General features: G+C 41.1%; 3 protein-coding genes across 3 annotated transcripts; 1 reads left to right on the forward strand and 2 right to left on the reverse strand.

The window, feature by feature from the left end:
* The first annotated feature begins 868 nt into the window (after window positions 1–868).
* tdgf1 (teratocarcinoma-derived growth factor 1) lies at window positions 869–7,164 on the forward strand. The gene is made up of 6 exons (XM_075456502.1): window positions 869–884; window positions 1,148–1,249; window positions 1,340–1,480; window positions 3,041–3,155; window positions 4,870–4,979; window positions 7,055–7,164. The coding sequence occupies exons 1-6, from the start codon at window positions 869–871 to the stop codon at window positions 7,162–7,164; spliced, it is 594 nt and encodes a 197-aa protein (XP_075312617.1).
* A 7,054-nt stretch (window positions 7,165–14,218) lies between these two features.
* LOC142372683 (uncharacterized) lies at window positions 14,219–38,253 on the reverse strand. The gene is made up of 6 exons (XM_075455630.1): window positions 37,960–38,253; window positions 34,613–34,751; window positions 33,630–34,074; window positions 31,162–31,404; window positions 30,837–31,075; window positions 14,219–20,063 (listed from the first exon to the last, which is right to left on the reverse strand). The coding sequence occupies exons 1-6, from the start codon at window positions 37,967–37,969 to the stop codon at window positions 17,537–17,539; spliced, it is 3,603 nt and encodes a 1,200-aa protein (XP_075311745.1). The 5' UTR covers window positions 37,970–38,253; the 3' UTR covers window positions 14,219–17,536.
* Window positions 38,254–56,627: 18,374 nt separating this feature from the next.
* Window positions 56,628–64,865, reverse strand: LOC142373018 (uncharacterized). The gene is made up of 3 exons (XM_075456070.1): window positions 64,765–64,865; window positions 64,484–64,644; window positions 56,628–59,460 (listed from the first exon to the last, which is right to left on the reverse strand). The coding sequence occupies exons 2-3, from the start codon at window positions 64,618–64,620 to the stop codon at window positions 56,724–56,726; spliced, it is 2,874 nt and encodes a 957-aa protein (XP_075312185.1). The 5' UTR covers window positions 64,621–64,644; window positions 64,765–64,865; the 3' UTR covers window positions 56,628–56,723.
* Between the last annotated feature and the right edge of the window lie 5,807 nt (window positions 64,866–70,672).

The following is a 70,672-nucleotide window of genomic DNA, read 5'->3' on the forward strand; positions in this document are numbered from 1 at the left end:
GCACCGCCGCGCCTCCTGTTTCTGCATCACTTCTTCTGTGGTGACACCGGTTTCCATCGTTGTTGATTCCGACCCTCAGACAGACAGAAACAGAGCGTGTGGTTGTGGGCGTGGCTCCGGCGGCCCCGCCCCCTGGGGCAGAATCACCTGGAGAGCTGACATGGAGCGGTTTGGAGGAGGCAGGGAACCCAGAGGAAGCAGAGGAAGCAGCAGACTGAGGAGGTTCACTGCTCCTGAGGAGGATCCTGGGCGGCTTCCATGTTTCTGAGCTCTGGGAAATATTAAGAAGTGGAGTCAAAGTCAAAGAAAACGCGGTTTTATGCAGAAGTTCTTGATTTTTAATGTTTTCTTTTCAACATTTATGAACATATTCACCTTCTGACTTCTGGGAGCCACAGAAGTGTATTTTTTGGAAATATTTTCCGATACATTCAAGGAAGGATTTTATCTCACGGTTTTTAATTTTAATTTTATTTTTTTAATTATTATTTACTGTTTATTTCCTTGTGTGAACCTGAGGAAACGTCTGGAAAGTGCCTGTAAAATAAAACCCACCCTGCGGTAGGATGGCGCACATGTTCAGGTGAGCTGTGGGACTTTAGGAAAGTGAGAGAAATGTTTAATTCTGTTATTTCTGTTATTGTTTCTTATTGTTTCTTATTGTTTGTCTGCTTTCAGGCTCGCGCTCTGCGCTTTGATGTGTCTGCGGGGGGCCGCCGGCCCTCCGGCCTCAGGTCAGCGCAACACTTTCTGCTTCTGTCCAGCTGGATTTAACACATTATTCCTGCGTTTTTTTCTTTATTTTGCACAGATGGAAGCCGATCCAAATAAATTACAGGACACATTTAAGCTATAAAATGATTTAAAAATGTCACTTTTTCACTGTAATCTATCACACTTAAATGTAAACTTAATGATTTAAGGAATATAAAGTGTGTTTTCATGCAGCTAGTCACCAACATCACCTCATTTCCTCTTTAGAGTCAGCGTGTTGTGACATTTAATCATCCCACTGTTTTAATTAAAAAAAAAACAACATAAAATCTGACTTTCTTGCCTTTTTAATTGACAGAATGTGAAGGAAACGAATGTGGCGGAGGCCAGAGCTCATCCTCCCTGCCCTCCTCTTCTGCCCCGGGACTGAAAGCCTCCCTGCCCTCCTCTTCTGCCCCGGGGGTGAAAGCCTCCCTGCCCTCCTCTTCTGCCCCGGGGCTGAAAGCCTCCCTGGCCTCCTCTTCTGCCCCGGGGCTGAAAGCCTCCCTGGCCTCCTCTTCTGCCCCGGGGGTGAAAGCCTCCCTGGCCTCCTCTTCTGCCCCGGGGGTGAAAGCCTCCCTGCCCTCCTCTTCTGCCCCGGGGGTGAAAGCCTCCCTGGCCTCCCGGGACTTCCTGGGTCAGTTTACCCAGGTGAGCTCGCCAAACAGCGGGGACCGTAAACACCGCGACGCCAGTGGCGTCCTGCCCTTCATCGGCCTCACTCACAGTAAGTTCACAGGTCGCCTCTGCATGCACAGATGGAGGCGGAATTCAGCAGTTTACCTCAAACAGACTGTTTGTCTCCCGAGGGGAAGACGTCTTTAAGGAAAAGATAAAGTAGAAACAATTTGAATGGATTTCTGTTTAATTCTGAGGTGAAAACACAGAGAATCCTTTTGACTTTAAGTTTTTAAATGACCTTTTGGTTACTGTACGTGACAGAAAATGTGGAAATAGTGCGAAGCTTTGACATAATTTTCTTTTTTCAGAATATTCTGTGCATTATGAGGCCAGCCCCCCCTTTGAAAGGACTTGAAAGGCCGGGTTAGATTGGTGTAATCAGCCCAGAGTTTGTGTTTTGCTGTTGTTTTCAGATGTTTGTTCAGACTCTCTGTGTTTACTGATGTGGAGCAGAGCAGCTGGAATGTGCTGCCAGCTGGAGGCTCTGCTTCATGTCACAGATACAGGCAGAGCCGGCGGCGTGGGGGGCTCCCACCTGACCCACACAGCCAATCAGAAGCCTCATTTATCACGTGATGTAACAGTGAACGTTACGGCCACCAGAACCTGATTGTGGGGATAATAATTTAATAAATAATTATGATTACAGTGAATTGAATTCCAATTGGCTTGAATTGGACTTTATTATTCAAGCGCCTTGAGATGACATTTGTTGTATTTGGCGCTATATAAATAAAACTCAGAAACAGGGATACAGTACGAGTCCTCTTTTGTCCCCTAAGGTACAATCTATACTAAAGTACCCCCTAGGGTTAATTATTGGACCTAAGGGTACCTATATGTACCTTTTTTGAGGGTCCAAAAGGTACATATATATGTACTCAAGTGGTAAAAGGTACATATATCTACCTTTTTTTCTACATGCTGGGGTACAATAGACTGTCTTTGTTAGGCTACTTGGAAAAAATGCCCCTCCAAAAATAAGTAAAAAAACAACAAATACGAGACATTTTTGCTTGAAATAAGCAAAAAAATCTGCCAATGGAACTAGTGAAAATCGGCTTGTCCAGATTTCTTGAAATAAAATGTGATATTTAGGACTTTTGAGATAAAAGTGATCTTGAAATTAGCTTAAAAACCTCTTCAAATGTAAAAAAAAAAGCTTGTTTCATATGAAATCCGACTCAAAACAATTTGTTTTCAAGACTTTTTCATTTAACAAGATATTCCAGATGTATTGTATTAAAACAAGTCCCTATATCTGGCTGAAATGGTGCTTGTTAGGCAGTTGTGTCTTATATTAAGTGTAATGAGATATTTTAACTAGAAATGAGACAAATATACTTGGTAAGACTTTGATTTTTTCCAGTGTAAGGGTACAAAATTGCCACCAGAGGTACAAGATTGGTCTCTGTTAGGTACAAAGGGTACAAAACTACCTTCTGAGGGTACTGCCCCAGGGACAAGCCATCGTACCCCTAAAGGTACATTCTGTACTTTATTTTCTGAGAGTGAAGTGGACGTGCACGCTCATTCTACGTGAACTCTTTCTGTCTTTAAGGTGGACGTGCACGCTCATTCTACGTGAACTCTCTCTGTCTTTAAGGTGCCGAGCAGAGCCGCAGCTGCTGTAAGAACGGAGGAACCTGCATCCTGGGCAGCTTCTGCGCCTGCCCGCCGCTCTTCACCGGGAGGAGCTGCGAGTACGACACCCGCATCAGGTCAGTGAGGAACCTGCTGCGTTCAGTCGGCAGGCGTCACTCAGTGGGGTTTCAGCTCGATCTGACCGGTTTCTGACTGATATCTGTGTGATGCTGCAGCTTTAGAATTAGGATTTTATCAGAGCAGAATGTCTAAATGTAACAAAGCAAAATGTCGGAGCTGCTTTGGTCACTGTTCCTATAAAAATCATTCAGGAGGGATTCCACCTTCAACATCATCTGGGTGTGTTGTGAGAAACTCGGTTTCATTTTTCTGGTGTCGTATAAACGTGCGAGTTAAGTTCTACAGTTAGATTTATCTGGAACAAAGTGACTCTGAGAAGACCGAGAACCCAGCAGCTGTTACTGTTAAAGGGACAGTTCGCCTCTTTTGACATGAAGCTGTATGACATCCCATATTAGCAACATCATTTATGAACATCTTCTTATGCTGTGTTCCAAACCGCATACTTCTCCTACTACTCATACTAACTTTCTGAGTTAGTATGCGAGTTTGAGTAAGCGAGAAGTCTCCGGATGCATACTAGATTCTCTGAAATGTTGGGTATGCATAATGAGGTTACTACTCATACTCAAACTACCCAAGATGCAACGTAACGTGACGTCGCCGATCGTCATTTCCTGTCAAAACGGCAGTTTCAAGCTAGCTACAACGAGGGTAGGTTCACTTCCTGTTTTCAAAACAAAAGCACCAATTGTATGGTAATGGCTTTCCCTATGATAAAAGGCAACGGGTATTTTATTTTGTGAAAATAACAGGAAGTGCGTTGCTCACTGCGGCTAGCTTTAGTAGCGCCGAATTCGTGGGAACAAAATTGTAAACAGCCGGTATTTTGTCAGGTTTTCAACACGTTGGGGATCTAAACGACTACTTTCTCACCTGAAAATGTTTCTAATGTTGCTAAAGTTTACAGAGTTTAGAGCTTAAGAGAAATCAGCTTCAAGCCGGCTGATTTCGGCTCAGGCAGGAGCGAAATGCATTGTGGGTAAACGCTCTGCATACTGTCTGATCGATGAGTATGCAGTATGTAGTATGTAGTATGCAGTATGTAGTATGTAGGATGTAGTATGTGGTTTCGAACACAGCCCAGGTGTTCTTTAAAAGAACGTAAGAAAGTAACTTAAAGGGACAGTTCGCCTCTTCTGACATGAAGCTGTGTAACATCCCATATCAGCAGCATCATTTCTGAACATCTTCTTGCCCCCTGCTGCGTCCTGTGAGCAGAGTTCCAGCCTCGTTTACGTGTTGATGAAGGTAGTCCGGCTAGTTGGCTGGGGTTTAAAAAATAAAGCGTTTTGCTTCTCAGAACAATATGCGTTCAACAGAGTAATACATTTGCATCACAAAATGGTTCTCCAGGAAAAAGTCAGACCTCACAATCGCTTGGCCCTATTTTCTCTCCCTTCGTATCACTGCCTCTTTTTTTTTTTTTTTTTTTTTTTAATAATTTTTTTGGGGCTTTTTATGCCTTTAATCATAGGACAGTTGGAGAGAGACAGGAATACAAGGGGCAGAGAGAGAGGGGAGACATGCAGCAAAGGGCCGCTCGGTGCGGGACTCGAACCGGGGCCAGCTGCAGCGAGGACTGTAGCCTCTGTACATGGGGCGGCTGCTTAACCCACTACGCCACCGACCGCCCCATCACTGCCTCTTTTGAACGCATATTGTAATATATTGCATATTCTAAGTGGTTTCTTCTCCGTCTGTCTCCAGGAGCTGTGACTTCATCCCTCACGGTGAGTGGGTGCAGAAGGGCTGCTCCTACTGTCGCTGTGGTTACGGCGTCCTGCACTGCTTCCCTCACGTCTTCCACAAAGACTGCGGTAAGATGCCGACTTTGTCTTCAGCTCACGGCCTGAGCCTGGGCCAGAGTGCAGGGATATTTAACACCTTTTTATGGTGAAACTTTAGAGCTTTTTTAGAGTTGATATTTTTCCTTTCATCAGCCGAGGTGTTGCACGGCTGATTGAAGGCGGCTCTCCACCGAGGTGTGGGGCAGCTATTGACGCCCATCAGTCACTTCAAAAAAAGCATCGTTCACACTTTTCATCTTTCAGACAATGCAGGTACCTCTGGGTGCAAATGGTGGCTCCACCCTCTCATTTACAATTCAAGGCTTTTTATCCCAATATGCAAACCTCTTTCCCTCCTTCAGCCAACAGAGAAAGCCACAAACTCACAACCTCAACTCCTTTTTTCTGGGCTTTGCCTCTCAGGCCTCAAACTGCATCTGATTTAGAGCTGAAAGGAACGCACTCCTTCCACCGTTATCAGGGGACTACTTTTTGTACTTTTTACAATTTGTTGGTTCAAGAATCTTTGTTTTTATAAGAGTTTAAACTTCATGTATGCCTTAAGCTTTACAACAAAAGGGCTCCTCGCAGAAAAAAAGGAACAAATTCAGTTATAGTCCAATCAAATACAGCCTATTTCACTCCAGCACATTAACGTCTGTTTAGATTGATTTATGTAATGCCAGTTCTGAGCTAATATGGAGGATTTGTCACAGCTCAGGCTGCAGGAGCGCGGCCTCCCTCGTCACATCCCAGAGATAAACCTGCATCTCAGGGAACTCAAGGAGTGCGTGTAGAGATGAGATAAGAGCTGCTCTGTTTAGGGAAAGTGGAGTACCATTACAGCTAAAAGAGGTACAAGATAACAGCTTTAAAAAGGATCTAAGATACCATCTACTGTACAGAAAATTAAACCTTTTTCCTCCTAAAAGCTCTAAAAAGGATCTAAGATACCATCTACTGAACAGAAAATTTAACCTTTTTTCTCCTAAAAGCTTTAAAAAGGATCTAAGATACCATCTACTGTACAGAAAATTAAACCTTTTTTCTCCTGAAAGCTTTAAAAAGGATCTAAGATACCATCTACTGTACAGAAAGTTAAACCTTTTTTCTCCTAAAAGCTTTAAAAAGGATCTAAGATACCATCTACTGTACAGAAAGTTAAACCTTTTTTCTCCTAAAAGCTTTAAAAAGGATCTAAGATACTATTTACTGTACAGAAAATTAAACCTTTTTTCTCCTAAAAGCTTTAAAAAGGATCTAAGATACTATCTACTGTACAGAAAATTAAACCTTTTTTCTCCTAAAAGCTTTAAAAAGGATCTAAGATACCATCTACTGTACAGAAAATTAAACCTTTTTTCTCCTAAAAGCCTTAAAAAGGATCTAAGATACCATCTACTGTACAGAAAATTAAACCTTTTTTCTCCTAAAAGCTTTAAAAAGGATCTAAGATACCATCTACTGTACAGAAAATTAAACCTTTTTTCTCCTAAAAGCCTTAAAAAGGATCTAAGATACTATTTACTGTACAGAAAATTAAACCTTTTTTCTCCTGAAAGCTTTAAAAAGGATCTAAGATACTATCTACTGTACAGAAAATTAAACCTTTTTCCTCCTAAAAGCTTTAAAAAGGATCTAAGATACTATCTACTGTACAGAAAATTAAACCTTTTTTCTCCTGAAAGCTTTAAAAAGGATCTAAGATACTATCTACTGTACAGAAAATTAAACCTTTTTCCTCCTAAAAGCTTTAAAAAGGATCTAAGATACTATCTACTGTACAGAAAATTAAACCTTTTTTCTCCTGAAAGCTTTAAAAAGGATCTAAGATACCATCTACTGAACAGAAAATTAAACCTTTTTCCACCTAAAAGCCTTAAAAAGGATCTAAGATACCATCTACTGTACAGAAAATTAAGCTTTATTCCTCCTAAAAGCTTTAAAAAGGATCTAAGATACCATCTACTGTACAGAAAATTAAACCTTTTTTCTCCTGAAAGCTTGATAAATGACACGAACATTAGCAGCAGGGTTTGTTAAGGAAACTGCAACAGAAATAAGAAGTGATGGATGATGATTATTCTGCTTTCCTTCCACTCCAGATGACTCGGAGGCGGAGGTGCGTTGGTATCGTTCCTCGGCCGTCGGGACCGTTCCGGCCTTCTACTTCCTGTTCCTGATGCTGCTTCTTCCTCTGCTGCCCGTCCTCTGACGCTTCCTGAAGTTTCAGCTTCAGCTGAAGACATCAAACCGAGACTATCACAGTATTTATTCTAACAGAACGTGGCAGGAAACGGATCCAGCGTGGTGTTTATGGAGCTTAAACCTCTGCGAGCCTGTTTCTGAAGACTGTAAAACTTCCAGTGGAGGTGAAGAAATCTGTAAATAAGATTTTTATGAAAAAAGATTGTTTTTTTTTGCAGTTTCAGGACGTGTAACTGTAATTTTTCCAGGTATTTTTTAAAAAAACAAACAAAAAAAGAAGAGTTTCCTTTTTTAAACTCGTCTTTTCTCCGTAAACCGAGCTAACAGCTAGCTAATGTTCTGTGCATATATACATGAGCAGATGTGCTTATCAGTGCATTATTTATGGTGTTGTTTCCCAGCAGAAATGCATGCATTTATATTGGGATTCAGTAGCGTTTCTCTGGAACCTTCTCTGTTATCTGCAGGTATTTGGGGAGGCAGCTGTTATCTCCCGTGTTTATTGATGCGGTTTGATTTGATTATCTGCTGCTCTCTTATCTTAAACAAACACATCAGCTGTTGTTCTGCAGTCTGTCAGCCCGCTGCAGTAGAATATCGTAACATTTAACTCTTTATTTTTAAAGGGGAAGTCTGAACAGATGAAAAACACAGCTTCCCCTTACATGTGGAGCATCTTTTGCTCGTGGACACTTCGACGTGTAAAAGGGAAAGTTGGGGATTGAATGAGCACATTTCCTTTAGAAGGACAACAACAAAACAACAGCCTGATGGCAGATAATCATCAGCAGGTCTGATTCTGGCTCAGATCGGTCTTTAAAGGCACTACTTTTGGGCCAGTGGATGGATACAAAGAGCTTCTTTACTCAGTTTGATCACTTAAATCATGAATCTGTGACTCCTGAATATCATTAATGAACATCTGACGGCTCATTTTTTAGCAAACCTTTTCTGAAGTCGAGCTAAACAGTCAGTATTTACATAGAAAAGCATAATATCTGATATTTTACAGCTTCAGGCAGATGGAGGCCGCTGTACCATCAGATAAAAACGAGCCTTTTCTTAATTTTCACTGTATTTTATTAAAAATGTGTAAATGCAAGCCATCTCTACCGCCCAGTTTAGAAATGTAAACCGGTCCCTGCAGGATTTAGCATTATTTTTGTGTTTTTTAAAAAAAAAAAAATTTCCAATCAAAATCACAGATTTTTGTGGTGCTGCTTTAGAAATATTTTGTGATATTTCTTCCTTTGGTGGTCAAGCACCTTAATGCAAGGTGTGCTGGTAAATGTGACTTTTTATTCCCCGCCGTATCGATCACGGACTATAATTTAACATCGAGTAAGGCTGAAGCTGCAGGGTAGTACAAGTGAGAAACACTGCCACCTGCAGGTGGGAGTTGGCAGTCACTTAAACCCAATTATTTTTACCATTTTTGTGGAAAATTTGCAATAAACTCCCAATTATGCACGAAAAAAATCTGTTGAATTTGTGTAAATTTCCTGGAGGGACTGTAATATATGCTGTGTCATTAATTTTTAAAATGTGTGTACTTTTACCATTAAGAGACAAATAAACCTCTTGTTAAAAGCAGTGATTCTTCGTATCGTTGCTCCAAAAATAAGAAAAAAACGCAAAGAAGCATTTTTCTATGGCTTTTATTTTTGTTCTCTAGTCTGTGATTAACAGCAAATCGATATCAAAATTAGTCTGTTTCTTGAAAAACTGTCTTTTAGATACACAAACGTTATTTTTCTTTCTTTAAAATCTAAAATCGTAACTTCAGCTGCTTTTCCACCAAAAACTGCCTGTAAGAAAAGCTTTCAAAATGCTTTTCCTTTTCATCACGTGCACGCTGACGGGCACACCAGTATGGAAGGAAATGCTGCGTTTTTCAAGATAACTTCAAACCATCAGCGAGTCTGTTGAAACCTGGATGCAATGATGCCAAAGACTGTAAAAAACTAGCTGTGGAATGGATGAAGCAGGATGGGATTTATCTATAAATTCAGGATTTATGCCCGAATGTCAGATCAATAAAGAGCCGCCGCTGCCACGTTACTCTATACAGAAGTTTATGGCACAGATGTTCTTACTGTAAAACATTATATATCAGAAAGAAGCAAAACGCTTTATTTTTTAAACCCCAGCCAACTAGCCGGACTACCTTCATCAACACCAAAACGAGGCTGGAACTCTGCTCACAGGACGCAGCAGGGGGTAAGAACATGTTCAGAAATGATGTTGCTGATATGGGATGTTACACAGCTTCATGTCAGAAGAGGCGAACTGTCCCTTTAAATCCATACTGTCCTAAATATGCTGCTGGAACATGTTCTTATAGCTGACCAGAGCAGGCGCTTTAAGCATGTTAAATAATGATGGAAACCCCCTGAAGCACAAGCAGAGAATGAACAGCATCAGTGACTGTATTAAAAGATCTGCAGGCAGCTTTTTAAACTCTAAGTTTAACCTTCACAGCTTCTGCATGTCGGTTATTTCACTAAAAGGCGAATCTCTGAGACTTTCCGTCACCCTTTGTTGCTGCTAGCAGTGAGTCTTTTGGGTTGTTTCTATGTTATGTCACAAGTCAAAGCTTCATAATTAACCCAAAATGTGTTAGAACACATGACTCAAGTAGAGGTGATGAGCTGCTGATTGTTTTTTATTTATTTCAAGCCTTGGTGAGCTATTCAGTCTCTGACTGCTTCTGTTATCTCATTTCTGCTGAGTCACGCTCGTCTGCTCCGGTTTCAGACGACAGTTTTTTTGTTTACCTCGTCATTTTAGTGTCTACAAAACCCCCCGGAGGCTGACGTCGCTGCAGATCAATCGATTTTCTGCACCTCCTTCATCCACTTGCATCTGTCCTACCACCAGAGGAGATAAAGGGTTCACCCTGGTCAGGCCAACACAGAGGCCACCTGCTTACCAAAGCAGCCTTCTTCATGGGGATGTTTTTATTTGCCAGGAGAACGCTGCGGTTTGTCAGTCATTTGGAAAACTTTAAGCTGGAGTTACAGTTGACGAGTCGCTCACGGCGGTGTCGCACCGTGACGTCAAAATGACATGTCAGGCCTGGCGCTTTGCCTTGAAAAGACGGCGCAGCGCGTTGTCGTGCACCAGATGATTTCTGTAACTTGGCTGCGCCAAGAACGACAGACCGGATGGACCGATGTGAGACCGGGCTGAGTGAGGAGGTGCGTTTGTACAGGCAGCTGTACGAAACTGCAGGGAAACAGCACAGGGAGCACGTAAACTCCCCAAACTGGTGGACAGAGAATGGCAGAACTTTGGGGAAAGAGGGAGAGTTCTGTAAGAATGTGTGGAAGAAGCTACGGGACAGATGCCTGAAGGCAAAGAAGAGGGCAGATGCTGCGTGTACACCAAGAGCGACCTACACTACCTGAGCGCCGGAAATCATTATTTCTCTATGGAGGGTGAGCGAACTGCGCTACCAGAGCTGATTCCAGCGATTAAACTCAAGCTAACTTTATGGTAATGAGCTATGACGCGTTTCGGCGAAAACCAATGACAATCCACAGATTGTAGGGGTCCGACAATCCGCGGGGTTCGCGGAAACAAACGTGTAAACTTTGGTTCCTATCCAAACAATAGTCGTTTAATCCTGAGACTGTAGCAATTGCTGTGTCGAGTGCTTCAATACAATAGTGTAGTAACCCCACGCATACCTTTCTCACTGCAATTACGTTTTATTTCGGATTTATTTTGGATTTTATTTCGAATTTAGTTTCTTTTTCACAGCTGCCTCTGCTATTCCTGCTCTTCTCAGGTGTACCTAATGTAGTTTTACATCATTTGTAACTTGATGTATATCTTGTATAACAAATTGTAAATAACAACACGTTTATTTGGATCCCTGCCCTCTCTTTTCTCATGTTCTTTTTCGCGGGGGTGCTGCACAGCCGCGGGACCTTTAAGAATTTAACATTCTAAATGTGACGTCACGAGCTACCATAGCTACCAAAGCAAATTCTCAAGCGAAGCTTCTCCAGCGACCTCCGCTACCAGGCAGCGTAGGTCGCTCTTAGTGTACACACAGCAAGAGACTGATGCCGGGGGCTTCAAACCTTCACCTCTATTAACTGAATTAAAAAATGTAAATTATCCAGATACTGCAGCAGCATCCATAGCCCCTTTCACACTGAGATACGCTACCTTAGCGGGTCCAAATTGCCACTTCGTCCCCTCGAACTATTTGTAGGATAAAACAGAGTGAAACTTGTCCTCACCTGTCGCTGTTGTTCTGAATCAGCTGTCCATTCTGTCTTTTAAACTCCTCACGTCACGCCACGCCCACGTCCGACCCGTGTCAATTGCGTTCACACCAAACTCGGCTCGGCAAAAACACTAGGGTCTGACGTGGGTCGAAAGGCGAGTCGAGCTGACGCGGCAGCCCGGGTCGGCAGTGTGAAAGGAACAGCGGACACGCTAAATTCGCGAATTAAACGCGGGTTCTTCCTCAGTGTGAAAGGGGCTATTGATGACAGTGTTCCTACTCTTCATTGTTTTCTTCTCGACTTTCTTCGTTGTAGAGTAGCGGTAACCTTCACGTAGCAGCGACACCTCTGTGACGGAGAAAACTGCAACGACTGACGCATCGATTTGCGCCACTATATATAACCGGCACGAAATCGTGACGTCATCAACACCGCTCGCGCTAGCAGACGCGGCAACCATGCTAGAGTCTTTAGTGTGACGGCCTAGCCTGGGAATTCCCATGCTGCTTTGCGCTCGATTTCATTCTCACTGCAAAGTCAGCCTGGAAACCACCGCCCTTATTTTTGCTAGAGTTTGGGAACCAATCACAGAACGACGCGGGGGAGCAAGACGATGACGACGCTTGTAGAGCGTTATTCCAACATGACAGCGGACACAACGTTACCGTTCAATGCAGCCTTAGAAAGTGTTTCGGAGTAGATTAACCCTAGGGTCATTTGAACCGTGACATCCAGCCAAGTAGCCCACCCGAAGTTTTTCCGATCTTGGCTGAACATCAGCTGAGTTACCGAGTTATCCCGAATAGCTTAGTACAAGCGCTAACGGACCCTGGCAGTATCTCCAAAATTACCACACTAAAATCATATGCCATGACACCAAACTTATACAGTAGTACAAATATGGTCTGTACTCACCAAACGATGCATTTGGAAGTTTGTACATAGTCCAGGAGTTTATTATTATCATCAACACAAGCCTGATAGCTTTTCTGCTGCTAAAGCTTCGTTGACGTCACTTCTGGGAGCCGGGAGCTTCAAAGTAAGATGAGGGTTGATCTACTACTGTAGACAACAAAGCAAGGCTGCTCAATTTCTCCATTATTAAAATAAATTCACAACTCTACAACATAAAAATTCATGTAGAATATAGCATATAGGCCTACTTTGTTGTCAATTTGAGTAGCTTAGAGCGCAAGTTTACTTTTATTTTCCATTTTTTTCTTCTTCCTCGTCGAATTTCTGTCGTCATCTGGTATAAGTGATACAATTGGCTATGAATCGCGCGCAAAGCAGCATGGGAAGAACCTGACGTCATTTGATAGACATTCGTAGCGCCCAATAAACGGCTCTAGGCATTCGTAAACCACGCCTCAAATACGAGAAAATGCACACCTAGTTCCCAGACCACCATCTCATCGAGATTGTGGACGCGTCAGCCAGGCTAGTGACGGCCAGGCCCGTCACCAGACACTTTTTACCGGGGCACGTGCCCCTGTAAACATGCGTTGTGCTCCTGTAAAAACTCCCATAGACATCTTTCAGACTAAGTTACGACTGATATGTGGGTAGACTGTGAGAAGTGACTAAAATGTGGGTAGGCTAGTTTAAAAGGCTACTCAATCAGGGGAATAACTTATCAGACCATATCAGGGACTCTTAAATTAAGGTTTTGACTTTTTATTTTACAATATTCCCTCTTGTAGAAGTATTTATTGACTGTGCTACAGTAAGATTAGAACATGTTCAGTACCTGGACTGAAATATTGTTCATTATTTTTTATCTGTTGAAAGTTGTAACAGTGGGCATACTGTGTTTTTTAGTAATATTTCCTCTTGTAAAAGGCTGACTTGATTATGTTTGATGAGCTACAGAAGGAGGAATTGAAAAGCTAAATGGCTGAACTCAAAAGTGTTTTTATTTGCTTGGATATCCTGTAGCTCTGTTAAACCTGTTGATGTTCATGCACATTTGAATAAATGTTCTTATACTTCCAGTACAGGCTTATTTTCTGTATACAGTATGGCTGTGTTGGTGGTGGGGTTCCTGCTGGGGGCCTGGGCCCCCGTACAGCTGCATGCCTAGCAACGCCCCTGGTGACGGCTACAAGAGCCAAAACTCTCTTTATAATTACAGCATAATGTAAAAAGAAACAGTTATCATTGTTGTTCTAAGTCGAATCAGACCACTGAACGTACCATGTGACCCACTGAACAGCCCAGTGGGTCACATGGTTTTTCTTCTGCTGACCTACCATACTTTATATGTTAGTTTGATTCTGAGAAGTTTAAAATTGCACCATTTTTAGTTTGACTAACACGTTCACATGTTTTAGGAATAAAAACTACAAGCAAACATTTTTTGAGGATATGAATATAATTACATCAATGAAGGGCCTAAGACACACATGCACGTTTAGCCTTCCATAAACGTCTTGTGGAAATTTCCCCACATCAGCGCTTTAAAGAACAGCTGAGAGTAAAACCCTCTCCAGACGCCCGTACCTCTATAAAAAGTTGTATTAGCCCTCAGAGTCCCACCGTTTCACTTGTGCCACAATGCTTTAATAAAGGGCACTCGTTCTAATTTGGGCGACTTTGTCTCCCTCTAGTGTTCACTTCAGGAAGTACAGTCAACAAAGTCCGTGACTTTGTCTCCCTCTAGTGTTCACTTCAAGAAGTATAGTCAACAAAGTGCGTGGCTTTGTCTCCCTCTAGTGTTCACTTCAGGAAGTACAGTCAACAAAGTACGTGGCTTTGTCTCCCTCTAGTGTTCACTTCAGGAAGTACGGTCAACAAAGAACTAGCAAAGTGCAGCTAGCGTACTTCAGATTCTCAACTTGAGCTTTATTTACATTCTTTCACACGCTTTTATGAATCCAAAGACACTTCAAAGCTTTGAAATTCTATTGAAAGGCAAAAAAATGAGCTTTCTGTCAATCTTTGAGCTTTTTTCCTCAATTTTCTCTTTAAAAAAAAGACTTTTCCTGCTTTAACTGGACAGTACGGAAGCCCAGAGCGGACGTGGTACGTATAAAGATCGAGATAACGAGATAATTATGTCGATAATTATTCAGTTTTCAATGAAAGGGGGGTAAAGATGGGTAAAAACCTTTGCCAGAAACACATATAAACACATATAAACAGGGGCAGACTGGGGAGAAAAAGTGGCCTCGAAAACCATCGACATAATTATCTCGTTATCTCGAGAAAACCATCAGACAAAAGTTTATACGTATCACGTCCGTTCCCAACTTGTAAAATGAGCAGAATGTGTTTTTTGTCTCATTTTGATTCAACATTTTTTTTACTGACATCAGGAATCAGCTACAGAAGTAAGGAATAAAATGGGCTTCCAAGCTTTACATGACATTCAGCATATCTTTGAAATATTGTTAGTTTTTGACAGCAAAGACAAAATCTTTATTCTTTTTTATTTACATGTAAATAATGAAACGATTCTAACAAACAGGCTAGAAAACCATAAAAAAAGGGGGGATAACTTGCTGTAGTTCTCTTTGCGATATATCTGGAGATTGAAAATATATGTTTGACAGTGAAAAGGTGACTTTGAAGGACATGTATTTAAAACTAAATGTCACTGATCATCCATGTAGCCAGTGTGACTAAAACCCCCTGAGCAGAGTAACCTGCTGGCCATAGAACTGGCTGCATCCCCGAGTTAGAAACCAGGCCTCGGAGGTCTCAACTGCTCTTCGAAAGCCCCAAAAACTGTGAGATTAAATACTTTAAATACTCATTTAAACAGTTTCTAACCAATCATTTAGTTTCAAACTGTCAGAACCCTGTGAGATTTTTGGTAAAACACGGTTAAAGATTAAACATTGGCGTTTAAACCATTGTTCGCTGTATAAAATGGTAGATTTTGGACTTGCACCCCTTATTTTTTTACTAACCCACATCTTATCCTTCATAGCTAACTGGGAGGGTTTACAGTGGTATCTTTTCACAATGCATTCCAAGGCGATACCGCTGATAAGTGCAACGAAGCTCTGCCTTCACCCTGAAAACTATTTGTTCTCGCACATTCAAACAAAAACTTTGTAAATAATTGTTCCCGTTACAGTGAATTGGAAGCTTCTTTTCATAAGTACGCCTCCGGTATATCTCCACATTCATTAATCACATGAATCTAAACTACATTTATCATGTAGACAGACAAAATATTCACATGGGTCACATCGTGTCGCTCTCAGCCAGACCTCAACAGTGCATCAGAGGGCGCTTTGTGACAGAAAATGCATTTTTTGGTTGGTCGAGAAGACGACGCAAGTAGAGTCATTCGGTATAGAAAGCGTATTGCATTCACTTTAAAAAAAGAAAAAAAACTCTGGTTTTTCGGTTTTGGTTTGTTTTTCGTGGTAATTTTTTTTTTTAGTTTAGAAAGCAACAATCAACGCATTAATTCCTTTATGAGGGCTCGATTTAATGGAAGCAAACTTGACTGGTTTGTTTAAGTTAATCAAGTTTTACTTTGACCTGGGTTTAAGACACTGTATCTCAATATTTCCGAAAAAAATTACCCCGAAAAACAAACCAAAAAATAAATTAGACAGAAAAACAGAAAAAAATAGCCAGAAAAACAGAAAAAATTACCCCGAAAAACAAACCAAAAAATAAATTAGACAGAAAAACAGAAAAAAATAGCCAGAAAAACAAACCCAAAACTAAATTAGAAATAAAAACCGGAGTTTTTTTTTTTTTTTAAGTGAATGCAATACGCTTCCGTAATTCAGCCGGAAATCAACACAGAAAATTATGTTAAATGCTTTCTGTGTAATATGAAGAGTCGGGGGGTTAAAAAAGTCACTTCTGGTGTCAGTAATTATTCATTGTTCTCGTTCTTAGGAACGAGTCTCCTGTGTCCATCCAAGTGTTTTTATTCTGAGGTCTCACAAAGAGTTGGTGGAGTTGGGCTGGATTTAAGTTCAGCTTCTTACTGTGTGGAACAAAGATCAGACTGGATGATTTATTAAAGTTCATCTAAATTCAGACTGTGAATCTTCCTCATGGTTTAGTTTTAGGAGTCTGTCCCCTTGGCGTTGATGACCCTCCTGGTTCCTCATGGTTTAGTTTTAGGAGTCTGTCCCCTTTGGGTTGATGGCCCTCCTGGTTCCTCATGGTTTAGTTTTAGGAGTCTGTCCCCTTTGGGTTGATGGCCCTCCTGGTTCCTCATGGTTTAGTTTTAGGAGTCTGTCCCCTTTGGGTTGATGGCCCTCCTGGTTCCTCATGGTTTAGTTTTAGGAGTCTGTCCCCTTTGGGTTGATGGCCCTCCTGGTTCCTCATGGTTTAGTTTTAGGAGTCTGTCCCCTTTGTGTTGATGACCCTCCTGGCTCCTCATGGTTTAGTTTTAGGAGTCTGTCCCCTTTGTGTTGATGACCCTCCTGGTTCTTCATGGTTTAGTTTTAGGAGTCGGTCCCCTTTGGGTTGATGGCCCTCCTGGTTCCTCATGGTTTAGTTTTAGGAGTCTGTCCCCTTTGTGTTGATGACCCTCCTGGCTCCTCATGGTTTAGTTTTAGGAGTCTGTCCCCTTTGGGTTGATGACCCTCCTGGTTCTTCATGGTTTAGTTTTAGGAGTCTGTCCCCTTTGTGTTGATGACCCTCCTGGCTCCTCATGGTTTAGTTTTAGGAGTCTGTCCCCTTTGGGTTGATGACCCTCCTGGTTCCTCATGGTTTAGTTTTAGGAGTCTGTCCCCTTTGGGTTGATGGCCCTCCTGGTTCTTCATGGTTTAGTTTTAGGAGTCTGTCCCCTTTGTGTTGATGACCCTCCTGGCTCCTCATGGTTTAGTTTTAGGAGTCTGTCCCCTTTGGGTTGATGGCCCTCCTGGTTCCTCATGGTTTAGTTTTAGGAGTCTGTCCCCTTTGGGTTGATGGCCCTCCTGGCTCCTCATGGTTTAGTTTTAGGAGTCTGTCCCCTTGGCGTTGATGACCCTCCTGGTTCCTCATGGTTTAGTTTTAGGAGTCTGTCCCCTTTGGGTTGATGGCCCTCCTGGCTCCTCATGGTTTAGTTTTAGGAGTCTGTCCCCTTGGCGTTGATGACCCTCCTGGTTCCTCATGGTTTAGTTTTAGGAGTCGGTCCCCTTTGGGTTGATGGCCCTCCTGGCTCCTCATGGTTTAGTTTTAGGAGTCTGTCCCCTTTGGGTTGATGGCCCTCCTGGTCATCTTCCAGCTCCGAGCCCACCTGTGACTCGGCATTTTGTCCTTTTCGTGCATCAGTTTCGTGCGTCTCTCACTTCGGTGCTCCATAGAGAAACACGTCACGTCGTCCTCGTCCGTTTTCTTCCAGCGACAGATCCTCCAGGACTCCTTCCAGGCCCGCCACTCCGCCCCCTCCTCTTCCTCCCCCTCCTCCTCTTCCTCTCCGGCTCTGTGGATCACCGCCACCGCGCAGGACTGCTTCCAGGAGGCGAAGCCGGCGTTCAGCTTGTGGAACTGCAGGTGCAGCGGGACTTCGGGTTTAAGCCGCTTTCCTGACTTCGTTCTCTGCTTTTCTTCTTCTGTGGAACAAGCTTTTTCCTCCACCTCTTCTTCTTCTTCTTCTTCACCAGTCTCATCCCCCTCCTCATCCTCCTCTTCCTCCTCCACTTCTTCTTCCTCCTCCTCTTCCTCCTCTTCCTCCTCCTCTTCCTCTTCTTCTTCATCTTCCTCGTCCTCCATCTCTGCAAGTTTGTTGTCACCTTCCATTCTGTCCCTGGTATGAATTTTGTCATCTTCCTCCTCCTCCTCCTTTTCCTCCTCTTCTTCCTCTTCCTCCTCCTCCTCATCTACTTCTTCCTCTTCCTCCTCTTTCTGCTGATTGTCATCTTCATCCTCCTCTTTTCCATCCTCTGCTTTGTTAGTTATTTGTATTTTTTCCTCTTCCTCCTCCTCTTCATCTTCATTCTCCTCCTCTTCCTCATCATCATCCACTTCTTCATCATTTTTATCTTTCTTCTGTTTTTTCATTACTTTGTTTTCCTCCTCCTTCTCTTCCTCTTCCTCCTCCTCCTCTTCCTCCTCTTCTTCATCACTTTTATCTTTCTTCTTGTCTTTGATTCCTTTGTTTTCTTCATCTTTCCCCTCCTCCTCCTCCTCATCTACTTCTTCCTCTTCATCTTCCTCTTTTCCATCTTCTGCTTTGTTAGTTATTTTTATTTTTTCCTCTTCCTCCTCCTCTTCATCTTCATCCTCCTCCTCCTCCTCTTCCTCTTCCTCCACTTTTTCATCACTTTTATCTTTCTTCTGTTTTTTCATTACTTTGTTTTCCTCCTCCTCCTCCTCCTCTTCCTCTTCCTCCTCCTCCTCATCATTTACTTCTTCTTCTTCCTCTTCATCGTCATTCTCCTCTTTTCCATTTTCTGCTTTGTTAGTTATTTGTATTTTTTCCTCTTCATCCTCTTCTTCCTCCACTTCCTCCTCCATCACTTTTTCATCACTTTTATCTTTCTTCTGGTCTTTGATTACTTTGTTTTCTTCATCCTCCTCCTCTTCATCAAGTTGTTCTGCTTTCTCTTTCTTTTCCTCCTCATCATCATCCATTTCTTCTTCCTCTTCCTCTTCTGTTGCATCATAAAATTCATCATCTTCATCATCATCATCAGCAGCAGCCGTCTCGTTGTCGACTTTTTTATTCTCGCCATCTTCGTCCTTCTTATGCACCGTCTCCTCTTCCTCTTCTTCATCTTTTTCTCTCTCCTCCTCATCCTCTTCTTCCTCTTCAACCTTTTCTTCTTTTTCTTCATCTTCGTCATCCTCACCGTTAGCCTCTTCATCGTTCTCTTCTTCCTCCTTTTCTTCTTCTACACTTTTGCCTTTCTCCACCTCCTTCACAACATTTTCTTCCTTGACATTTTTAGTGATTTCTTCCTCCTCCTCCTCATCTTCATCTTCCTCCTCCTCCTCTTCATCTTCATCTTCCTCCTCTTCTTTATTGACTTGATCAGCCTTCACTGTTTGTTCTGGTTCTACATCTTCCTCCTCCTCCTCATCTTCTTCTTCATCCCTTTTCTTCTTGTCTGACTTGTTATCATCAACTTCCTCCACTTCACCTTTTACGCTGTTGTCTCCATCCTCCTCTTCCTCTTCCTCCTCTTCCTCCTCCTCTTCCTCAGCTACTTCATTGTCCTTATCCTCCATGTTTCCTTCTTTGATGTTTTTCTTCTCTTTCTCCTTTTCCTCTTCCTCCTCTTCCTCCTCTTCCTCTTCATCCTCCTCTTCCTCCTCTACTCCTTCATCCTCTTCCTCATCTTCTTCGTCATCCTGCTCAATCTTTTTGTGAATGTCTTTGAATATTGCTTTCTCCCTTTCCTCCTTCGCTAGTTCCTTGTCCTCCTCCTCTTCCTCTTCCTCTTCCTCCTCCTCCTCTTCCTCCTCCTCTTCCTCCTCCACGCCTTCGTCATCCTCTTCATCTGCTTCCTCAGCCTCACTGTCCACTCCTTGGTCCTCCTCTTCGCTCTCTGTTTCATCCATCTTTCCTTCCTCTTCTTCCTCCACCTCACCTTGACCTGGTCTTCCCCATGTTTTGGGAGTCTTCCAAGCTTCCGTCCACTGCGTGCTATCCAGAGTTTCATCGTTCAGCCTTGATGCGAGGGCGATGTTTGCAGTTTTACGTCTCTTCTTCAGCATGGCACTGTGACGATGATGGGAGCCTATGGAAGCCTGCCCCCACCTGTGGATAGAGTCAGAGTAAAGCTCAATCACATCAGTTATGAATAAATAGTTTTTTTATTTAACCTAAATGCACATGTTCATGACATCACAACGTGACAACGGGATTGGATCTTGCCAATGCATCGCCCCATCTGACATTCAAAATGTATGGTGGCCCTGAAATGCAAATCACAACGGCAAAAGAGAAAACACAACAGCAGTGTTTTCTCTTTTGCTGTTGTGTTTTCTCTTTTGCTGTTGTGTTTACTCTTTTGCTGTTGTTTTTTCTCTTTTGCTGTTGTGTTTACTCTTTTGCTGTTGTGTTTACTCTTTTGCTGTTGTGTTTTCTCTTTTGCTGTTGTGTTTTCTATGCTGTTGTGTTTTCTCTTTTGCTGTTGTGTTTTCTCTTTTGCTGTTGTGTTTTCTCTTTTGCCGTTGTGTTTTCTCTTTTGCTGTTGTGTTTACTCTTTTGCTGTTGTGTTTACTCTTTTGCTGTTGTGTTTTCTCTTTTGCTGTTGTGTTTTCTCTTTTGCTGTTGTGTTTTCTCTTTTGCTGTTGTGTTTTCTATGCTGTTGTGTTTTCTCTTTTGCTGTTGTGTTTTTTCTTTTGCCGTTGTGTTTTCTCTTTTGCCCTTGTGTTTTCTCTGCTGTTGTGTTTACTCTTTTGCTGTTGTGTTTTCTTTTTTGCCGTTGTGTTTTCTCTGCTGTTGTGTTTACTCTTTTGCTGTTGTGTTTTCTCTTTTGCTGTTGTGTTTTCTCTTTTGCTGTTGTATTTTCTCTTTTGTCATTGTGTTTTCTCTTTTGCTGTTGTGTTTTCTCTTTTGCTGTTGTGTTTACTCTTTTGCCATTGTGTTTTCTCTTTTGTCGTTGTGTTTTCTCTTTTGCTGTTGTGTTTTCTCTTTTGCTGTTGTGTTTTCTCTGCTGTTGTGTTTACTCTTTTGCTGTTGTGTTTTCTTTTTTGCCGTTGTGTTTTCTCTGCTGTTGTGTTTACTCTTTTGCTGTTGTGTTTTCTCTTTTGCTGTTGTGTTTTCTCTTTTGCCGTTGTGTTTTCTCTTTTGCCGTTGTGTTTTCTCTTTTGCTGTTGTGTTTACTCTTTTGCTGTTGTGTTTTCTCTTTTGCTGTTGTGTTTACTCTTTTGCTGTTGTGTTTTCTCTTTTGCTGTTGTGTTTACTCTTTTGCTGTTGTGTTTTCTCTTTTGCCGTTGTGTTTTCTCTTTTGCTGTTGTGTTTACTCTTTTGCTGTTGTGTTTTCTCTTTTGCCGTTGTGTTTTCTCTGCTGTTGTGTTTCTCTGCTGTTGTGTTTTCTCTTTTGCTGTTGTGTTTTCTCTTTTGCTGTTGTGTTTTCTCTTTTGCCGTTGTGTTTTCTCTTTTGTCATTGTGTTTTCTCTTTTGCTGTTGTGTTTTCTCTTTTGCTGTTGTGTTTACTCTTTTGCCGTTGTGTTTTCTCTTTTGTCGTTGTGTTTTCTCTTTTGCTGTTGTGTTTTCTCTTTTGTCATTGTGTTTTCTCTTTTGCTGTTGTGTTTTCTCTTTTGCTGTTGTGTTTTCTCTTTTGCCGTTGTGTTTTCTCTTTTGTCGTTGTGTTTTCTCTTTTGCTGTTGTGTTTTCTCTTTTGCTGTTGTGTTTTCTCTGCTGTTGTGTTTACTCTTTTGCTGTTGTGTTTTCTTTTTTGCCGTTGTGTTTTCTCTGCTGTTGTGTTTTCTCTGCTGTTGTGTTTTCTCTTTTGCTGTTGTGTTTACTCTTTTGCCGTTGTGTTTTCTCTTTTGTCGTTGTGTTTTCTCTTTTGCTGTTGTGTTTTCTCTTTTGCTGTTGTGTTTTCTCTGCTGTTGTGTTTACTCTTTTGCTGTTGTGTTTTCTTTTTTGCCGTTGTGTTTTCTCTGCTGTTGTGTTTACTCTTTTGCTGTTGTGTTTTCTCTTTTGCTGTTGTGTTTTCTCTTTTGCCGTTGTGTTTTCTCTGCTGTTGTGTTTACTCTTTTGCTGTTGTGTTTTCTCTTTTGCCGTTGTGTTTTCTCTGCTGTTGTGTTTCTCTGCTGTTGTGTTTTCTCTTTTGCTGTTGTGTTTTCTCTTTTGCTGTTGTGTTTTCTCTTTTGCCGTTGTGTTTTCTCTTTTGTCATTGTGTTTTCTCTTTTGCTGTTGTGTTTTCTCTTTTGCTGTTGTGTTTACTCTTTTGCCGTTGTGTTTTCTCTTTTGTCGTTGTGTTTTCTCTTTTGCTGTTGTGTTTTCTCTTTTGCTGTTGTGTTTTCTCTGCTGTTGTGTTTACTCTTTTGCTGTTGTGTTTTCTTTTTTGCCGTTGTGTTTTCTCTGCTGTTGTGTTTTCTCTGCTGTTGTGTTTTCTCTTTTGCTGTTGTGTTTACTCTTTTGCTGTTGTGTTTTCTCTTTTGCCGTTGTGTTTACTCTTTTGCTGTTGTGTTTTCTCTGCCGTTGTGTTTTCTCTGCTGTTGTGTTTTCTCTGCTGTTGTGTTTTCTCTGCTGTTGTGTTTTCTCTGCTGTTGTGTTTTCTCTTTTGCTGTTGTGTTTACTCTTTTGCTGTTGTGTTTTCTATGCCGTTGTGTTTACTCTTTTGCTGTTGTGTTTTCTCTTTTGCTGTTGTGTTTACTCTTTTGCTGTTGTGTTTTCTCTTTTGCTGTTGTGTTTACTCTTTTGCTGTTGTGTTTTCTCTTTTGCTGTTGTGTTTACTCTTTTGCTGTTGTGTTTTCTCTTTTGCCGTTGTGTTTTCTCTCTTGCTGTTGTGTTTACTCTTTTGCTGTTGTGTTTACTCTTTTGCCGTTGTGTTTTCTCTTTTGCTGTTGTGTTTTCTCTTTTGCTGTTGTGTTTACTCTTTTGCTGTTGTGTTTTCTCTTTTGCTGTTGTGTTTACTCTTTTGCCGTTGTCTCTTCTCTGCTGTTGTGTTTTCTCTTTTGCCGTTGTGTTTTCTCTGCTGTTGTGTTTTCTCTGCTGTTGTGTTTTCTCTTTTGCTGTTGTGTTTTCTCTGCTGTTGTGTTTTCTCTTTTGCTGTTGTGTTTACTCTTTTGCTGTTGTGTTTCCTCTTTTGCTGTTGTGTTTTCTCTTTTGCTGTTGTGCTTACTCTTTTGCTGTTGTGTTTTCTCTGCTGTTGTGTTTTCTCTGCTGTTGTGTTTTCTCTTTTGCTGTTGTGTTTACTCTTTTGCTGTTGTGTTTTCTCTTTTGCCGTTGTGTTTACTCTTTTGCTGTTGTGTTTTCTCTTTTGCCGTTGTGTTTTCTCTTTTGCTGTTGTGTTTACTCTTTTGCTGTTGTGTTTTTTCTTTTGCTTTTGTGTTTACTCTTTTGCCGTTGTCTCTTCTATGCTGTTGTGTTTTCTCTTTTGCTGTTGTGTTTACTCTTTTGCCGTTGTCTCTTCTCTGCTGTTGTGTTTTGTCTTTTGCTGTTGTGTTTACTCTTTTGCCGTTGTCTCTTCTCTGCTGTTGTGTTTTCTCTGCTGTTGTGTTTTCTCTTTTGCTGTTGTGTTTACTCTTTTGCTGTTGTGTTTTCTCTTTTGCTGTTGTGTTTTCTCTGCTGTTGTGTTTTCTCTTTTGCTGTTGTGTTTACTCTTTTGCTGTTGTGTTTTCTCTTTTGCTGTTGTGTTTTCTCTGCTGTTGTGTTTTCTCTTTTGCTGTTGTGTTTACTCTTTTGCTGTTGTGTTTTCTCTTTTGCCGTTGTGTTTTCTCTTTTGCTGTTGTGTTTACTCTTTTGCTGTTGTGTTTTCTCTGCTGTTGTGTTTTCTCTGCTGTTGTGTTTTCTCTTTTGCTGTTGTGTTTACTCTTTTGCTGTTGTGTTTTCTCTTTTGCCGTTGTGTTTATTCTTTTGCTGTTGTGTTTACTCTTTTGCCGTTGTGTTTTCTCTTTTGCTGTTGTGTTTACTCTTTTGCTGTTGTGTTTTTTCTTTTGCTTTTGTGTTTACTCTTTGGCCGTTGTCTCTTCTCTGCTGTTGTGTTTTCTCTTTTGCTGTTGTGTTTACTCTTTTGCCGTTGTCTCTTCTCTGCTGTTGTGTTTTCTCTTTTGCTGTTGTGTTTACTCTTTTGCCGTTGTCTCTTCTCTGCTGTTGTGTTTTCTCTGGTGTTGTGTTTTCTCTTTTGCTGTTGTGTTTACTTTTTTGCTGTTGTGTTTTCTCTTTTGCTGTTGTGTTTTCTCTGCTGTTGTGTTTTCTCTTTTGCTGTTGTGTTTTCTCTTTTGCTGTTGTGTTTTCTCTTTTGTCATTATGTTTTCTCTTTGTCCGTTGTGTTTGCTGTTGTGTTTTCTCTTTTGCTGTTGTGTATTCTTTTTTGCCGTTGTGTTTGCTGTTGTGTTTTCTCTTTTGCCGTTGTGTTTTCTCTTTTGCTGTTGTGTTTGCTGTCGTGTTTTCTCTTTTGCCGTTGTGTTTGCTGTTGTGTTTTCGCTTTTGCCGCTCTGTTTTCTCTTTTGCCGTTGTGTTTGCCGTTGTGTTTTCTCTTTTGCCTTTGTGTTTGCTGTAGTGTTTTCTCTTTTGCTGTTGTGTTTTCTCTTTTGTCGTTGTGTTTTCTCTTTTGCTGTTGTGTTTTCTCTTTTGCTGTTGTGTTTACTCTTTTGCCGTTGTGTTTTCTCTTTTGTCGTTGTGTTTTCTCTTTTGCTGTTGTGTTTTCTCTTTTGCTGTTGTGTTTTCTCTGCTGTTGTGTTTACTCTTTTGCTGTTGTGTTTTCTTTTTTGCCGTTGTGTTTTCTCTGCTGTTGTGTTTACTCTTTTGCTGTTGTGTTTTCTCTTTTGCTGTTGTGTTTTCTCTTTTGCCATTGTGTTTTCTCTGCTGTTGTGTTTACTCTTTTGCTGTTGTGTTTTCTCTTTTGCCGTTGTGTTTTCTCTTTTGCTGTTGTGTTTACTCTTTTGCTGTTGTGTTTTCTCTTTTGCCGTTGTGTTTTCTCTTTTGCCGTTGTGTTTTCTCTGCTGTTGTGTTTCTCTGCTGTTGTGTTTTCTCTTTTGCTGTTGTGTTTTCTCTTTTGCCGTTGTGTTTTCTCTTTTGTCATTGTGTTTTCTCTTTTGCTGTTGTGTTTTCTCTTTTGCTGTTGTGTTTACTCTTTTGCCGTTGTGTTTTCTCTTTTGTCGTTGTGTTTTCTCTTTTGCTGTTGTGTTTTCTCTTTTGCTGTTGTGTTTTCTCTGCTGTTGTGTTTACTCTTTTGCTGTTGTGTTTTCTTTTTTGCCGTTGTGTTTTCTCTGCTGTTGTGTTTTCTCTGCTGTTGTGTTTTCTCTTTTGCTGTTGTGTTTACTCTTTTGCTGTTGTGTTTTCTCTTTTGCCGTTGTGTTTACTCTTTTGCTGTTGTGTTTTCTCTGCCGTTGTGTTTTCTCTGCCGTTGTGTTTTCTCTGCTGTTGTGTTTTCTCCGCTGTTGTGTTTTCTCTGCTGTTGTGTTTTCTCTTTTGCTGTTGTGTTTACTCTTTTGCTGTTGTGTTTTCTATGCCGTTGTGTTTACTCTTTTGCTGTTGTGTTTTCTCTTTTGCTGTTGTGTTTACTCTTTTGCTGTTGTGTTTTCTCTTTTGCTGTTGTGTTTACTCTTTTGCTGTTGTGTTTTCTCTTTTGCCGTTGTGTTTTCTCTTTTGCTGTTGTGTTTACTCTTTTGCTGTTGTGTTTACTCTTTTGCCGTTGTGTTTTCTCTTTTGCTGTTGTGTTTACTCTTTTGCTGTTGTGTTTTCTCTTTTGCTGTTGTGTTTACTCTTTTGCCGTTGTCTCTTCTCTGCTGTTGTGTTTTCTCTTTTGCCGTTGTGTTTTCTCTGCTGTTGTGTTTTCTCTGCTGTTGTGTTTTCTCTGCTGTTGTGTTTTCTCTGCTGTTGTGTTTTCTCTTTTGCTGTTGTGGTTTCTCTGCTGTTGTGTTTTCTCTTTTGCTGTTGTGTTTACTCTTTTGCTGTTGTGCTTCCTCTTTTGCTGTTGTGTTTTCTCTTTTGCTGTTGTGCTTACTCTTTTGCTGTTGTGTTTTCTCTGCTGTTGTGTTTTCTCTTTTGCCGTTGTGTTTACTCTTTTGCTGTTGTGTTTTCTCTTTTGCCGTTGTGTTTTCTCTTTTGCTGTTGTGTTTACTCTTTTGCTGTTGTGTTTTTTCTTTTGCTTTTGTGTTTACTCTTTTGCCATTGTCTCTTCTATGCTGTTGTGTTTTCTCTTTTGCTGTTGTGTTTACTCTTTTGCCGTTGTCTCTTCTCTGCTGTTGTGCTTTGTCTTTTGCTGTTGTGTTTACTCTTTTGCCGTTGTCTCTTCTCTGCTGTTGTGTTTTCTCTGCTGTTGTGTTTTCTCTTTTGCTGTTGTGTTTACTCTTTTGCTGTTGTGTTTTCTCTTTTGCTGTTGTGTTTTCTCTGCTGTTGTGTTTTCTCTTTTGCTGTTGTGTTTACTCTTTTGCTGTTGTGTTTTCTCTTTTGCTGTTGTGTTTTCTCTGCTGTTGTGTTTTCTCTTTTGCTGTTGTGTTTACTCTTTTGCTGTTGTGTTTTCTCTTTTGCCGTTGTGTTTTCTCTTTTGCTGTTGTGTTTACTCTTTTGCTGTTGTGTTTTCTCTGCTGTTGTGTTTTCTCTGCTGTTGTGTTTTCTCTTTTGCTGTTGTGTATTCTTTTTTGCCGTTGTGTTTGCTGTTGTGTTTTCTCTTTTGCCGTTGTGTTTTCTCTTTTGCTGTTGTGTTTGCTGTCGTGTTTTCTCTTTTGCCGTTGTGTTTGCTGTTGTGTTTTCGCTTTTGCCGCTCTGTTTTCTCTTTTGCCGTTGTGTTTGCCGTTGTGTTTTCTCTTTTGCCTTTGTGTTTGCTGTAGTGTTTTCTCTTTTGCTGTTGTGTTTTCTCTTTTGTCGTTGTGTTTTCTCTTTTGCTGTTGTGTTTTCTCTTTTGCTGTTGTGTTTACTCTTTTGCCGTTGTGTTTTCTCTTTTGTCGTTGTGTTTTCTCTTTTGCTGTTGTGTTTTCTCTTTTGCTGTTGTGTTTTCTCTGCTGTTGTGTTTACTCTTTTGCTGTTGTGTTTTCTTTTTTGCCGTTGTGTTTTCTCTGCTGTTGTGTTTACTCTTTTGCTGTTGTGTTTTCTCTTTTGCTGTTGTGTTTTCTCTTTTGCCATTGTGTTTTCTCTGCTGTTGTGTTTACTCTTTTGCTGTTGTGTTTTCTCTTTTGCCGTTGTGTTTTCTCTTTTGCTGTTGTGTTTACTCTTTTGCTGTTGTGTTTTCTCTTTTGCCGTTGTGTTTTCTCTTTTGCCGTTGTGTTTTCTCTGCTGTTGTGTTTCTCTGCTGTTGTGTTTTCTCTTTTGCTGTTGTGTTTTCTCTTTTGCTGTTGTGTTTTCTCTTTTGCCGTTGTGTTTTCTCTTTTGTCATTGTGTTTTCTCTTTTGCTGTTGTGTTTTCTCTTTTGCTGTTGTGTTTACTCTTTTGCCGTTGTGTTTTCTCTTTTGTCGTTGTGTTTTCTCTTTTGCTGTTGTGTTTTCTCTTTTGCTGTTGTGTTTTCTCTGCTGTTGTGTTTACTCTTTTGCTGTTGTGTTTTCTTTTTTGCCGTTGTGTTTTCTCTGCTGTTGTGTTTTCTCTGCTGTTGTGTTTTCTCTTTTGCTGTTGTGTTTACTCTTTTGCTGTTGTGTTTTCTCTTTTGCCGTTGTGTTTACTCTTTTGCTGTTGTGTTTTCTCTGCCGTTGTGTTTTCTCTGCTGTTGTGTTTTCTCCGCTGTTGTGTTTTCTCTGCTGTTGTGTTTTCTCTTTTGCTGTTGTGTTTACTCTTTTGCTGTTGTGTTTTCTATGCCGTTGTGTTTACTCTTTTGCTGTTGTGTTTTCTCTTTTGCTGTTGTGTTTACTCTTTTGCTGTTGTGTTTTCTCTTTTGCTGTTGTGTTTACTCTTTTGCTGTTGTGTTTTCTCTTTTGCTGTTGTGTTTACTCTTTTGCTGTTGTGTTTTCTCTTTTGCCGTTGTGTTTTCTCTTTTGCTGTTGTGTTTACTCTTTTGCTGTTGTGTTTACTCTTTTGCCGTTGTGTTTTCTCTTTTGCTGTTGTGTTTACTCTTTTGCTGTTGTGTTTTCTCTTTTGCTGTTGTGTTTACTCTTTTGCCGTTGTCTCTTCTCTGCTGTTGTGTTTTCTCTTTTGCCGTTGTGTTTTCTCTGCTGTTGTGTTTTCTCTGCTGTTGTGTTTTCTCTGCTGTTGTGTTTTCTCTGCTGTTGTGTTTTCTCTTTTGCTGTTGTGGGTTCTCTGCTGTTGTGTTTTCTCTTTTGCTGTTGTGTTTACTCTTTTGCTGTTGTGCTTCCTCTTTTGCTGTTGTGTTTTCTCTTTTGCTGTTGTGCTTACTCTTTTGCTGTTGTGTTTTCTCTGCTGTTGTGTTTTCTCTGCTGTTGTGTTTTCTCTTTTGCCGTTGTGTTTACTCTTTTGCTGTTGTGTTTTCTCTTTTGCCGTTGTGTTTTCTCTTTTGCTGTTGTGTTTACTCTTTTGCTGTTGTGTTTTTTCTTTTGCTTTTGTGTTTACTCTTTTGCCATTGTCTCTTCTATGCTGTTGTGTTTTCTCTTTTGCTGTTGTGTTTACTCTTTTGCCGTTGTCTCTTCTCTGCTGTTGTGCTTTGTCTTTTGCTGTTGTGTTTACTCTTTTGCCGTTGTCTCTTCTCTGCTGTTGTGTTTTCTCTGCTGTTGTGTTTTCTCTTTTGCTGTTGTGTTTACTCTTTTGCTGTTGTGTTTTCTCTTTTGCTGTTGTGTTTTCTCTGCTGTTGTGTTTTCTCTTTTGCTGTTGTGTTTACTCTTTTGCTGTTGTGTTTTCTCTTTTGCTGTTGTGTTTTCTCTGCTGTTGTGTTTTCTCTTTTGCTGTTGTGTTTACTCTTTTGCTGTTGTGTTTTCTCTTTTGCCGTTGTGTTTTCTCTTTTGCTGTTGTGTTTACTCTTTTGCTGTTGTGTTTTCTCTGCTGTTGTGTTTTCTCTGCTGTTGTGTTTTCTCTTTTGCTGTTGTGTTTACTCTTTTGCTGTTGTGTTTTCTCTTTTGCCGTTGTGTTTATTCTTTTGCTGTTGTGTTTACTCTTTTGCCGTTGTGTTTTCTCTTTTGCTGTTGTGTTTACTCTTTTGCTGTTGTGTTTTTTCTTTTGCTTTTGTGTTTACTCTTTGGCCGTTGTCTCTTCTCTGCTGTTGTGTTTTCTCTTTTGCTGTTGTGTTTACTCTTTTGCCGTTGTCTCTTCTCTGCTGTTGTGTTTTCTCTTTTGCTGTTGTGTTTACTCTTTTGCCGTTGTCTCTTCTCTGCTGTTGTGTTTTCTCTGGTGTTGTGTTTTCTCTTTTGCTGTTGTGTTTACTCTTTTGCTGTTGTGTTTACTCTTTTGCTGTTGTGTTTTCTCTTTTGCTGTTGTGTTTACTCTTTTGCTGTTGTGTTTTTTCTTTTGCTTTTGTGTTTACTCTTTTGCCGTTGTCTCTTCTATGCTGTTGTGTTTTCTCTTTTGCTGTTGTGTTTACTCTTTTGCCGTTGTCTCTTCTCTGCTGTTGTGTTTTGTCTTTTGCTGTTGTGTTTACTCTTTTGCCGTTGTCTCTTCTCTGCTGTTGTGTTTTCTCTGCTGTTGTGTTTTCTCTTTTGCTGTTGTGTTTACTCTTTTGCTGTTGTGTTTTCTCTTTTGCTGTTGTGTTTTCTCTGCTGTTGTGTTTTCTCTGCTGTTGTGTTTTCTCTTTTGCTGTTGTGATTACTCTTTTGCTGTTGTGTTTTCTCTTTTGCCGTTGTGTTTTCTCTTTTGCTGTTGTGTTTACTCTTTTGCTGTTGTGTTTTCTCTGCTGTTGTGTTTTCTCTGCTGTTGTGTTTTCTCTTTTGCTGTTGTGTTTACTCTTTTGCTGTTGTGTTTTCTCTTTTGCCGTTGTGTTTATTCTTTTGCTGTTGTGTTTACTCTTTTGCCGTTGTGTTTTCTCTTTTGCTGTTGTGTTTACTCTTTTGCTGTTGTGTTTTTTCTTTTGCTTTTGTGTTTACTCTTTGGCCGTTGTCTCTTCTCTGCTGTTGTGTTTTCTCTTTTGCTGTTGTGTTTACTCTTTTGCCGTTGTCTCTTCTCTGCTGTTGTGTTTTCTCTTTTGCTGTTGTGTTTACTCTTTTGCCGTTGTCTCTTCTCTGCTGTTGTGTTTTCTCTGGTGTTGTGTTTTCTCTTTTGCCGTTGTGTTTTCTCTTTTGCTGTTGTGTTTTCTCTGCTGTTGTGTTTTCTCTTTTGCTGTTGTGTTTTCTCTGCTGTTATGTTTACTCTTTTGCTGTTGTGTTTTCTCTTTTGCTGTTGTGTTTTCTCTTTTGTCATTATGTTTTCTCTTTGTCCGTTGTGTTTGCTGTTGTGTTTTCTCTTTTGCTGTTGTGTATTCTTTTTTGCCGTTGTGTTTGCTGTTGTGTTTTCTCTTTTGCCGTTGTGTTTTCTCTTTTGCTGTTGTGTTTGCTGTCGTGTTTTCTCTTTTGCCGTTGTGTTTGCTGTTGTGTTTTCGCTTTTGCCGCTCTGTTTTCTCTTTTGCCGTTGTGTTTGCCGTTGTGTTTTCTCTTTTGCCTTTGTGTTTGCTGTAGTGTTTTCTCTTTTGCTGTTGTGTTTTCTCTTTTGTCGTTGTGTTTTCTCTTTTGCCGTTGTGTTTGCCGTTGTGTTCGCTGTTGTGTTTTTCTCTTTTTCTGTTGTGTTTTCTCTCTTGCCATTGTGGACACAAATGAATAGATTAAAGTTATGTGACTGTCACATTTTGCAGAGAAACTGTGTAAATGCACCTGTAAAATTCTTCGTGCACCTTTACTGATGGTCAAGACTTCTTACTAGATACCAGAGCAGCGTGAGTATAAAGACTGATAAATACTTGTTTTTCAGACATCTGTGGCAGTATTTACAGGAGCCATGAATTTATCTCCACCCTGTTTGTTTAACAGTTCATTTTGTGTTCATCCGGCATGGAAAACTGTCGTAACCCACCTGATTTGTTGGCTGTATCCCCAGCAGGAGCTCCAGCTTCTCTGGCGCTCCTCATTTTCCTCCGGAGGAGCTGCAGAGAGCAGCCAGGACTGGCTCCACCCGGGGCTCACGATGTCATTTATCCACATCGGGAAGTTGGTGGAGGAGCTCGCAGTCTGTGTCTCGTCGTCTGAGGCGTCTTCTGTTTCAGTTTCTACTGCAGACAGTTTCCACGAGTCCTCCCAGTCTGAAGCGTCGTCCTGATCGATGACCACAACACAGTTTTTCTTATTCAGAGTAAGAGTAGAGTAAAGACTAAACAAGAAAGAGATGAAATGATCCCCACCTGCTCCTCTAGGTGCTGCAGTCGGCTCAACTTGTTGCTGCAGCTTTGTTGGTAAACGGGCCAAATACAATCCCAGTGTTTTTTCTGCTGTCTGTAGGGAAAGTTCATAAACTTCCAAGTACCAGCCCAGACAGGAAGAGAATATTCCTGCAAACTCATTCTGCTGACTATATTCATTGTAAGTAGAGGCTCCCACTGGAACTGTTTCTGCTCAGGGAATTCCAACTGGGCCGGACTCTTTACCTGGAAGAAGAAACATTGAAGAAATCAGTTTTATATCCATGTTTCCTGAAAGCTGCACAAAGAAAGTCTTTTTTATTTTTAGCTAATGTTATGCTAATGCATGCACTGATGTAGCAACAGTGAACTTCCAAATCCATGGTGCCAGTTTGGGAAAGACTCGTTACTTCCTCTTTCAGCAACATGGAAACACGCAAGGATCCACGAAGAAAACTTTATTTTGTCTGAAGGAAATAACCTGACTGGCCTGCACAGTTCTCCGACCTCCACCCAGTCCAACAAGCCAACAGGTTCGGGAGATCTGCTGCGATCCAAGCCCAGAACACTAAACCAGTTCCAGATCTCAGTATTTAAATGAGAAACCATCTCTATTGTGGAAGCGTTACTCAGTTCAGTTTGCCTACATGACACTGGACTGTGAAAAAGGTCACCGTTAGTCTATTAAACCGTTAAACATCCTGTTTCCTGGCAGGTTCTTCAGTGTGTTGAATAGTATGGTTAGTTAAAGGGGAAGTTCGTTTTTTTTTTTTTAAACCTGGACCTTATTTCTGGCATAAAATACGCTTATCTACTCACCGATAACAGTTCGGTGAAAGTCTGCGTCCTTCGGGAGATATTTAGGTCACTGGAGATCCACGTATATCCATATAACGGGAGAGAACAGGGCAGAGACAATACAGCCTCTAAATAAGGCATCATCTGTCTTTATTTCACCAATACTTTAAGACCATGAATAAATGTTCATTTAATGAATGAATGCGTACTATTGCACTGTTAGCTCAGAGCTGCCGTGTTGTTGTTATCGGGGGCTATCAGGGGGCTTATAGGAGGCTTTCTACAGCTTTTTAGCATCAAATCGCGCACTGTTAGCTCAGAGCTGCCGTGTTAGCTTAGAGCTGCCGTGTTGTTGTTATCCGGGGCTATCGGGGGGCTTATAGGAAGCTTTCTACACCTTTTTAGCATCGAATCGCGCACTGTTAGATCAGAGCTGCCATGTTGTTTTTATCCAGGGGTATCGGGGGGCTTATAGGAAGCTTTCTACACCTTTTTAGCATCGAATCGCGCACTGTTAGTTCAGAGCTGCCGTGTTGTTTTTATCCAGGGGTATCGGGGGGCTTATAGGAAGCTTTCTACACCTTTTTAGCATCGCATCGTGCACTGTTAGTTCAGAGCTGCCGTATTGTTGTTACCCGGGGCTATCGGGGTGCTTATAGGAAGCTTTCTACACCTTTTTAGCATCGAATCGCGCACTGTTAGCTTAGAGCTGCCGTGTTGTTGTTATCCAGGGCTATCGGGGGGCTTATAGGAAGCTTTCTACACCTTTTTAGCATCGAATCGCGCACTGTTAGCTCAGAGCTGCCATGTTGTTGTTATCCAGGGGTATCGGGGGGCTTATAGGAAGCTTTCTACACCTTTTTAGCATCGAATCGCACACTGTTAGCTCAGAGCTGCCGTGTTGTTGTTATCCAGGGCTATCGGGGGGCTTATAGGAAGCTTTCTACACCTTTTTTAGCATCGAATCGCGCACTGTTGGCTCAGAGCTGCCATGTTGTTGTTATCCAGGGCTATCGGGGGGCTTATAGGAAGCTTTCTACACCTTTTTAGCATCGAATCGCGCACTGTTAGCTCAGAGCTGCCATGTTGTTGTTATCCAGGGGTATCGGGGGGCTTATAGGAAGCTTTCTACACCTTTTTAGCATCGAATCGCACACTGTTAGCTCAGAGCTGCCGTGTTGTTGTTATCCAGGGCTATCGGGGGGCTTATAGGAAGCTTTCTACACCTTTTTTAGCATCGAATCGCGCACTGTTGGCTCAGAGCTATGAGTTACATGGATACACGCGGATCTCGAGTGATTTAAATATCTTCCGAAGGACGCAGACTTTCACCAAACTGTTATCGGTGAGTAGATGAACGTATTTTATGCCAAAAATAAGGCCCAGGTTTAAAAAAAACAAAAACTTCCCCTTTAAAGCCAATTGATGGTTTCTCCATCTGCTTGTATGTGAGATCTGTGTGACGTGAATGTCATCATCTGCAGCCGTCCACCAGGTTCCACCAGGTCTCACCATGTGCAGCCGGTAATTATTAATTCATTAATATCATTCAGGAAAACACACAAGACGGAGCAGAATAATGAGATGGGACTGTGCTGGGTGTTTAGTTTCGGAGCTGTCCTCATAATGTTTGTGTGGGTCCATATTCTGGTATATTTCAGTGTCAGTCTCACCTGTTTCCAGGACTGACTCCATTTATAAGGAAGACACATCCATTCAGCTTCTGATCCACGCTGCTGGGCTTTGTACCTCCTGCTGCTGGGCACTTCTATGGCCGTGAACCCCGGAAGTCTTGCTTTGGACTCGTTGGCCTTGAGGTAAAGGTACTTTGGAGGTTTCAGGCTCTTCCAGGACTCCCTCCAGCACAGCTGGAAAACATCCACCTCCACCGTACGTTTTTGCCTGTTAAGTTTGGGGGAAGCTGACCTGGGAGGAGGTGGAGCGGGAGGAGGAGGTTCAGCTCTGCGTTTGGGAGGTGGAGGCACAACTTTAAATTTGATTTTGGGCTTATTTTCTGTTTGATCTGTGTTACTTGTGAGCCTCCTGAACTCAGAAATGTCCTCTTTCTTGGCGTCTCCATTGGTGACCGACCAGTGATAGTTCCACTTTGAGAAAAGGCTGTGGAGTGAAATACAAAGAAATTAAAAAATATACATTTGCAGTAAAATTATTTGGATGTTTTAGAGGGCTTCGATTTCATATAATTTTGTTTGGACTGTCACATCTTTTTTGTGTCCCCTACTATTGCCCTTCAAAATAAATTACACTCACTTGACATATTATTTACTGTATTACGTAGTGTCCAAGTGATCTAACAACCTTTAACAATGGATTTATTCATAGAATATTTACTTTTTCTGATTTAAATTTGATTTTATATGATCTGGGATCCTACCTGCCGTCTAAAAACTGAACGCTGTAGCCACTGATGATAGGATGTGTCTTAATCACCACCATAGGATGGGAAATTACTGCATAAAATGGAAAGTAGAAGCTAAAACTATGTGGAATTATTTTAGTGTTCCCTAGCATTGAAAAAAAAACAGCAAAAATTGTGTCTGTTGCAGCATTTTCACGATCTAAAATTCTCTCGGACGTGAAACTGCTGCAGCGCTGCAGCAGGTTGCGTTGCTATAACAACGGTTTTCATCCTCACACTTTCAGGGAGCTTTTTTCCTTCCATTCGGCCTCCTGTTTGCACTGGTCTGCCTCGCTCTCGGCTCTCTTCTCCCACTTGTCTCTCAGAGTCCCGTTGCTGAATGACCTCTTCTCGTCCTTTTTGAACATCCTGTTGCCTGTGACATACGACACATCAACAACAGAACCAAAAACGTCACGTTTCCAGCGTTTCCCTTTAACTGATACTGCTTCTCTTTTGAATATTTGGTCAAATCTCCAAAACATTTCCCAAAATGTCCTTGTGCTTTAAATGTAAAAAGACCCTTTAACTGCAGATTTCCTTTTCTAATTAAGTCTGAAAGTCTGAAATACTGAACACGGTACATCATACCCTAAAGGTTCCTGAATGAATGTGGAGGAGCTGAAGTTGAGCTTCATTCATGCTTTTCTGTCAGATAATTGCAAATATTCAATAGCCCAGTGACCCATACCATTGTGAGCATTCATACCTGTGTGTGCATCACTTTGCAATGAAATGAGAAAATGATAATTGGCAGCAAAGCAGCAGTGTCGAGTGTGTTTAAACAGGTATTTTGAATGCGAGTGAACTGGTTGTAACAAGCTAATTCAAGCCTTCCCCAATGGTGTAGTACTGGGTTTATAATCAGCGCTCTGAGGGCTAAAACTCACCTACAAAATGAGAAGGTACGGTCAGTAGATGTGAGTTTCTGTCCAAAACATGTGAGCTGTTCCCATTTTGAAGGCTTTCCAGGCTTGAACACCTGGATATTGTGTCCCCATTGATGCCCAGACACAACGGAGCTGATTAAAACCTGACGCTACTGACATTATTGTCATTCGATGTATTTAAACGCAGATTAAAAGCTTTAATTCTGCATTCAACGGCCATGTGCTATGTCACTGCATGCTGTGAAACAACCACATTTACCAAGCGTCTAAAGCTTTCAAAGCTCAACATTATTGTTTATTGTCTTTATAAACAGTTTAATTCCAGCCTTTCTGTGGCAAACTTTAGTTTCACAGTAATAATTTAACATTGAGTGCTTTCGAATAGCTAAACTCACTTCAAATGGATGTCTCCAGATATGACTCACATATTCAACTAGCTGGTGTTTAGAATATTTACCAGACTAGTCATTAATGGTTAAGATAACTGTGGGTCTGTCACCTGAGGGAACAACTAAGACCCCTTTTATCAAAGGACATGAGTAAGATTAATATAATGTATGGCTGGGCAACGATTAAAATAAAACTAAATGCTAAAAGCTATACACTACTTTTGGATTCATTTTTGGATTCTGCGTACAAATGCGATTAATCGTGATTAATCAGGGAAATCACGTGATTAATTAGAATTAATCAACTAATTAATTAAAAACTAACATTTTAATCGTTGCCCAGCCCTAGTTAAAACAACTAAAGTCGTCTCGGTGTCTGTGGATAAATATTAAAAAGGAAAATGTTTGGAAGCTCTTCCAGTGAAAGAAGGAGACATACATAGAATAAAGAATATTTAAGAGCTGATAATAGTCCAGTTTTGGTCCTGTTCTCAGCATGGTGCCTAGTTAGAGACTGACTCATCACACTGTGACACAAGACAACAAGCGTCACTCTGTAATTAAATCTGTTAGGATACTTTAAGAGGAGAAATCTAAACAGTCTTCCACTTCTCTCTCTCTTCACACACACACATGAAACAAAAATATAAATGTTGTTTTATTACTAATTAATCAATGTATTTATCTTGCACCAAAAGGTGTCAGTTTGGTTTATCCGTGTTGTATGTTAAGTCTCTTTCTTTTGATTCTAAATCAATAAATGATCTGATTAATGAGCAGAAATATATGACAGAAATTACCAGCACAATATTCGAAATGATTGTAGATGAGCAACCGAGTCAGTGGTATTAAGGAGAACTGTGTCGCAGGCTCTAATCCCGAAGTGCCTGGAGGCTTGACTCTGGAATCTATCGCTGTCTGTGTTAATGAATGAGGCTGACTTAAAATTAGGAAATGACCGCATGGCTCCCTCACTAATTCCTTGACTCAACCAACAGAGATCTAACCGTGTATAGTTTTTTTTTGTTATTGTAACGCGTGTTCCTCTTTTATTTCACCCCTTCTTTTTCAGCAGGTATCTTTGGGATAGTGTTATAGTGTTTGTTGATGTCTGTCCTCTGACCCTCCGGCTGCTTTTCCTTCTCCGCCCTCATCCTCCGCCCCATTAATGAGTTTTATAAATACAGTTATAAGCAGTTATGGAACAGGTTAAATCTGAACTAATCAGACCATATTATCTTTTTTCATTGCTCCAGATTTCAGTCTTGATGCTCCCTTGCTAACTGAATCCTTTCTTTTTTTAGTTTTTGAGTAGCTTCCCTGATAAGTGGCTCCTCTTAGCTTAAGGCTACGCAGCTGTTTAACCCCAATACATTTAGTTTTTTTTTATTTTTATTATTGTGCAGGAGGAAATGTTTACTTTAAACATGGTAGTGGGTTATACCGCTAATTATTTTTGCCAAACTTTTAAGTGATATCCAGTTAATCGGCTACAGCTAGCTTATGTTACACTTTTAAAAAAAAAGGGCTAAATACATCCTGAAGGACAAAGATTAAAGTAATGGTCATATTCTCCCTTGTCCCTTGAAACACTGACAAACAGAACAAAGTGCATTCTCGTCAGTGTTAGCATTAGTAATTCCATAAATGTGTCACGTTAGCAACATTAAAATCAGTTATGCTAGCAGTGAGTCACACACAGTTAGCCCAAGGACGTAGAGACCTTTTTTAGAGCAGACATTTTCACTTGTCACAAAATGAAAAATGGTATTTATCCTTCCTTAGTTTGCCTCCAGAATAGTGCACCATGGACACGAACCAGCCTTCACAACAGCATGACCTTCTCTAAGTGGAATTTGGCACTTATTATAACATAATTAATGCTATGCCATGTCAAAATTTGCTGTCAATATGACCCCGCTGCTCACTTCTGCTGCCAAATTCAACAAATTCTCTGTCATATTTAAACAATAATCTGTGGGAAATAAACTGCTAATACACATACGCATTGGGCTGCACAACACTGGCAGAATTGGAATCAAACGAAGGCATTTGGGTCATGAACAAGTGAAGAGTTTTAAAATGAGTATATATCCAGGGTCCAGGTCTCTTTCCTGACTTCTTCTTCTCTGATGTTCAATGCCTTCATATCACATTAGCATAGTCTAACCCTAGCAAACCATAACCCATATTACAAGTAAATTAATATGGTTTAAAATATTCAAATATAAAAGTAGAAATATTCTGTATATATATGTTAGGTCAGATAAATGAACTATCTGAAATGATAAATTAAATGACTTACCTGATGTCATTCTGTTCTCTCAGTCTTTTTTTTACATTCCTTTTTGTAATTGACGGCACACATTAAGGTGAACCATTAGCTGACTTTCTGTCTGTTTCCAATCTTTACAGCAGCTGTCACTCAGTCAGTCTCAGTGTATAAATATGTCTCTAAAAGTTAGTCTTTCGGTCCTTTTCTTCGGTTAACTTTTACCCGCTTACGCTCCCGTCTGTCCTGTGTGTCTGCTCCGAGTGAGCCGGCTTCCCTCCTTTGCTATTTTTACATCATAACACATTCAGTGCAGCAGCTCTAAATTTAGTATCGGGGTGAGGCAAAAGCATCCATGAGGAGAGCAGAGAAGCGTTTTGAAACACTTAAGTGAAATTAATCTTTATTCAACAGGTGCAAGGGCATAAACAAACAGGAAAGCTGGAGGAACTTGGGCCTATTGGAGGCCGCTTTATTTGCAAATCACTAGTTTGGTGAGTCATTGTTCATGCTGAAACTCACATTATCTTGACCAGGATCCAAGTTATAGCTCCACCCCCAGACACTGTGTCACGGCCGGGCAAACAGCCAATCACGGCAAAGACTGTTCGTGGCGTCTCAGCCCAGAAACCTGCGGGGAAAAGATGGTTTTATGTTTTCCAGGACGGTATTAGGTGAGAGCACAGCTGTGGTAGGAAATAAGTGGCTTGTACAACAGTGTCCTTTAACTTTGTTTAAAGAAATAAAATAATTAGGGCTGGGCAACGATTCAAGTGTTTAATCTAATTAATCACATGATTTCCCTGATTAATCACGATTAATCGCATTTGTACGCAGAATCCAAAAATGAATCCAAAAGTAGCGTATAGCTTTTAGCATTTAGCTTTATTTTAAATGTGCTGCCATATGAATGAAAGTGCCATAACGTTTGTTGTGCAAACACACTTTTAACATCAGCATCTTTCTGTAGTTTTTATGTAGAAGCCTCGCTCCACTGTCTGTTTCCTTGAATGACTTGCTGCTATCAGTTGTGTGTTTTGCCTTTAAGTGATATTTTAGACTGGAACTACTACGCTGAGAAGACAATTCAACTTGGCAGTGTTTACAGATGACTTTGGTTCTGTCGACTCCGCCGTCTGGAAGAACTTTAAAATGAAAATGGCCGAGTAAAAGTTCCGTACCCTTCTCCATGTTTGGTGGATCCGCCGATTACTTTCTTTTCCTGTTCCACAGCAGACAGCAGCAGACTTTTACAAAATAAAAGCCTGTGAGAAACAGACTTTTACAAAATAAAAGCCTGTGAGAAACAGACTTTTACAAAATAAAAGCCTGTGAGCAACAGACTTTTACAAAATAAAAGCCTGTGAGCAGCAGACTTTTACAAAATAAAATAAATTTTAAAAAACAAACAAAAAAACTGCATAAATGCGCGATAAAATATTTATCTTTGTTAAATAATTAGCGAGTTAACGCGATAATAACGAGTTAACTCGCCCAGCCCTTATAATATCATAAATAATCTAAATCCATTGCTACCTGGTTGAAACTCCAACATACTTGAGGTGCTACTGCTGTCTGACGCTGGTTGCAACTCATCATAAAACATTAAAAACAGCTTTGCCAGCTATTTTTAATGGAATGTAGCTAACAGCTACTAAAAAGGTGCTTAAATTCATAGGTTGACATCACTAACTGGCATATTTAGGACATCATCGTGTTGCATTCTTTACATCTCTATTAATACATCAAAATTCCTAATAAAATTGCTCTCTTCCCATTAAAAGTCCTGACTTTATGATTGGGCATTATCTTATGACATCATCACCCGTGAGTTAAACACAAGTCAAACATCTGTGCTTTGATTTTTGGTCATATTTACATGTGTGATGATTAAAAAGAAGGATTAAGAAGAAGGTTCCTGGTCTGCAACTCAGCTGGAGCCTCTCTGTGTGTAGTTTGGACCCGGTGCAAGCATAGGTTCTGTTCAGGCGATTCTTAGCTGGTCCTAGGAGTTTGTCTTTGTGTTGGCCCTTAGATGGGCTGGTGTTCCCAGCCAATGGTTGCTCCAGGACCCCAGGATGTATCAGACAGTGTCAAAGGAACGAAAGGGAGCCGGGGATTCGGGTCAGTTTCAGCCGCTTTAAACAATGTAAAAGAACAGTTGCCGGTTCATCATAAGGCCAAACTACCATGCACGCTCACACTCACTCCTAGGATCAATTTAGAGTCACCATTTAACCCAACGTGCATGTTTTTGGATGGTGGGAAGGATCCGGAGGGAACCCACAGATACACGGGGAGAACAAGGCCCCAGGATTCAAGCCAGAAACCCCCTTTCTGGGTTCTGGAGATGGTTCCAACCACCACACCACCGCCAAATTATCCTGTCTCAGTTGACACTTGATTGAAAATCAAGCTTTATTTTTAATTTTTTATTGACCAAGCAGTGAAACTGCAAGGACCCTATTGTATCTGTAAGAAATATTCTTTCTTTATTTATTTTTCTTATTCTTTGCAAAAGGTATGCGAAAACTCATGAAATTTTGCGAGCGCCACCTGCCAGTCGACGATATGAAAGAATCTAAACTTTATATTTTTGGGAGTCGCTCATTGACTCTGTAGCGCCCCCTATAATGCTTAAAAATGGTCCCCGCAATAGGATTAGTTTCGCGTGGGACAATGAAATTCGGTACACTCATTCATCATGCCCAGACGCACAAAAAAGTCTCATGCCGCCAATGTGCCACTTTCACAGGAAGGCGGCCATTTTGGATGGAAAGTGCGTTTTGGTGCCATTTTTGACCGATTCCACGCCTTGCATATGATCGAACTCGTCCTACAGATTTAATGCTACAGACTTCAAACTTGGCCAGGTTACTCTTAAGACATGGGGGGAAATCATGGAGAAACCTTTTCAAAACTTAAAGGGCGTGGCCGTGGCAACGCCTCAAAGTTTGATGACTCGCCATCACTCGCCACAAAAAATTAAGTCGCTTATAACTTCCATATACATTATCCAATCTGTCCCAAACTTCATACGGTGAATGCTGGACCCAGCCTGAACGCGCCCATATAAAATAGTGATATCCACCTACAGCGCCACCTGCTGGTGGTCGGAAACGTCTTTTTTTTCCACAACTCTCATTTTATCAACTCCTCCTACATATTTAATGCAAAAACCTTCAAACCTGGCCAGGTTATGGGGGGGGAATTTAATTGAAAAACTTTTCCAAACTCTGAACGGTGTGGGCGTGGCCAGGCGGTGAAAATCGTGTTATTGCGTTTGTGATTTGAAAGCCTTATCATCATCACAACTTTATGAAACTTGGCACACACGTCCACCCTGACGACCCCGTACGTATGTAAAGGGTATCGTGTGTGGGCGGAGCAAAATGGCTCAGTGGCGCCCCCTAGAAATTTTCAAAAAACCCTCCGCATTGGGGTTATTATGTGCTCGTACGTACGCAGAGGGTATCGTGTGTGTGGGCAGAGCTGCGCGACTACGTCGTCCAGCGCATGCCCAACGTGCGCACATCCAACGTACGCACACCTCGGTCCCGCTCACAGCTGCTTGCAGCTTTCTAGTTTTAACATATGTTTATTGCACATTTTGTTTATTTACAAACGGTGAACAACATAGAACAAGAAGGTACATACAATAAATAAAAATAATAATTATTAAAAATGAAATTAATAAATAAATAACTGGAAGGAGAAAAATAAATAAATAAATAAATAATAATATAAATGTGTATGCTAATTCAGCTCTTCATTTCAGCCATTTACTTCTATGTAATTTTTTTCAAGGAAATTACAGAAAACCTTCCAGATTTTCCAAAACTTGTCTAGCTTATTTTTTGTTGTGTAGCTCATCTTTTCTAAAGCCGAGTAAAAAGACTTCCCTGTTAACCATTATGAAGTAGTACAAGGTTTATCCATTTTCCATGAACAGGCTGTACATCTTTTAGCTTCCAGAAAACAAATATTGAGTAAGGATTTTTCATTTTTGGAAGTCACAAAGTTGTCCGGGTGAATATTTAGCAAACATAACTTTGGTTTGAGAGGTACTTCTTTCTCAATGATTTGACTGGCCAGGTTCAACACTTTTCCCCAAAAAGAGAGCATCAGAGGGAATAAAGAACCTTTTTCTTGCTTACATTTAATGCAAGTATCTGGGATATTTGGGTTAAAAAGGTGCAGCTTACTTGGGGTTATATACTGTCTGCTTATCCATTTGTATTGTAGTAATTTAGAGTTTGTATTTATAGTTTGAGTTTGAGCTGTTAAACAAGCTCTGGCCCATTCTTAAATGAAGCTTTATTGATCGTTTAAGTAGTTTTAGTTGTTTGAATTTACTCTCCTGCTGATTATTTACGATCCGTTGCTGTAATTAAGAATCTACTTTGTGTTTTATGGTTCTGGGAAACGACTCTGCGCCTCTTCAAACTCACATTACAAGTGTTATTAAGCAAAAATACACGTTAAATGATTGACACCACCTTTCATCGTGTTATTAACATGAATTCCTTTGGTACTAAAAACCCGATACGATGACCTTGTGGCTCCATGAGGCACCCGAACGACCTTTGTAATAAACCGCCTCCTTGTTTATGACCCCATTTGACTTCTTTTTAGTCCTGTCTCTGTGTTTGCTCTGATTGTACCACATCTTACAGGATATCTCATTTCCCTCTTGTGTCATCATTACATATGGGAGAAGAATTCCATCTATAATTTGGACAAATAATATTCAATAAGAACAATTTAAAGATCATAATATACAGACTGTGACCTGCAGCATAAAGCAGCTGAAGACTTTGCTTTGGTATGCTGAAACTAAACAGTAAATCAGCAAACTTTTCATCTTTTTTATTAAATTCCCTGTTTCCTGAACACATACACTAAAAGCAGCGGAGGTGTCTGGGGTCATTTTTCTGTTTCGGACCCCCGTCACCTGGAACATGATCCTCGGATCACCTTGCTGCTGACGACAGCAAATTACAGCAGGTCAGGTCAGGCTCGCTGCTATTTTTACAACAACCACTCTGATTTAGCCTGCTGGAATTTACTCAGGTCGTTATTTACAATGTGCACCTCTGTTCAAACATGTTGCTTTTACTGTTTATACATATTTTCCGGGCACTGTTTCTGTTTCGATGATTCCCGTCTGTGTCAGTTATCAGAGCCAGAACATCCTGACACAGTTGTTCAGTTTTTTGGAGGTTTTTTGTAGTTAGTTTGCATGACAGCTGACGTACTGTGTGCAGCCAAAGCCACTGTTGCTGTGGAAAAGAAGCTAGACAGACCCAGAGCCTGTGTAATCTTAACCAGAGAGCCGGTGCCTGTTCTGGCTGACACTGGGCGAGAGGAAAGGTCCACTCTGGGACACGCTGCCAGTTCATCCCAGGGCGAACACCGATACCCGCTAGTTTAATGAGCTGAGTACCTGTGATTTACCTGTGATTCACCTGTGATTCTCCTGTGATTCACCTGTGATTCACCTGTGATTCTCCTGTGATTCACCTGTGATTCTCCTGTGATTCACCTTTGATTCTCCTGTGATTCACCTTTGATTCTCCTGTGATTCTCCTGTGATTCACCTTTGATTCACCTTTGATTCACCTGTGATTCTCCTGTGATTCACCTGTGATTCACCTGTGATTCTCATGTGATTCACCTGTGATTCTCCTGTGATTCACCTGTGATTCTCATGTGATTCACATGTGATTCACCTGTGATTCTCATGTGATTCACATGTGATTCTCATGTGATTCACCTGTGATTTACCTGTGATTCTCATGTGATTCACCTGGGATTCTCATGTGATTCACCTGTGATTCTCATGTGATTCACATGTGATTCACCTGTGATTCTCATGTGATTCACATGTGATTCACCTGTGATTCACCTGTGATTCTCATGTGATTCACCTGTGATTCTCCTGTGATTCACCTGTGATTCTCATGTGATTCACATGTGATTCACCTGTGATTCACCTGTGATTCACCTTTGATTCACCTTTGATTCACCTGTGATTCACATGTGATTCACCTGTGATTCTCATGTGATTCACATGTGATTCACCTGTGATTCTCATGTGATTCACATGTGATTCACCTGTGATTCACCTGTGATTCTCATGTGATTCACCTGTGATTCTCCTGTGATTCACCTGTGATTCTCATGTGATTCACATGTGATTCACCTGTGATTCACCTGTGATTCACCTGTGATTCACCTTTGATTCACCTTTGATTCACATGTGATTCACCTGTGATTCTCATGTGATTCACATGTGATTCACCTGTGATTCACCTGTGATTCTCATGTGATTCACCTGTGATTCTCCTGTGATTCACCTGTGATTCTCATGTGATTCACCTGTGATTCTCCTGTGATTCACCTGTGATTCTCATGTGATTCACATGTGATTCACCTGTGATTCACCTGTGATTCATCTTTGATTCACCTGTGATTGTCCTGTGATTCTCCTGTGATTAACCTGTGATTCACCTGTGATTCTCCTGTGATTCACCTGTGATTCACCTGTGATTCTCATGTGATTCACCTGTGATTCACCTGTGATTCTCATGTGATTCACCTGTGATTCACCTGTGATTCTCCCGTGATTCTCATGTGATTCTCATGTGATTCACCTGTGATTCACCTGTGATTCTCCTGTGATTCACCTGTGATCCTCCTGTGATTCACATGTGATTCTCATGTGATTCACCTGTGATTTACCTGTGATTCTCATGTGATTCACCTGGGATTCTCATGTGATTCACCTGTGATTCTCATGTGATTCACATGTGATTCACCTGTGATTCACCTGTGATTCTCATGTGATTCACCTGTGATTCTCCTGTGATTCACCTGTGATTCTCATGTGATTCACATGTGATTCACCTGTGATTCACCTGTGATTCTCCTGTGATTCACCTTTGATTCACCTTTGATTCACCTGTGATTCTCCTGTGATTCACCTGTGATTCTCCTGTGATTCTCCTGTGATTCACCTTTGATTCACCTTTGATTCACCTGTGATTCTCCTGTGATTAACCTGTGATTCACCTGTGATTCACCTGTGATTCTCATGTGATTCACATGTGATTCACCTGTGATTCACCTGTGATTCTCATGTGATTCACCTGTGATTCACCTGTGATTCTCCTGTGATTCACCTGTGATTCACCTGTGATTCTCATGTGATTCACATGTGATTCACCTGTGATTCACCTGTGATTCTCATGTGATTCACCTGTGATTCACCTGTGATTCTCCCGTGATTCTCATGTGATTCTCATGTGATTCACATGTGATTCACCTGTGATTTACCTGTGATTCTCCTGTGATTCACCTGTGATTCTCATGTGATTCACCTGTGATTCTCCTGTGATTCACATGTGATTCTCATGTGATTCTCATGTGATTCACATGGGATTCACCTGTGATTTACCTGTGATTCTCATGTGATTCACCTGGGATTCTCATGTGATTCACCTGTGATTCACCTGTGATTCTCCTGTGATTCACCTGTGATTCTCCTGTGATTCTCCTGTGATTCACCTGTGATTCTCCTGTGATTCACCTTTGATTCACCTTTGATTCACCTGTGATTCTCCTGTGATTCACCTGTGATTCACCTTTGATTCACCTTTGATTCACCTGGGATTCTCCTGTGATTCTCCTGTGATTCACCTGTGATTCACCTTTGATTCACCTTTGATTCACCTGTGATTCTCCTGTGATTAACCTGTGATTCACCTGTGATTCTCCTGTGATTCACCTGTGATTCTCCTGTGATTCACCTTTGATTCACCTTTGATTCACCTGTGATTCTCCTGTGATTCACCTGTGATTCTCCTGTGATTCACCTGTGATTCACCTGTGATTCTCCTGTGATTCACCTGTGATTCTCCTGTGATTCACCTGTGATTCACCTGTGATTCTCCTGTGATTCACCTTTGATTCACCTTTGATTCACCTGTGATTCACCTGTGATTCTCCTGTGATTCACCTGTGATTCTCCTGTGATTCACCTTTGATTCACCTTTGATTCACCTGTGATTCACCTGTGATTCTCCTGTGATTCACCTGTGATTCACCTGTGATTCACCTGTGATTCACCTTTGATTCACCTGTGATTCTCCTGTGATTCACCTGTGATTCACCTGTGATTCACCTGTGATTCTCCTGTGATTCACCTGTGATTCTCCTGTGATTCACCTTTGATTCACCTTTGATTCACCTTTGATTCACCTGTGATTCTCCTGTGATTCACCTGTGATTCACCTGTGATTCTCCTGTGATTCACCTGTGATTCTCCTGTGATTCTCCTGTGATTCACCTGCGATTCACCTGTGATTCACCTGTGATTCACCTGTGATTCTCATGTGATTCACCTGTGATTCACCTGTGATTCACCTGTGATTCACCTGTGATTCTCATGTGATTCACCTGTGATTCTCATGTGATTCACCTGTGATTCACACCTATTGTTTGCTTTGGAAGTTATTTAGGTTTTCATCAAAATATAGATATTTTAAAACTGTTTGTGAGAAAGGGAACAGAACTCATTCCATGTTGGGGAGATGGGTTCTATTATCAAGATCAACAAATATCATTACAAAGAGAAATATACTGCATATTATTTGCATTTGTTCTTCACTTGTTTACTGTGGAGGTTTGTTCAGGTTTGTCACTTGTTCCCTGTCTTCCTCCCCTCCATCTCTTTCATTCTTGTTTCCATCATTCATTTTTACAGACAAGTGTCAGAGTTTCATTGCAGCCACACATTATTAGAGACTTTATTCTAATGAGGACACACATAAACACCTCACTGAGTGACTCACTGCTGAAACCTGAACTTTCCCACCCGTCTGTACGTCCGTCAGCACTGACGCAAACCTGATCCCTCCAAATATTTCATCTCATAAATGGAGTCCTGGTCAGTTGTGCTGTGATTGGTTAATCTTTATGTGTTCTCAGCTGTAAGCCGTCTGCACACTAAAGTTAGAAGTGATTTAAATGGGATTTCACACTCAGCGTTAGGCTTGTTTTTGACAGAATTTGGCCAATAAGTGCTGCAAACACTACTTGTAAGCGTCAAACATCATAAGTAACTCATCATAAACCTCATCACCACAGTATAAACACATGAGAAAAATGTTAGTTTCAGCTGTTACATGGAAGCTCCTGCAGGCTGAATTCTTGTTTGTGTTAAATTAGGCGACTGCCTTATATACATCCCTTCAATTCCAGTGAAAAAAGGCTGACAGGATCCATAAATCCATCCATTTTCTGTACCCGCTTCATCCAATGTAGTGTCGCCGGGGGGGCTGGAGCCTATCCCAGCTGTCATTGGGCGAGAGGCGGATGGATCTGGCTGCCATGGGTTAGGGTTAGGCTTTTTATTTATTCATATTTATTTGTTCATTCGTTAAATTTCAGGTAGAAGTTCCAACGTTTTTAAGGAAACCATCTTTTATTGAAATCGTTTGTTAATTGGTAGTTAATGAAATTGAAATAATAGTCGTTCATCATGATTATTTTTAATCTAGACTGTTGTCGTCAGGTTATTTTTCAATAGATAAAACAACGATGTCAAACCCTGAGTAAAAAAAACAAAGCCAAATGTATTTTTTCCCCTCGTTCCTTTCGTATTTAAGCCCTTCTTGTGTTTCTGATTGGCCCTGATACACAATAGGAAAACTTAGGGACACGATATTTGTTGGGAAGATTTTTATGGACTCTGCTACGTCTATGCACTGCATGGTCTGAAGCCTCTTTTCAATTCTAATATAACTAGGGCTGGGCAACATTTAAAATGTTTCTAATTCTAATCTAATTAATTGCATGATTTCCCTGATTAATCACGATTAATCGCATTTGTACGCAAAATCCAAAAAGGAATCCAAAAGTAGCGTATAGCTTTTAGCATTTAGCTTTATTTTAAATGTGCTGCCATATGAATGAAAGTGCCATAACATTTGTTGTGCAAACACACTTTTAACATCAGCATCTTTCTGTAGTTTTTATGTAGAAGCCTCGCTCCACTGTCTGTTTCCTTGAATGACTTGCTGCTATCAGTTGTGTGTTTTGCCTTTAAGTGATATTTTAGACTGGAACTACTACGCTGAGAAGACAATTCAACTTGGCAGAGTTTACAGATGACTTTGGTTCTGTCGAATCCGCCGTCTGGAAGAACTTAAACATGAAAATGGCCGAGTAAAAGTTCCGTACCCTTCTCCATGTTTGGTGGATCCGCCGATTACTTTCTTTTCCTGTTCCGCAGCAGACAGCAGCAGACTTTTACAAAATAAAAGCCTGTGAGCAGCAGACTTTTACAAAATAAAAGCCTGTGAGGAACAGACTTTTACAATAATAAAATAAATAATAAAACAGGGGTGGTCCGTGGCGTAGCGGGCTGAGCAGGCGCCCCATGTACAGAGGCTATAGTCCTCGCTGCAGCTGGCCCCGGTTCGAGTCCCACATCGGACGGCCCTGTGCTGCGTGTCGTTCCCCCTCTCTCTGCCCCCTGCTTCCTGTCTCCCTAAACTTTCCAATCCATTAAAGGCACAAAATCCCCCAAAATTAATATAATTTTTTTTTTTTTTTTAAACTGCGTTAATGCGCGATAAAATATTTATCGGCGTTAAGTGTTCGGAGACCTTGTTCCGGCTGTTCTGTGGCTTCTGTCTCAAAATCTTCATGGGATCCTAAACTGACTGTTGAGATGCAGCTGAGATCTGTGTTTTCATCTTGCTGATCATCTTCTTCTTTGAGATGGGCATGTGTTTGTCAAAGCATAAAGTCTTGTTTGTGTCTGAGTTTCTGTTGGCACAGTTTTGGAGAAATGAATCGTCTCCTCCATCCATCTGGTGGTTTTCTGAGCTCTGATGAGTTGGGCTTCACCTCCTTTCTGTCTCTGAAACAGAGCTCTGTGTTGACGGCACTTCATGTAAACCTCTAATGAAACAAAAAGGTAAGAAACTAAATTAAATTATACTAATAAAAAGCCCATCTGCCAGGAGACTTCAGCAGGAAAAATCTCTCTTCCATGTTAAAAACTGAAATGAAGAAAGCTTTAAATAAAAGAATAAAAATGTGCGTAACCTTAAAAGAGGAAGCAAGTGTTCACTTTGTCCTGTCTGAAGATGTGAAAAAACTACGTTCATTGTCAAAATAAGAACTCAGGGAAAAAAATAGATCATTTCTTGTGTTTAGCTTAACTTAACTGTGTTTGTTTTTCTGTTTAGTCTCTAGTTTCCAGTGATTTCGGCCTCTCCTCAGCTCCCTCCTGCAGGTGGTCAGCTCCACGCCCTTCACCTGTTAATCACGCTCAGCTGCACCTGCTCACCAATCACTCTCCCACAGTATTTAGTCCGGTGTCTGCGGCGGTGTTCTCCTTCGCCTCCACCTCCAAACACCTGTTCAACTCAAAGCAAAGCTGTTCTGTCTAAGCTAATCTATGCAAAAACTACATCTCAATAAGGTTACCTGAAAACACTAGTGGTCAGGACTTTGCAGTTTGGGTTCCTTCCACCACCTCCAAGCTGCAAATAAAGCCATTTTTTGCTAAATAAATGTGATGCAACAATCGATTTGTGACAGTTTCACCAAATGCTGTGAGACTGTCTGACTCTGTGGAGATACTGCCATGTGCTGTGACACGATTAGACTGAATTAATGTGAATATTTCACATTTTGCTGTGAGACTGGGTTGTTAAGATGTTGTTTAGACTGTTCAGACCTGCAGATACCTGCTGGATAATAAACTGGAGTGGTCTGCCAACATAGCAGCAGTGCACAGGAGGGGCCAGAGATCCTTCAATGTCTGCAGTGATATGATGTGCATGTTTTATCACACTATCATTGAGAGTGCACTGTTCTATGCTGCTGTCTGCTGGGGGAGTTGCACTACAGACAGAAACTGTAGGCGCCTGGACAAACTGGTGAAAAAGGCTGGTTCTGTTGTAGGCAGAAGGCTGGAGCCTCTCAGTGCTGTGGTGGAGAAACGGATGAGGAGGAAATTGTATTCTGTTTTGGAGAACAATAAACATCCTCTCCACAGCATCCTGGCAGGAGCTGCAGGACTGAGAGGTTCAGGAGGTCCTTTGTTCCCACAGCATTAAGACTTTTTAAAGCCTCTAGCATGGTTGCCGCATTAAATAAATTGAGAAGGGTGAATGAAAACCAAGGAAGAAGATAAAGTAGAAAAATTGTACATAAAAAACAAAATAAATTTAACTGTGCATAAAAATTAAAGTGAAATGTGCAACTATATATATACACAACCATGAAAGTGGAGAAGAAAACAGTGAAGAGCAGGAACACTGTCATCAATGATGCTGCTGCAGTATCTGGGAGATGAAATGCTTTGTGTGTTTCTGTGTTTCACGAAGTTCGTGAGCCAAGACGATTCAGTCAGTAGAGGTGAAGGTCTGAAGCCCCCGGCATCACCACTTGGAGTCTCTGCCCTCTTCTTTGCCTTCACGTATCTGTCCCGTAGCTTCTTCCACACTCTCTTACAGAACTCTCTCTCTTTCCCCAAAGTTCTGCCAATCTCTGTGCACGAGTTTTGGGAGTTTACGTTGCTCCCTGTGCTGTTTCACTGCAGTTTCGTACAGCTGCCTGTACAAACGCATCTCCTGACTGAGCCTGGTCTCACATCGGTCCATCCGGTTTGTCGTTCTCGGCGCAGCCAAGTTACAAAAATCGACTGGTGCACGACAACGCGCTGCGCCGTCTTTTCAAGGCAAAGCGCCAGGGCCGAAACGTAACTTTTACGTCACGGGTCGGCTGCGCCGTAAGTGACGGGTCGGCTGTTAAGGCTCTAGCATGGTTGCCGCGTCTGCTCGCGCGAGCGGTGTTGATGACGTCACGAGTTCGTGCCCGCCATAGGACCCTATATAGTGGCGCAAGTCGTTGCGCCAGTAGTTGCAATTTTCTCCGTCAAAGAGGTGTCGCTGCTACGTGAACATTACCGCTACTCTACAACGAAAAAAAGTCAAGAAGAAAATGCCAATGACACCAACAGGACTACTGACGGCCATGATACTGCTGCAGCATCTAGAAGATGAAATTGGAGATGAAATGCCGGCAAAAAGAAGACGACGAAAGAGAAGATGGGATGTTCGCCCTCTGCATGAGGACCGACTTAACAGGGGTGAATTTACAGTACTCGTTAAACCGATGCGTTTGTTAGACGAAGAGAAACACTTTGTTTACTTCAGGATGTCTGTACACCGGTTTGACGAGTTGCTCCGTCATGTCAAGCCCTACATTCTTCAAAAAAGAAACCATCGACACCCTGTTAGTTCGGAAGAGAGACTTGCAGTCACACTGAGGTCCTGGCGTCCGGCAGCACCCAGACATCGGTCGCTGCAAGTTATAAATTAGGAATCTCAACCGTCTCTAAAATCGTCTCCGCTACCTGCAGAGCAATCTGGCTGGCACTGAGAGAGGAATACGTTTCATTTCCCAAAGCAGATGAATGGGAAAGCATCAGTAAAGACTTTTGGGATGGCTGGAACTTTCCCAATTGTCTGGGGTGCATCGATGGGAAACATGTCACTATTAAAGGCCCACCAAATGCCGGAAGCGACTGTTTTAATTACAAACGCACGCATTCGATTGTGCTAATGGCGGCATGCGACGCAAGGTACTGTTTCACCATGGTGGATGTTGGTGTCTATGGTCGTGAGAGTGTTGGAGGGATTTTCCAAAGCAGCCGCTTCGGGTCAAGTCTTCTGGAGAGGACCCTCCACCTGCCACAGCCTGCAAACCTGCCTGGGACCACCGCTCCTTTGCCGCATGTGTTCTTGGGATATGCTGCCTTTCCTCTCCATAGGAACCTCATGCGACCTTATCCAGGTACAGAAATTAAGCATAATATTCTATTTCTTAATGTTTTGCTACAATTTTATGCATGGCCATGAACTTAGGATATAGTTCAGTACAGTGTGGAACAGTTCAGCATTATTAAAACGGTTTTTTGTTTTCAGGGGCTAACCTGGAGGATGACAAGGCCACATATAATTACCGGCATTCAAGAGCTCGCAGGATCATCGAGAACAGCTTTGGCATCCTGGCTGCACGCTGGAGGATTCTTGGGAGGCCCATGGAATTCCAACCAGACAAAGTGGTGGATGTCGTGAAGGCGTGTGTTGCTCTTCACAACATGCTTTTAGAGACAGATGCTGCACGGACACCAACTTCCAGCTACATCCCGCCCAACTTTGCTGATGGAGAGTCGGCATCAGGTGATGTTGTGCCAGGAGAATGGCGGGCACATGTTGCTGGGGACAGTAACTTGTGCAATGCTGGGAGACTGAGTGTGGCACGTGCTTCCCATGAAGCAATTTCTGTTAGAAATGACCTCAAGGACTTTTTCAAAAGACCGGAAGGACTTGTCCCCTGGCAGGAAACTATCATCCGCAGAGGTTTTCTGCACTGATCCAGTGTTTTTTATTTTGTAATAACTACTTTTTAAAAAAAAATAAAACTTCCTTTTATATGCAATGGTTTCGGTGCTTTTATTCCTTTATTCCTCAAAAATCAAAGTCAAAATTTCATGTGGTCTGATTTTCATGGTAAGTTGAAATCTCTATAGGTATGCTGATGTCCAGCTGCACCCCAAATGCCAAGGCATTATCACCTGTGATTACATAATGGCTGAGGCTTATATGATGATTATATTGCTGTTTTCATTCGCTTCCAGTGAAAGAAACATCAACGAATTCCAAACGACATTTTCCAAACCTTTATTTTCAAATAATGTACATAACATAGTCACTCCTCTGGACGAAAATTTGAAACAAAGTCCAACAACCCGCGTTTGAGTTGGTCGTGGTGGTCAACAGGAACCACATGCGTAGCTATGTCAGCCAACGAGAGAAAGGACTGCATCGGCGTGTGGTTTGACTGCTGCAGGTTCTCCTTTAGCATGACCATAAGCTGCTGTCTGTGTTCAACAACAGCCGCAGAGTCACCTGTGTTCCTTTTCCTCTTGCGAGGTGGCGAGGGCAAGGACACGCTAGATGTGCTAGGTGCCGAGGGCGTGGGAAGGCATGCCGATGTGGATGCCGTTGCAGGTGGCTGGTCCTCGGGTGTCAGGAAGGACGGCGGATTTCTGGGCGCAATGGGGGACACACACACGGACAGCCTCGGTGGAGTTCTGTGTGGTGTATCAGTCTGGGTGCTGTTCATCTGCCTTTCCTGGAGAGTCTACATTAAACAAACATAAAAGACGTTTTTAACATACGATTCAGATAAAGTTGATATAGCTACCAATTGATTGTTTTGCTTTTAAGAAAGGGGACACAAAGTAGCTTTTTACTCACCATATTTGTTTCGGTGTCTCGGTGTTTCACGAAACTTGTGAGCCAAGACAATTCCCCTAAAAGAAGTGACGGTCTGAAGCCCCCGGCATCACCACTTCGAGCCTCTGCCCTTTTCTTCGCCTTCACCAGTCGGTCCCGTAGCTTCTTCCACACACTCTTGCATATATCTCCCTCTTTCCCCAAAGTTTTGCCGATCTCAGTCCACGAGTTTTGGGCGTTTACGTGGTCCCTGTGCTGTTTGAGAGAAGCGTCGTACAGGTGCCTGTAAAAACGCACTTCCTCACTGAGCCTGGTCTCGAAATGGTCCACCCGGTTTGGCGCCGCCAAGTTACAAAAATTGACTGGTGCACGACAACGCGTCTTTTCAAAGGAAGCGCCAGGCCTGATACGTCATTTTGACGTCATGGTGCGACACCGCCGTGACAGACGCGTCAACCATGCTAGCGCCTTTAATCTGCTGAGTTCTTCTCAAATTGATTGATTGATTTTTTTTTTTTTTTTTTTTTAAATAAAAAAAAAATGTATTTAGTCATTTATTATTATTATTATTATTATTATTATTATTATTATTATTATCAATAGTAGTATTATTTTTATTAGAATTGGTATTATTATTGCTGTTGCTAATATACAAAAATTGTAAATATTAATATTTTTTTGAGCCACTTGACTAATTTGAATTTCCCCCATTGGGGTATGAATAAAGTAGCCTGTCCCTTGATCCTGCTCAGGAAGTGATACCGTTGGCCCTGTTTGGGGTAGTTAAGGGGCGTTACTGGGTAAAAATCCCCAGGCACTTGATCCCGCTCTGGAAGTGATTCCGTTGGCCCTGTTTGGGGTAGTTAAGGGGAGTTACTGGGCAAAAATCCCCGGGCACTTGATCCCGCTCTGGAAGTGATTCCATTGGCCCTGTGTGTGTTACGCAGTGCTTGCTAACTCACTTTAGGTCCAAGAGTGTTTCAGCTGTGATTATTTCAGGAAGCAGGAATTAAGATTGAATATCAACTTTATTAACAGTATCTAATAACTTTGACACACCATCCACTTAACTATGGCAAACATCACTACTGAGTCAGAGGAGCTAAATATACAGAGTTGTTGGAAGCTGATTTAAATACTGAGAGATGTCGTCCATTTAAACACACAACACATCGTTAGCCATGAAGCTACATGTGAGATGTTTGAGCCTCTGAATATTTACCAAAGATCTTAATCTTAATCCTGACTTTAATCTGACTTGTTACACTCAGAGAATGGAGAAATGAATGTGGTGGGTCTGGAGCTGAAGTCAACAGAGAACAGACCGACTGAAGTACATTATCGATTCGGTGGCGTCTGTTTGGAGAAAAACATAGTGACCCTCATGATGCACTTAAATGGAAAACCACCTAAAAAACCTCATAGCTGCAAACATTAGCTTAATCACGATTAATCGCATTTGTACGCAGAATCCAAAAATGAATCCAAAAGCAGTGTATAGCTTTTAGCATTTAGCTTTATTTTAAATGTGCTGCCATATGAATGAAAGTGCCATAACATTTGTTGTGCAAACACACTTTTAACATCAGCATCTTTCTGTAGTTTTTATGTAGAAGCCTCGCTCCACTGTCTGTTTCCTTGAATGACTTGCTGCTATCAGTTGTGTGTTTTGCCTTTAAGTGATATTTTAGACTGGAACTACTACGCTGAGAAGACTATTCAACTTGGCAGTGTTTACAGATGACTTTGGTTCTGTCGACTCCGCCGTCTGGAAGAACTTTAAAATGAAAATGGCCGAGTAAAAGTTCCGTACCCTTCTCCATGTTTGGTGGATCCAAAGATTACTTTCTTTTCCTGTTCCACAGCAGACTTTTACAGAATAAAAGCCTGTGAGCAACAGACTTTTACAGAATAAAAAAATAATAAAACCTGTGTTAATACGCGATAAAATATTTATGGGCGTTAAATAATTAACGAGTTAACTCGCCCAGCTCTAGAAAAAAGAGAAGCAGCAGACGGTTTATTTCTGAGGGATTATTATGACAATGATATCAATCATCTAGAGTATAAAATCAATTGTGAGTTAAATAAAGTGGAATATCACAACTTGATAATTCCGTTGTACCAATGTTGTAGATTTTACTTTCTTTTTTCATTTTTTCTTAAAATCTTAGCTGATTTTTCTTTTGCTTTTGTTTCACACTGAGGTCCACGTTTCTAACCTGCTGAAGCCTTTCTGTGTGCAGTTTCTGTTCAACACAGAGTTGAAGCGGGTGTAGAAACTGGTGGATGGACGCTTTCTGATGAGGACGCGTTGAAGAATGAATTCGGCAAACCGGTCTTTTTCTCTTGTGTATTTTCTTTGGAAAATGTGACCTCTGGACAAGCCACTTGAAGTGAGAAAGAGCACTAATCTGTGCTCAGTTATTTTCTACATTCATGTCTTACCATCTGTCCCCACAGGGTGGAGACGGAGAGCCTCTCTCAGCCACCTGCCTTTGCAGCTGCTCCTCGTTTTCTCATGACAGGAGAATTTTAAATCTCGTTGCCATGGTGATGTAAGAAGAGAGGCTTACGCATATGTTATATAATGTGTATTTTTCTACAGAATGTGATCTCCTTGTTCTGTTTTTCTCAGTTCTTTCTGTTCAATTAATCTACTTTACTTTCTACGTCCCTGTGATACTGGAGATTCGTGTAATTGCACATATGAAGAGGAAGTGTGAACAAAAAGCATTCCAACCACTGGGAAGAAACCATTGCATGCGATGCTTTTTTTTTTTTTTAATTCTCCTTTAATGAGAAGAACATGATTTTGCATTACATATGCCTTCGATACCAAACATACAACTTCATCAATCTCTCAACATTACTATCCTTTCATTGTTACAGTTTCAAAGTCAACTTACAGTTTCCCTGCCTTTCAGAATTATCTGGCCTTCCCTCGTCCTTACATAACTAGTATTTGTTCCGATCATTATAGTGGCTGCAAGGTAGTGTAGTCGCCTCACAACAAGAGGGAACCTGGTCCAAATGGTCCTTGTATGTTCTCTCCAGGATCTTTGGCTTCCTCCCATCCAAAAACACGCATGTTAGGTCAATCGGGGGATGAAATTGTCTTTAAAAATGAGTGTGTGTGCATTGTTGTGCAGGATGTACCTCTTGCTCAATGGCAGCTGGGTTAGGCTCCAACCCTGAACTGGATTACGTTGGTCTACAAAATGTATGAATGGATGTTGTAGTACATGAAAGTAAGCAGCACTATGGCTTATGGTTTAAGGCTGTAGGTTCATTCGGTTGCATTTACTGCAGTTTGAAAAGGGCTTTCCAAGGCAGCTGCTACTTCAAAAACACATACAGAAACACCGCGAGTAATAAATCTGTCAGTTATTTATTTATTGCTACAGTTTGCATATTTAAAGATGTTTTTAATTCTGAAGAATAGTTTTAAGCGAGCTCAAAGTTGCCGGATCAATTTTTTCTGCTGCCTTTTGTGTCTGACCCAGTCGAATATGGTGGAAAGAGAAACTTCCATGACTCCTTCCAACCTAAGGGTGCCCTAAAGGTCGCCTGCTTTCTCAGGTTTCCAGGCCGCATGAAGAACTTCCAGGATTCTACCCATTTTTCATACAACTTGTCATTGTCGTCCTCCTCAGGCGCGACCTGCTTCATTGCACCACGGCCCGTCTTGGGACGAGGTTGAGTTTTTCCCAACAGGTGGCATCCTGCCAACTTCTTGTCGACTTGTTTCTCCTTCTCCATGTTGGAGTACAAATGCTTCCTTGCTTTGGGCTTCTTCTCTGTAATCACTCTTGGGTCACTGGGCGCCTTAGACTTACTCTTGCCTCCGATCTTTCCTCCGTGACCCTGCAGGAACGAGGGGGAGTTTGCCCAGTGTTTCAGGGCGACACTGTTGTCGCTTAAACTGGATTTCATGGTGTGTTGCATCCTCTTCCCCCTTGACCACCTAACTGCGTGTTGAACGGGATTAGGACCGGACTTCACCCAGGGTTGCTCCAGTTGGGGCATGAGGTTGGCAAGTCTAAATGACCTTCCCCACTTAGATTTATACTCACTTGCAAAGACATTTTGCTGCTGAGTGGTGCTGCTTTTACTTTGCCCTGAAGATCCATAATAACTTGGTTGGTGTTCCAGAAGCGACACAGCACTCCACGAAGACTTCCACTCTTTCTCGGGATATCTTTCCCTGAATATCTGGCTGTTAAAAGATCTGCTTACTTTACCTTGGGCTCTTTGCAATGTAATCCCCTTTTTCGGGTGTCGGACCTCTGCTGCTTCATCCACCCACTTATTTCTTGGCACGTGCTCCGTCCAGCGCAGCGTGTGGTTGATGGACCACTTCCAGGCTTCCCTCCACTGAATTAGCGAGGGTCTGTCGTGATGGAACTGGGTTTCAGACACCATCCAGGATTGACACCAGTCAGAAATGGACCTGGTGCGCTGGTCATGATGGTGTGAGTGATCATGATGGTGGGAGGGCACGCTTGATTTCCCTTGGCTGATTTGTTCTTTGCCTTGTCCTGGCTCTGGTCGATGCTGGTGTCTCGTGAACTTCCAGGACTCTGACCAAATTTGTTTCACGGTTGGCCCGTTCTTTGGGAATTCCTCTGGCTCGAATTCATGATGGTGCCGCTCCCAATTTACGCGAATTTGCGCTGTGGTCGACCAACCCTGCTGCCACAAGTCAGGATCCTGGTTTAAGGGCTTGCACTGATATTTCCACGAGGTTTTCCATTCTGAGGAACTGGGCTTTTTCTCCTCCCCCTTCTCCGACTCTTTGAAAGGCTTCATGGGATCGGGCCTGAATCTTCTCCTCTCCATCCTTCTCATCCTATGTTTTAATACCTTCCAAGAATCCTTCCAATCCGTGGAAGGCAGCATTTTTTCCAGTTGCTTGAGAAGAAGCAGCTTTGATTGGGGAAATTCTCTTCTTCTGTGATATATCACGTCGTGTCTCAGTTGTTCATAGCGTGGATCTGCTTTCTCTGTTGGGTGATGCTCCTCTTTCTGCCCCTCTTTAGCGGCGTCCATCTTTGGTGGTGGCGTCTTCAGAGCTTTATCTATCTCCTCGCATGGTTTTGAGTTGTTTTTTGTCAGCTGCCATGACTTGTTCCATTCAGGTTGTGCCTCGGATTCTTTGCTGAGGTGCAGGTACAAATGTCTGTGGTGATGTGTGTGAGATACATTGATGAATCTGTGTAAATGGGACTCTTTCTGCTGACCGTGATCATCAGAGCCGTGGCCGTGGTCGGAATTCTTTACACCGCTCGAACTTGCTGTGGCGGCTCTCCACGAATTGGCCCACTGAGGACTGTGAAACTTATGAACCTGAGGCTGGAAATTATTGCCACCATGGTGGTTGACAAGCTTCCAACATTCTTCCCATTCTGGATTAATCTCTACATCATTTTCTTGCTTGTTATTAACAGACTTATCCGTCGAACCTTCACTTGTTAAATGATCCTCCTGATCTCCTGGCTTGGTGGACTGCCATGAATCGGTCCATTCGGATGAATACAAGGCTTCATTGTGGCGCTGGGTCTCCATCAGCAAGGTGAAGAGTCCATATTTGGGGTCATTCTCCCCATCAACGGACGTTTTCTTCTTCATTTCGGCAGGTCTTTGCCAGGATATCTGCCAATCGTCAACTGGAAGGCCGTAGTCCAGCTGCTCTGATTCCGCCATCTTGAGGTGAGGTTTTCTCCAGAAGTGAAGATCGTGAGGATCCGTCATGTTGGGCTCGTTTGGCCAAGGCTGACCTGCTTCGGTATGAGGTTGCTGGGCGGCGAACATCCAGCACCGGCCCCAGTCCGAGCTGGCTGGGGAGCCCTCTGCCGGGGGTGGTAAGGATTTGTTGTACTTCCACGCCTTGCCCCACACCATAGTTGGAGGCTGAGTTTGGGTGAGGAACATGAACAACTCCGGCTTGCTCAAACTCTTGCCCGACACTGTTTTGGTCTGCCCTTTTTTGTAATTTGTAGCTGGAGTGGAGAAACTTTTGCTTTGGACTCCTGGTCTCCCAGGTGCACCTGAACCCACGCTACGGGTAGGAGCGCGAGGAGCTGCAGGTTTCTTGCTTTTCCACACATTGTTGTCTGGCTGAACCTCCTGGGGTTTAGGTTTCTTCTCCACCCTTTTGTGTCCTCCTTGTTTGGCAGCCAGACGGTTTGCCCAGTCTTCGTTAATGCTGTGAAAACAAACAAATGACAGAAAATTACAAAATACCTGAGAATTATCTCGTTTTATTGAACCTGAAGAGAATTATCACACCATGTTGCATATTATTACACCCACGTTATATTAAAATTAGGGCTGGGCGAGTTAACTCGTTATTATTTAACGCCGATAAATATTTTATCGCGCATTAACGCAGTTTTTTTTTATTTTTAAAATTTATTTTATTTTGTAAAAGTCTGTTGCTCACAGGCTTTTATTTTGTAAAAGTCTGTTGCTGTTTGCTGTGGAACAGGAAAATAAAAGTAATCGGCGGATCCACCAAACCTGGAGAAGGGTACGGAACTTTTACTCGGCCATTTTCATGTTAAAGTTCTTCCAGACGGCGGAGTCGACAGAACCAAAGTCATCTGTAAACACTGCCAAGTTGAATTGTCTTCTCAGCGTAGTAGTTCAAGTCTAAAATATCACTCAAAGGCAAAACACACAACTGATAGCAGCAAGTCATTCAAGGAAACAGACAGTGGAGCGAGGCTTCTACATAAAAACTACAGAAAGATGCTGATGTTAAAAGTGTGTTTGCACAACAAATGTTATGGCACTTTCATTCATATGGCAGCACATTTAAAATAAAGCTAAATGCTAAAAGCTATACACTACTTTTGGATTCATTTTTGGATTCTGCGTACAAATGCGATTAATCGCGATTAATCAGGGAAATCATGTGATTAATTAGATTAAGCCGTCACAGAGACCTGTACATTTCAGCATGCACGGAAATTCCCAATGACCTCAGTTTGTGACAACTTCTTATTCCCTTTGCTATCATTCAGTGCGTACGTGGTCCAAACCCAATCTCTATTCCGCACCTGCTGTCCGAGGCCGGCGCCACATCTTCGCCATTATCTAGACTGAGCTGATCCTAACCTCAAACAATATGTACGGTTCGAGCAACAACAAGGCTCAATGTGTAACTCGAGCAGCGTCAAGGCTCTGCTCTCCCACATAATTCCGCCTGAATTACTTATCTGTGATTTAATAAAGAAATAATCTAACCTACGAGAAAGCTTTGATGGTTTTCTCGAGATAACGAGTTAATTTACCGATGGTTTTTGAGGCTACTTTTTCTCCCCAGTCCGCCCCTGTTTATATGTATTTATATGTATTTCTGGCAAAGGTTTTTACCCATTTTTACCCCCCTTTCATTGAAAGCTGAATAAAGTAGGAATGTGGAGCGTTTGTGTAACAATTCTGCTGTGAAAATGCACAAAGCAAATCCCGCTGGTGTGACAAGCATTTCGTTTTCTCAAGATAACGAGTTATTTATCTCTAATTATTATCTATTATTATTATTATTGTTATTATTTATCTCGAGAAAACGATAACGGCACCCCTCGTGCATCATTCGGTAACCATGGAGACGGCCTGGTCCCCTCAGCTGGTCACTGATGAAGTCGACTATCTAGAAAACGATCATTGTTTTCTTGAGATAACGACATAATTATTATTATTATCTCGAGAAAACCATCAAAAAAAGTTTATACGTACCACGTCCGCTCTGGGCTTCCGTACTAAATTATTCTACCCCTCCAAAAATAAGTTAAAAAACAACAAATAGAAGACGTTTTTGCTTGAAATAAGCAAAAAAATCTGCCAATGGAACTAGTGAAAATCGGCTTGTCAAGATTTCTTGAAATAAGATGTGATATTTAGGACTTTTGAGTTAAAAGTTGAAATTAGCTTAAAAAGCTTGTTTCATGTGAAATATCACTCAAAACAAGATATTCCAGATGTATTGTTTTAAAACAAGTCCCTATATCTGGCTGAAATGGTACTTGTTAGGCAATTGGGTCTTATATTAAGTGTAATGAGATACTCAATGAGACAAATATACTTGGTAAGATTTAGATTTTTTCCAGTGTAAAAGTTATCTAACGTCCTGCAGCAAAAACAAGAGTCAAAAACATCTAAATATGTCCTCTTTGAACTCTCTTAAATCGTAAAGCTATAGAAATAACTGTGAGTTTGCTGTTTAATGCACAGTTACGTCATCCCCAGCTTCCCTTACTCAGTGTTTGGTGTAGGTCATAAAACACCCTGTGTCACTTTGTCCATGTATTCATTCCATCTCCTAAATCTGCAGCGCTACACAAGCTGCCCAAGAGGTCACGACACGTAATGCATTCTATCACATGTACCTCCTGTCTGAGATCAGGTGTCAATGCTGACTTCTGACCTTTCACAGCACTTTTGGATCAAATGTTCTGCGCTGGACCGCTCGATTTCCTCCTGTTTTACTTTAATAATTCTATTAATAGGAACGGGAACAACAAATCAAAAGGGGGCGTTTCTGTCATGCAAAAAGTCAAACGGTTATTGAGCAGAAAACGTTTGGAAGACAGTCGGCCATTATCATATCCCTTCCATTCCTGTCCACAGCTATAAGCACAGCTGCTCTCCATATTAGAGATGAATCCGAACCAGCTGTCGGTGCTGATCTGCTGTTCATTGCCACTTACATTAACCAGTAAGGCCAGCCAAGCTCGTAAATAAAAAGCCCAGAGACACAAATGTTTTAGAAGCTAATATAAAGACATGTAAGAGCATATCTTTGTACAAATGTTGCTGAATGACTAAAGCAAAAGTGGTTCACTGGAAAAAATGAGTAAAAAAACAACAAATAAAAGACGTTTTTGCTTGAAATAAGCAAAATAAATCTGCCAATGGAACTAGTAAAAATTGGCTTGTCTAGATTTCTTGAAATAAAATGTGATATTTAGGACTTTTGAGATAAAAGTGATCTTGAAATCAGCTTAAAAACCTCTTCAAATGAAAAAAAAAGCTTGTTTCATATGAAATATGACTCAAAACAATTTGTTTTCAAGACTTTTTCACTTAACAAGATATTCCAGATGTATTGTATTAAAACAAGTCCCTATATCTGGCTGAAATGGTACTTGTTAGGCAGTTGTGTCTTATATTATGTGTAATGAGATACTCAATGAGACAAATATACTTGGTAAGATTTAGATTTTTTCCAGTGTTCTGTTGGTTTGATTGAGTTAAATTCTGCGATATTACGCTGCGATTCCAGCATGGGACACATTCAGGAAATAATGTGTGACAAACGTGTTCATCCTGGTTTTAAGCTACCTTAAGACTTTTCTTTTTCACCTCTAATGTGCAAAGAGAACCTAACGTACTGTTAACTTGAGGAGGTCGGGAGGAGAAAACCGAACCAGAAGTGTACAAGCTGCAGTTAAGTTTGTTAAATTAATTCCTACGCAGTGTTTTTTTTCATCAGTCGGCTTTCTAGCTGCTCTCATTGTTCACTGTCCTGCTGGTTTTACCTCACAGCAAACCAGGACTCAGCCGACAACTTTTATTCTTTGCCAAACCTTTCTGTTCCTTAAAGGCCGCCAAAAGCACACACTGAAAAAAGTGACTTTTTGATGAAGTTAACTCTATTAAGAGTAACTGTCATAATCTCTACCTTGTATTTTTAAGATTCAGTAAGAACTCGAGCTTCTTACGTAAAATTAAACATTTTATTAACGTAATACATGAAGTATGGGGGAAGAGTAAGTTTAACTTGGGTTTCCTCATACAATTTAAATGTTTAATAGTTGTATGTACATAAACCTAGAAATACTACATGAACTTTACTCTGAAAGTGTATCGTTAAAATCTACTAAGTTACTTCATAACATAAAATTTACTTAAAATTTTGAGTCAAATTATGTTCCTGCCTATGAGAAACAAGTAGACTTTACTTCATTTGTTTAACTAAATATAACTTAAAACTTAGATGTAATTAAGTAAATGTTACTTAATATATTAAAAACTGTTATTTTTTTATGGTAAGTAAAATTTACTTGATACTGCAGCATTAAATATTACTTAAATCATTTGAATGCAAATACTTACAAAGGGTTTTTTAAGTAAATCTTATGAGTTGTTTTTTTCAGTGCAGATGCCGAGTTACATAAGTTCACTTTTCATTCTTCCATCACTTTCAATTCAACATTATTGCCCTTTTCTGGACATAAGAAGTAATCCACACGACATAAATATATATATATATAAGAGGGACACGGTGTCCAATGCTGGATTATTGGGGTTTTAGCACTGCTAAAGTGAAATGAACAAGTTTTCTGACTTGAGTCTTTTTGTTTTACTAGATTCTGTAATAAACATGTAATAAACTATAAGGCACTGACACATACTGACACATACTGACACATTCTGTAATTCAGCTTGCGTTTATCTCTACAGGCGGATGGTTTGGCAGTGTGTTTTACGGCTGAAGATGTCTAATCCTCGGCTAAAATAGATCGTATCCTATCTAAGATCTTTTATTAACCCTTTGTGCGGTCTTAACATTGTGTTTACTCCCCTTGTCCTACCAAAGCCCCAAAATAAAGCAACTTAATTGAATTTTAAATCCAAAATCTATTTTGTATGATGACACCACCTGTTATTTATCTATTCAACTCAATTCAATACATTTTTTATCATGTAGTTTTTGTTACACAATACAAAAACACAATCAGCAGTTTTCAGGATTACACTTTTTTCTTTTTTTTTACCACAAACCAACAGTTTTCTTGTTTTCTCAGTTTTCTTTTACATAATAAAGGTTTATTATTGCTATTATATAAATGTGAAGTAATTACTGCTGAATTAATTATATAGAAAGGGAAAAAAACTGAACTTTTTTCTGGTGTTTAAATGTTTTTATAATTCACGGGTCAAAAATAACCCATAAGACGATCTTTGTACCCTAGTGGTGTACAGCCCACATGGAAACATAAACAAAAATATGACTTTTCCTAATGATGGGGTCCCTTTAGGAAAAGTCATACAATTTCAAGTTGGAAAAAGATAGTTTAAGGTATTTTTTCTACAGCTAAACATGGTGGTGGGTCACTTTTGACCCACAAGACAACAGGAGGGTTAAGGCACCACTACTCTCGTGCTTGTTTTATTCATCTTGTTAATAGTTTTATGGAGAGACACATTTAGCTAGTTCTCACGTGAGCAGGGCGCTCTTCTCCACCCGTTGCTGCTCCAGCTGTAGCTTGTGTCTATGCTCCCGTGTTCGGATCTCCCAGACATTCTTCATGATGGAGGCATCGCAGGCCACTACCTCTGTACTCTTCTCGCTGGCCATCTTCTTCAAACTGCTTCAAACTTTCTGCACACACAAACAGAGAAAGACCCTTCTCATCTTTATCATATCCACACTCCGTCCACTTTTTGAGATGCCAGTAATATCCAGATATGTGGGCAGCCTGCGGAGATGCGGCAGCTGTACCTTGGGCTGGTGATAATCCCTCCGATCTGCATGGAAACGCTGCTGACAGCTCTGCTAATATACATGCGCTCTCTGGGAGCCTCTCGCCTGCTGATGGATATTTGAGGGGCTGTCCAAACTAAAAATACAACACATGCAAGTGCACACATGCACCCTCACACACACAGAGTAAGATTTACTGCTTTCCTTTTACACATGTGGCAGCGTACATATGAACTCTACAGTTACAGTTAACTGGGTGAGCCATTGGTAGTGACCACAAATACAGTTTTCTGGAAACTGTGGTTGAAAAGTCTCAACAGCCCAGTTTCTAGGAAAAGATGTTGGAGCCAAAGATATGCTTTTACATCACATGCAATATATTCATACATATTATATAGATAAATAGATAGATTTTATTAAAGACTCGTAGTCCAGATCACATAGAAAAACAATCAATGATAAAAGAAGAAAAAAGAAGAAAAGTACATAAAAAAGAACATTCATAATATATTTTATTTTATTATTATTATTTTTTTTTTTCAATTTCTTTTCAATCAAACTGAAAACATGAACTGAATAACACTCATAACACGTCATTCAAGTCATCGTGTCTCAAGTCAAGTCAAGTGCCGAGTCTTTAACTTCCAAGTCCGAGTCGAAGTCATCAAAACAGTGACTCGAGTCCCCATCTCTGCCAGCTTGACTCAATTTCAGAAATAATTTCCTGTGGTTTGCCCGGTCAAAGGCCTTTGTGGCATCTCAGAAACACAGAAAGATCGTAGAGTTCTTGCTATTATAATTGCTCAATATTTCCTTTAGACCATATATGCACAGATCACTGTCACGTTTAGACTTAAACCCAAATTTATTATCTGTAGACATTGCTATATTTTCAAATCTTGGCAAAAGAATTGGTTAAAAAATTTTAGACAGTGTACTTGCAAGGGCAATGGGTCTATAATTATCAGAGCTGCCAACTTTTCGGGAGTAAAGCCATGCACAATAAAACCAGTGAAGCACAATATTATATATTATATGAGCTCAATAAATGCAGCCTTTGTCTCTCACTCTACAGACTGCCATACTTTCTGCACAGTCAAAAAGCAAGCAAACATACGCTAAGGTGTCACACCAGTGTATTTACATGAATGAAAACAACAAAAGCAACATTATGTCGTGGAGTGTTCTACTTTTTGCACATAAATTTTGCCCTTCTGTCCTGGAGAGAAGCTCATTTCTCAATGACTCTTTGGTTATAAAGTCAGTGACGAGATTCATCTCCATAGAGAGTATGGCCGATGCATTGAGACGATCCTGTGACATTGATGTGTTCGAAACTGCTTACTTCCATACTGCATACTGCATACTCATCGATCAGACAGTATGCAGAGCGTTTACCCACAATGCATTTCACTCCTGCCCGAGCCGAAATCAGCCGGCCTGAAGCTGATTTCCCTTAAGCTCTAAACTCTGTAAACTTTAGCAACATTTGAAACATTTTCAGGTGAGAAAGTAGTCGTTTAGATCCCCAACGTGTTGAAAACCTGACAAAATACCGGCTGTTTACCATTTTGTTCCCACGAATTCGGCGCTACTAAAGCTAGCCGCAGTGAGCAACGCACTTCCGGTTATTTTCACAAAATAAAATACCCGTCGCCTTTTATCATAGGGAAAGCCATTACCATACAATTGGTGCTTTTGTTTTGGAAACAGGAAGTGAACCTACCCTCGTTGTAGCTAGCTTGAAACTGCCGTTTTGACAGGAAATGACGATCGGCGACGTCACGTTACGTTGCATCTTGGGTAGTTTGAGTATGAGTAGTAACCTCATGATGCATACCCAACATTTCAGAGAATCTAGTATGCATCCGGGAACTTCTCGCTTACTCAAACTCGCTTACTAACTCAAAAGGTTAGTATGAGTAGTAGAAGTATGCGGTTTGGAACACAGCCATTATTGTGTTCCTGAGGAAGGGTTTGATTCTCTTCCGTGTTGAGAAGCACCTCTCAGATTCAGCTGTGGTCATAGGAGTTGTGATGAGGAGCACATGTCTGCTTCTGAAGCGTTTGGGGGGGTAACTCCTGCATCTGGAGACATCTTTGTTTTCTGTGCATTCAGACTGGTTCAGTACGGTGAACTGAGCATTAAGGCCTGCAGTCTGAACATAGTCTAATGAGCTTAGACCAGTCTGTATGATTCAAAGATTCAAAAAGCTTTATTTATCCCGAGGGAAATTGCTGTGCAACAGTTAAGTTACTAAAGTAAAATAAAATAAAGAGGATTAAAATAACATAAGTAACTGAATACAATATGTGCAAATTAGCAGCCTCTAAAAAAAAAACAATATAAACAAACAAAGTGATCTTGAGAAAGTGGGCTAAGGTGTTATGTCTCGTCAAATTTGTTAATCATGTTTATGTCATGTCTTGTTTAGTTTCATGTGTGGGTCCTGTATGTTTTAGTTTAGTCAAGTCACTCATGTCCAGTCCTGTCATGCACTTCCTGTTTTATTTTGTACTCACATTTTCCCCTCTCATTTCAGATCCTGACTTCCTCTCTTTATGTGCTTTCCCTCATTGTGATTGTCAACTCCGCCTCTGATTGGTTCCACCTGTGTCCCCCTACCTCATGTTCAAATAGTCTTTATCTCCCTTTGTCTGGTTGTCAGTTCATCTTGTTCTGTCCCTAACCAAGTTTATGTCAAGCGTGAGTGCATTCTAGTTTGAATTATTTTGTCATCCTCTTTGAGAGCGTCTTTGGTTTTTCTGGGAAATAAATACATTTTGGATTATCTCGCTGAGTCGTGCAATTGGGTCCATCTGAACTGTGTCTCAGGTCGTGACATAAGGATGGGAATCGAGTAACGGTGGATAAATTGTTGGTGCATACTTGAAAATTAAGTGTTACTGCAACCAAAGCCATTTGTACAACATATAACTGGATGAGAATCGATAAGGAACCGAATCGATAAGCAATATCGATTTAATGAACTGGAATTGTTAAATTCTTAACAATTCCCATCCCTATTATGGGCTTTTTTTAATTTGAGGACACACCTGTGCACGTACAGTCTAACTTGTGTTACACTTGTGTGATTGGTGGATATCATATTATGAAATTACGTAACCTAATTTTCTTATTTGTGATTTATACGTGAAGCAGTATCAGCAAATGAACTGCCGGTTGTGTGAGTGTCACTCTGTGTTTGCTACATTCTGCCTTTCGTTCTTCTTCTGACTTCAGTGCCGTGTCAGCGTTGCTTTATATTCATTGTCTTTAGAATCTGGGAGTGCACTGAGTCCACTGAATGGTTACTAAATCCTCTCCTCCTCTGCTCTGCCCTTCTGGTAAGTTGAGTCCTTGGCGATCACTGTGGATGCCGGTGCTGAAAGCTGCAAACGATACCTTTTTATACCAGTGATTAAACCCACTGTGACAGCCTGAACTTGTTAATAACTTCTCAACAGCAACTCTAATAAAGTTGATGGGATTCAAATGAATCACCAGGCTGCACTTATTTTGAATATTTCTGGTAACGGGCAGCAAATTGTGTGCTTATTCTAAGCTAAACTATCTTTCGGTAACACCGGTCAGCAGATATGCAGTCTAACCTTAGAGCTTTATGACAGAAACAGAAAAACCTCATTCACTAGTTACAGCAAATCACAGCAAAGTCCATGTAAATCTGATCAGTTTCGATATTTTGGACGCCTCTATTCTGAGCAAGACTACTTACTGAGCAGGTTTGAAATGTTTCTTGAGCTCAGTCATCACATTCAGAGCCCTCTGGCTGCTGCTGCTGCTGCTGGACGCTGAGCCTAAATTTGATCCCAGTCCTCATGTGTTATTTGAGGTTGAAGATGCACACCTCCAGCTAATACTCTTGGCCTCACACTTCATCCCATAAATGTTCAGTTGGTTGTATTAAACGGCATACTGTGAATGTCAGGCCTCCCGGAACAAGCTGCCTGGAGATAACTGAGCGACAGCCTTTCGAAGACGTTTAGTGGGCGGCATCTTTCCAAGAGTTTTAGGACAAAGTGAGGCCACCAGAATCTGCTTGTTCACCTGTGTTTGCAGATAAGTGAGAGTTCCCATCTGCTTCTTTACTTTGAGCCTCTGAATGGGAGCATCTTGCCATGTCACTCTGACACCGGACCCCTGAAACCTGACCTGCGTCTCACTCTCTGGAAGCTCTTCCTGGTCCGAAGTGTGAGAGACTTTCTGCTTCACGCGTTCAGTGTGCGGATTCTGGACATTCACTGTCCAAAAATAAAATGGATGCACTTAAATGGAAAGAAAGACAGTTTATAGTGTGGCGGTAACTTTAGGTAAGATGTAACCTTATTGAGCTAATTGAGAGTCTGCTATTTATAGTCTCCAGGAGTCACGTAATCAAGTCAAATTCAGGCGTCTGCAACGTTTTTATGCTGCAGAAAGACATCATGGAGGGCTTCCAAACTGTGGATGCCAGACATCTAAAGTTTCTCTCCACTTTAAACAAGTTTCTCATTGACCTAATATGGTTACTGTGCAGTTTTTACAACGGAGGGATCCACCGTAAGCCAATTTAAAGGTGTTAAAACATCTCACTGTCACTACAATCATTACAAAATGGCACAACCCTGCAGGGTGTGGGTCTCTGAGGTGAAAGCGAGATGTTTCCTGCCTCCACCTCCTTGTTCAAGGATTAAAAGACCAAAAAATAATAGTCATGGGTAGGGTAATTTGATGGGATATTTTGTTTCCCATCAAATTATCGATTTTTCAGCGGCGATTATCGATTTAAATTTTTATTAAATATATATTATATATATATATATATATATATATGTTTTATATATATATATTCTTATATATATCGCAGTATCAATAAAATCGTTCTATTAATCTATAAGTCACAAATATTTTCAACACTCTCAAAAAGCATTAAGGAGCCAATCCAACTTCCTCAGATAATAACCTGATTATCTTCGTAACTTGAGAAAATGGCCTAAAACAATCATTTATTGTGAGTTTCTGGTGCTTCAGTTAGTTTCTGTGCTCACATTTATTGTCTTTTAGTGCAACTAAATCTCCAGTAATGCTGCTCTCATCCACATATTTATCTGAAGCTGTTGTCAAATGATGGAATGAGTCCTAAATTATGGCTGGAAACTGTCTCATTAAGGCAAAGTGCTAACCTGTACAGCTACAGAACCACAGCATCATCCGACAAAATTAGTATTAAAAAAAAATAAATCACTCGATACTAATCAATACTGACAAATAAGACCTAGTAAGATATATATTTGCCTTCTTGTAATTTCCCCAGGCAGGACTGGACTCTGACCCAATGACAGCTGACTCAGGCCCCCGTGTTCCCTGTGTTCTCTGGGGATTTGTCTCCTGAAGCAAAAGACAAAGTTTCCTACAATTTATCAACAACATGGAAAAGCATTCTTCCAGACATAAGTCTGCAGGTTTGATTAGATCTTTAAGATAAAACTGAGGATTCTCCATCTACTTGGAGTGTTTTTCTCTAACTTCTTGTTAAAATGAGCATCTTTTAGTTTACTGTGTGTTTTATTATGATATAGTGTTTCTGCTCTTTGTACACTTCTGCCAACAGGTGGCACACTCTGACTTAGGACAGTTAACTTTTACCTGCTGTAACCGATGGAATGACTTCACATTGATTTTGTTTTCCTCCTGGCTGTGGATCAGATTACATTCTCACCAGGCTGGAGTTTCTTTTCAAAGAGGGTTTAATATCAGTTTATTGTTATGTAGATGCAGAGAAATACACAAAATTACTCCTCTGCATTTAACCCATCCAGGTGCACATGCACACACACTCATGCCGTGTGTTCGAAACCGCATACTAAATACTTCCATACTGCATACTCATTGATCAGACAGTATGCAGAGCGTTTACCCACAATG

Source organism: Odontesthes bonariensis, chromosome 22 (assembly GCF_027942865.1).
Source record: "Odontesthes bonariensis isolate fOdoBon6 chromosome 22, fOdoBon6.hap1, whole genome shotgun sequence".
NCBI lineage: Eukaryota > Metazoa > Chordata > Actinopteri > Atheriniformes > Atherinopsidae > Odontesthes > Odontesthes bonariensis.

Coding starts and splice junctions, on each gene's coding strand:
- tdgf1 (XM_075456502.1), top strand. Junction 1,481..3,040: donor CTTCATCGGCCTCACTCACA/GTAAGTTCACAG, acceptor TCTGTCTTTAAG/GTGCCGAGCAGAGCCGCAGC. Junction 4,980..7,054: donor CGTCTTCCACAAAGACTGCG/GTAAGATGCCGA, acceptor CTTCCACTCCAG/ATGACTCGGAGGCGGAGGTG.
- LOC142372683 (XM_075455630.1), bottom strand. Junction 31,405..33,629: donor GGAGTCAGTCCTGGAAACAG/GTGAGACTGACA, acceptor TTCTTCTTCCAG/GTAAAGAGTCCGGCCCAGTT. Junction 20,064..30,836: donor GGATACAGCCAACAAATCAG/GTGGGTTACGAC, acceptor CTCTATCCACAG/GTGGGGGCAGGCTTCCATAG.
- LOC142373018 (XM_075456070.1), bottom strand. CDS start 64,620: ATGGCCAGCGAGAAGAGTACAGAGGTAGTGGCCTGCGATGCCTCCATC. Junction 59,461..64,483: donor GAGAAGAGCGCCCTGCTCAC/GTGAGAACTAGC, acceptor TTGTTTTCACAG/CATTAACGAAGACTGGGCAA.